The 72,089-nt window shown below is 42.3% G+C and overlaps 1 protein-coding gene across 4 annotated transcripts; it reads left to right on the top strand.

Moving 5' to 3' along the window:
* Nucleotides 1-686: 686 nt before the first annotated feature.
* Nucleotides 687-46,734, top strand: LOC125457872 (NLR family CARD domain-containing protein 3-like). Of its 4 annotated transcripts, none has more exons than XM_048542587.2 (14): nt 687-798; nt 8,682-8,746; nt 10,867-10,955; nt 14,085-14,222; nt 19,240-19,290; nt 21,916-23,692; nt 26,676-26,762; nt 27,295-27,465; nt 29,167-29,337; nt 30,897-31,013; nt 32,833-33,003; nt 35,840-36,010; nt 38,512-38,679; nt 46,296-46,734. In XM_048542587.2, the coding sequence occupies exons 3-14, from the start codon at nt 10,946-10,948 to the stop codon at nt 46,390-46,392; spliced, it is 3,129 nt and encodes a 1,042-aa protein (XP_048398544.2). In that variant the 5' UTR covers nt 687-798; nt 8,682-8,746; nt 10,867-10,945; the 3' UTR covers nt 46,393-46,734. The 4 variants fall into 4 exon arrangements, with proteins under 4 accessions (XP_048398544.2, XP_048398548.2, XP_048398545.2 ...); XM_048542591.2 differs by having other exon boundaries at nt 46,301-46,734; XM_048542588.2 differs by lacking the exon at nt 8,682-8,746.
* Nucleotides 46,735-72,089: the final 25,355 nt, after the last annotated feature.

Consider the following 72,089-nt stretch of genomic DNA (forward strand, 5'->3'; position numbering starts at 1 on the left):
CTATCTGACACATTTAATGTGCCACTCCTGCCTCAATCATGCCCATGGAATGTGTAAAATCCAACCTCATGTGTCTACCCATGCACCATAAAATGGAGAAGCAGCTGGCAGCGCAGACAAATCTTTGGCTTCCTTTGACTCTGTCCTCTCCTCCCTCAAAGCCAGTCACAATGTGTCTCCCAATGAAAGTCCAGCTCTGGTAACCTTTGATAGCCATCTTTTGTTCTCCAAATTGCTGGGAGTTTTTAATACAGCATTAAACATGGACAAATCATTTACTAATGCTTGCTGATGACATATGTCTCACACAACTTTCTCTTCAAATTACTAATTACAGATGTTAAGGACAATATTAAGCATAACATTGTGGATCAGTTCTTTCTGATAATTAATGCATTGCTGTTAAGAAAAATCTTGCTAACTTCCGAAATTGAGAATGTGTCCAAATGACATGATGGATTTTCATCAGGCAACCTTAATTTTCTAAACATGTTTAGTGATTGCCAACAGTCTATACTGACTTTATGAGCAAATATTTGATGAAACTTTATTGTTGAAAAGGGCATGTAATCTACTTATGACACAAATACACTGAACCCACGCTTATAAGTTTGCAGTTAATATGTAATCTTTATAGCATGAACAATTATAAAGAGTCAACACCACAGATCAAACCAAAGTCGAGCCTTGCATTTATCAAAAGTATCAAAAGCATAAGGAAATACTTCAGAATTTGCTGTGCCTTGCTTCTTTGAAGACATTTTACTTCAAGATATTTATCGAGCTACTTAGGATATGGTAATTTTCCTTTTGTTTTCTTATGACGTGTTCAAACTTGCTATAATTTAAAATAACAAATTCACAAATTAAGATAGGGCATGAGCCATGCTTCTTAGTGTACATACATATAATTAATAGAAATAGGTGAGTTAAAGATTATTGACTACGAACAGACATTTTTCTTCGCATGTGAGTAGCATAGCAAGGTCAGCACTTAATGCATATACCTAATTGACCTTGAGAAAGTGACCTTGGTTTGCTCCCTTGTTAGATATCAACAACAGCATTAAACCTGTGCAACCCACACCTCAACCAAGTTGAGAAGTGGTAGGCCTTAATGGTGACCTTTGCCAGAAATTGAGCTTTTTCTGTTTGGTGTCACTACATGTTGCAAACTAGCTGCCTAACCAGCTGAGCGAACTGACCTCTGGTGATCGTTCTGGTCTTTTGGAACAATGCAGTCCGTGAAGTGTGGGTTTGCCATGAGGGTGGGAGTTCCAGGATGTTGGACCCAGCAACAGTGAAGAAGCTGCAAAATAGTCAGGATGAAGTGCACCTTGCAAGGTGGTGTTCCAATGCATCTGCTGCCTTTGTTTTTCTAGGTGGTAGAGTTCACAGTTTTGGGAAATGCTTTGTAGGAGGTTTAGCAAGTTGCTGCAGATGGTACACACTTCTGTCTTTGTGCTTTGGTTTAGTGGAGGAATTGAAAGTGGTAATGGGTTGCTAATCAAGACTGTTGCTCTCTTTGGATTGTGTCAGGCCTCAAAAGCTTGTAGCAGCACTCACTGAACAAATAGAGAGTATTTCATCTTGTAGCTGATTCGCAGGCTTTAGAGAATTAGGAGACAAATTACTCATTGTGGAATTCCCAGCCTCTAACCTGCTCTTAAAGCTACAAGGCATAAGCATGGTTTGATATAAAATTGTATGAAGTTAAGTTGCTAAATAGTTCATGGATTAAATTTTGCATGTTTCTGCTGGGGTATTTTCAGTAATGGTACGGGTAAAATATGGTAGGTGACCAGATCAACATATTCACTTGCGTCCATGAATTCATCCTATTTACACCTGGGTGGGCTGGCACCAAAGTTGACAGCCCAATCATCATATGTAAATAAATAATTTAGTAATGATAAATAATTTTACTTTCATGCAGTTGGTGGAAATGGGTAATCCAATTTTAAAGAGACTTGAAGGATGGGAATTAGTTTTTGTTGGGGTGCACTTAATGCACTGGGCATCTTCCCAGAAGGTAGTATTTCACTTGTTTCTTCTCTACCTGTGCTTTGGAATCTATCAGATTTCACTTACTGTATCTTTAAGCTGCCCCTCCCTCTCTTCTACTTACTACCTCTGACTCACCTCACTCTAGGAATAGATTGGGACTTTCATCCCAGGCCTGCGTGCAATCCAAGCAGTGTCCAATGCTGATCTCCAGCAGCCCTGAAGGGTGGGACTGTCTCTCACTTGGCCCTTATTGACACTAGCTGCAGCATAATATCACTGCAGGCATCTTTGCTTTGGTTAGAAATTGACATTTTAGTGTTTAGCATGATTTGTCTGCTCCCCTACAAAATGCTGCCCAATAATCCTAAAATTGCACAGGTCTTCTACTGTTTTAAGGTCTAATTAGGATTTCTAGGGAAATGCCATAACAATATTATCTTAGTCTTCTGCTGCAGCTAGGCCAAGAGATCAGTGGAACTCCATTAAGAGTTTGGGATGAAAGTGTTCAAACAATCTCTAAAAACTTGGATAACTAGCAAAAACTTAGAAAGAATTTCACAAAAGCTCCTAAAAGCTGTCCCTTCAGTATAGTTCACACCCGCTTCTGAGATTGCCCATGTTTCCAGAAGGGCTGATGGTTTAAAATGTTTCATAATTTTTAAGAATAAACTACTGTGTTTCTATGGTGTAAATGCTTAGAGTTTTGACGTATTCAAAATGTGCCAAGGTATTATTGTGAATCATTGAGTTAGTTGGATTGAAGATCTTCTCTTTCTTAAAGTGAGATCTGTGAAATCCACCTGTGACAAATGGCTTTTGTAGTTTTCCAGTGTGTCAGATTGGAATAAGGACTGAGAGGCCTTGACTATGAGGAGGGAATGTTTGGAACCCTGTCTCCAATACTGTCAAATGTTGCTGAGTCTGTCAATTTTTATCTGGGGCATGTGAAGAATAGAGGCTGTTAATTTGGTGGATGCAATTTTTCTTCACAATCAGCCATGGATTATTGGAGATACTGTAGTACTGTTCAGACTGTTTGGACCTGACTGCCCATTAATAGCGCCTGAAATTGGTAAAAGTGTCGATGACTTTGGTTGGTGAACTGCAAATACTTCATTCTAATCTGCAGTACAGTGTCTGAAAACTGTTTTCAGTAGAAACTGTTGAAAGACATTTGATAAATAATTGAAGAAATAAAATTTATAAAGGCCTATTGGGAAGAGCAGAAAAATGTGGCCCTTTGGGATAATGAAACCAATGCAAACGCAATGCAGCATTGGTGGTCTTCTGAAAGTCATCTGTGATTTTATGTATTTATTATTTACGCACATTTTCAAGGTAATTTACAATGGCAGTTCCCATAAGTGTAGATAGTACAAACATTAGGATAACAGCACTGCTGACATTCCAATAAGGGGACAATGGTGGGTAAGTAATTTAAAACATTGTTGCAATTTGTATCCTATTGTGTTTATTTAGATTTAGTAGTGTTTTTCCATTCGTCACGATAGTTTTTTGCAAGCTGACGATTTGAACTAATCAGGCAAAGCAATTTTGCCATTGGATATACTTTAAAACCTTTTATAAGTGACTTGTGTCAAAGTTTTGAAGTAAGATGCCGATGCATCATGCCTGGACCCATTTAAATGCAGAATGGTTTGTATTTGCAGCTTTTTATAACTCTGAGCCAAACTAGATTCTGTTTTGAGTATTTGTCAAAGCTACAGCAGTTTTTTTTACATTTCTCCAAGGATCCATTTTGCCCAATACCGTCTGTTCTTCTCATTCAAAAACAAGTGCAGGAAATGGTCAAACATGGCAAGTGTTATGGACGAATCGTTCTTGAACATTTTTGGTTTAAGAATTTCTTTTCATGTTGTTCAGTCATCATGGATTCCATTCACTAAATTATATAATGCTCATAATATGAAATGCTGCATGTAAATTGCCTTTTAATACATTCTTAAAGATGATATTTACAGATGAGTGAGGTGAGTGTGTCTTCTTCTCATTGGGGAATCTAATGCAGTCCCTCCTAAATGAGGCAATGGATGTACTCCTTTTTCATCTGCCACCGAATACTTTTAAGTTATTTTGTGCACCTCCTGGAAAGTCTGACAACCCCAGTGTAAGAAGTAATATAGTAGTATGTAGTGTTCTGGAATTGTGGTGTACAATTGGGACAGAGTAAAGGAATCATTACTCAGCATGCAAGATGATGCACCTGATATGGAATTGCCTGATGCCAACATTTGCTAATCTTAGTGAGCACAAACCCGTCAGACCAAAACTCTTCCTGCATTCTTTGAATTGGATTTGAATGTGGGTGCTTTGTGAGTTGATACGTTCAACATCTGGACCAACATACTTGTAGGAGATAAAGTTAATTTGTTGGGATGAAAACCTGATGCTTCCCTCATGAATTATAATTTTCCAGGCACAGGTAATCTGATGTAAGAGGACTGAAGTTCTCAAGTGCTAGCAGAATCTTGCGTACTCAGTGGGGGTGGAACTAGAGGTGGGCAGGGCACTTAAATAGGCAGGGTAGCATTATATCTGAACCTACCTCCACCATAATTAATCTCTTAGCAGAAAGGTCTGTTGTTAGTCTTCCTGCCCTGCTACCAAATAAGGACTCTTTACGAGCCTCATTCTGCCCGCAGTGGGATAAACCCATCTGCAAGCAATCCTATCACTATGAGGCTTGCATAACAGGTCAAACAGGTCAGACTGTGCTAGTTGCTTGTCAAGTTGGGGTTGAAGTCCCCTTGATCAAAAGCAATCGGTACATGATCGAGGGGACTGGGCATTTCATGGAGGAATGATGAAGGTGGTGGCTTTCTAAACCCCACCCCCCCACCTACGCACATGTTTGCACGTGCATGTACACACACACACACACACACACACACACACACACACACACACGTGAGATCAAGATTCCAGGGATGGTATGTCCCATTAGGGTGAAGGATTAGGGATCACTGGCTGATGAGGGATAGCGAGGCTCTGGTCAGGAAAAAAAAAGGCATACATTGGGTTTGATCTATTGGGCTCAAGTGAAACCCAAGATGACTAGAAGAAGTGTAGGAGCATGCTTAAGAGGGAGATCAGAACAGCAAAAAGAGAATATGAGATGGATCTGGCAGATAAGGTTAACAATAATCCCAAGAGGTTTTATAGCCCTGTTAAGAGTAAAAAGGCTAGGGAGAGAATAGGTCCCCTCAAAGATCAGAATGGCCATCTATGTGTGGAACCACAGGAGATGGGGGAGACCTTTAATGAATATTCTCCTCAGTGTTTCCTGAGGAGAAAATTATGGATGCTAAGGAAATAAGGGAAACAAGTGGTGATGTTTTAGACTGCATACACATTACCAGGGATGAGGTGTTTTCAGCCTTAGATCACATCAGGCCTGATCAAGTCCATCCTTGGATGTTGTGGGTCTGGGAAGAAATTGCAGAGGCCCTTAACAGAGATTTTTGGTTCATCGTTAGCCACCGGTGAAGTTCCGGAAGACTGGAGGATAGCTAATGTTGTTCCATTGTTTAAGAGGGAGATCAGAACAGCAAAAAGCTCCTACACTTCTTCTAGTCATCTTGGGTTTCACTTAAGAAAGGTAGCAAAGACAAGCCAGGGAATTACAGGTCAGTGAGCCTGATATCAATGGTAGGCAAGTTATTGGAGAGGATACTGAGGGACAGGATCAACCAACATTTGGATAGTCAAGGTCTGGTTAGGAATAGTCTGATTAGGATTTGTGCACGGAAGACAAATATCTAACAAATCTTTTAGAGTATTTTGAAGAGGTAACCAAGAGGATAGATAAGGGTAGGGCAGTGGATGTTGTCTATATGGACTTTAGTAAGGCCTTTCTCAAGGTCTTGCATGGCAGGCTAGTCATGAAGGTTAAGTGACATGGGATCCAGGGGGAGCTAGTTAATTGGATTCAAAACTGGCTCAGTGGTAGGAAGCAGAGAGTGATGGTTGATGATTGTTTCTCACAGTGGAAACCTGTGACTAGTGGTGTGCCACAGGGGTAGTGGAAAGTGTGTAAAGATTTACGAGGAAGTTGCCAGGACAGGTAGGCCTGAATTATAGGGAGAGGATGACCAGGATAGGACTTCATTCCTTGGAACGTAGGAAAATGAGGGGCGACCTTATTGAGGTGTAGAAAATCATGAGAGGCATAGATAGGATGAATGCATATAGCGCTTTTCCCAGGGCTAGGATTTGAAAAACTAGGGGGCTTAGGTTTAAAATGAGAGGGGATAGGTTTAAGGAGGACCTGAGGTCCTCCTTAAACTTCTTCATGCAGAGACTGGTGCGTACATGGAATGGGCTGCTGGACAAAGTGGTTGAGGCAGGTACAATAGCAACATTTTAAAAAAACTTTTGGATAATATGTGGATGGGAAGGGTTTTGAGGGATATGGACCAAATGCGCAGCTAGCTGAGTGGGCACCATGGGCAGCATGGACCAGTTTGGGCCAAAGGGCTTGTTTCCATGCTGTGTCATTCTATGAGTCTATGATTTCTCCTGGATCTTTGCCTGCTCAAAATGATTGTCTACTTTTTTGTAGAAAATGCAATTGCCTCTTCTTGAATGTTGTGCATAGCTCTTGCTTGTTGTAACAACTTCACAAAAAAAATTCTTCCTGATCACTCTCCTCACATTATGTGACAACTTTCAATTGATGAGTATTTATTACTGACTCTAACTACTGAAAATAATCTTTCCTTTTATTGAATATATGAATAGACGAGTAAGGAACAGAATAGGTCATTCAACCCATAAGCCTATTTACTGTCTGATTGGATAATGGTGTGATGAAGCCTCATAGTATATTAAAACTTAGTTCTAAGATGCGGGAAAAATAGGTTGTGTTTTTAAGTATTGGTAAAAGGCAACTAGGAATTCAGACTTCTATCTTGCAGCCTATGATGGGCAGCACGGTGGCTCAGTGGTTAGCACTGCAGCCTCACAGCGCCAGGGACCCAGGTTCGATTCCAGCCTCGGGCGACTGTCTGTGTGGAGTTTGCACGTTCTCCCCATGTCTGCGTGGGTTTCCTTCGGGTGCTCCGGTTTCCTCCCATAGTCCAAAGATGTGCAGGCTAGGTGGATCGACCATGTTAAATTGCCCAGGGTGTGTGTGGGTTATAGGGGAATGGGTCTCGTTGGAATGCTTCAAAGGGCAGTGTGGATTTGTTGGGCCGAAGGGCCTGTTTCCACACTCTAGGGAATCTAATCTAATCTAATCTTATGATGCAGGAATAGTTGAGAAAAGGGATAGCATTTTACACAGAATAAGAAGAGGATGCTGAGTAGTTGGGCATTTATTGGTTTGGAGATGCAGCAATTTAAACTCTCTGACCAGACTGGTAGATTCTGATTAGTCAAGGCATTGCCATAGGGACGCAGCTGTGTTTGGCTGCCTCCATGATCCTTTTATTTGATACGGATGCAAGGTGCAAATTCCTTTCAATTACACAGCATCCTGATTTGGAATATTGCCGTTCCTTCAGAGTTGCTGGGCCAAGAGCCTAAAAGTTCCTTCTAGCAGTATGGTAGATATTTTATCATCCCAAGGATGCAGCTGTTTAGGAAGACTCCTTTTACAGCCTTCTTGAGTGGATTTAGGGATAGGCAATAAATGCTGGCATAGCCACCACACCCTCATCCCTGTGAGTGAAAAGAAAACAAGATAGTTTCTCTTTGGGATCTGCCAGTATCATAACAAAAGCTAATTTGATTGTGGCTTCAGTTCCCTGCCTACACCTAAACCTGTTAACTCCCTTGTTCGTAAATAACCTATGTAACTCAGTTTTAAAAAAGGGTCGGTGACCCTGCAATTCTCCTTTCAAAGGAAGAGGATTTTACAGACTCTCAACTTTCTGAGTGAACAATCCCCCCCCATTTCTTTCTTAAATGGAAAACCCTTATTTTTAAATAGTGCCACCAGTGGTCTTTCCCACAAGATTAGACAAGCTTCTCACAGTCACCCTACCGAGTCCCTCAGTCATTTGTACGTTTCAATGAGATTAACCTCATTACTTGAAACTTCAATTGAGTTCAGGCACCTTATCCAAATACACTGCTCATCCATGGAATTAGTTGTAGGAAAATATCCCTACTTTTACATTCCATTCTATTTGTAATAAATCTCAGCTGTTGTTACTGTATACAAATCTTTTGTGATTGATATACTAAAACACTGAGCTCCCTTTGTCCCTATCTATTCTGTAATCTCTCTCCATTTAAATAATTTCCTAGTTATGAAGACAAGTTACCTAAAATATTACTTATAATATCAATGTATGGACCAGTACATATACATTTATCTTGAATTTTTTGAGAGGTGGTGGGATTGTCGTTGAACTAGAGCTAGCAATTGATCTTGGGGCAAGGTTTGAATTTCACTGTGACAGGTAGTGAAAACTGAACTCAATTAATAAATATGGAATGTTTAATAACGGGTTGTGTTCGTAACTTTAGCTCTTCTGGTTTTGATGAATGAAGGAAAAGCCTTTCCAGTGTGTAAGAATAATCCTGGTTGAATTTGATGGGAAGTAAAATTAGGCAAGGTATAGATTGGTCAATCAGTTCAATTCTTCTGCTTTTATGCAGTTGAAAACCATTTCCAATATCTTAATTTGTTTTTTATTCACTTGCAGGACGGGACTGTCACCGGTTGGCAGGCATTTACAGCCCATCCCTAGTTGCCCTTGAGAAGGTGTTGGTGAGTTGCCTTCTTGAATTGCTGCAGCCCTTGTGCTCCAGATTGAACAACAAATCTGAGAGTTCCAGAATTTGACCCAGCAATTCTGAAACAATGATGATATAAGTCTAAGTCAGGATGGAGAGTGGCTTGGAGAGGAACTTGCAGGTATTAGTTGCCCTTGTCCTTTTAAAAAGTGTGGTGGGGCAGCATGGTAGCTCAGTGGTTAATACTGCTGCTTCACAGGACCATGGACCTGGGTTCAATTCCAGCCTTGGGTAACTGTGTGAAGTTTGCATGTTCTCCTTGTGTCTGCATGGGTTTTTGCTGGGTGATCTAGCTTCCTCTCACAGTCCAAAGATGTGCAGATTGGGGGATTGGCCATGCTAAATTGCTCCATGGTGTCCAGGGATTGTAGACAAGTTGGGTTAGCCATGGTAAAATGCAGAGTTACAGGGATAGGGTGAGATATTCTTTGAAAGGTCAATGCAGATGTGACGGGCTGAATGGCCTCTTTCCACAATGTAGGGATTAATTTCTATGGAAGTTCGAGATGGAAGTGGCTGTGAGTTTGGAAGATGTTGTCTCAGGACCTTCGGTGAATTTCTGCCATGCATCTTGTAGATAGTATTCACCACTGCTACTGAGCATCAGTGGTGGAGTGAGTGGATGCTCGTGGATGTATTGCTAATCAAGTGAGCTACTTCGTTCAGATGGAGTCAAACTTCTTGAATGTTGATGAAGTTGTACCCATCTAGGCAAGTGGGGAGCATTCTATCACACTCCTGACTTGTGCCTTGTAAATGGTAGACAGGCTCTGGGACTTAGGAGATGAGTTACTCACCAGAGTAATCCTAACCTCTGACCTATGTTTGTAACCTCTGAATTTATATCAACTGAGTTTCTAGTTAATAGTAACCCTGGATGTGTGATAATGGGGGATTTGGTCATAGTAATAGTCTTGAATATCAAGGGGCAGTGGTTAGATTGCCTCTTATTGGTGATGGTCATTGCCTTGCACATGTGTAGCATGAACATTATGTGAATATTTAGTATGATCGGTGAAGATAATCCTGCTGTAGGTGCTTTGGGTGTGGACTTCAATAGTGGACATTGCATATTTGAATATAACTTCTCTTGTAAAATGCTGGCAGTGGTCCAGCAACTCTACAAATATTTGGAAAAATATCCATGTATCGTAAAGATCATAACTTTTTTGTTGTATTTTTGACTGTGAACTGAAATGAGAAAAAGGCTGTTTTAAAACAAAGATCATACAAAGAGTTGCTGTACTTTTTGAAAGCAGGCTACATGACACTCAATACAAGTGCTGTTTATGCTGTTTGTTGAAGTAGTGGGGAAAGACTAATTGCAGACAGACTGGAACTGTGTATAAATGGAGATTCAGCTGGTAATATGTAGCTGATTGGTCTGGGGAATGGTGAACAATTGTCAACAAATTTGTGATTGGTCAGAGGTAGTGGAATAGCTTATGGGTATGTGTTTGGGCATGAGTCATCGATCTTCTGAAAAGAAAGCAATTGACTTTCTTTCTGCAGCAATAAAAAGGTTTCAGGCTTGAAGACAGCCAGTTTATTTCCCCTCATCAGTTGCTGTAAGCTGTGTCTGTTCACAAATAAGTCAGAGAATTTTTAAGCCTGAACTAATCACCCTGTTTCTTCTGTAAGCAAGTGAAAGTACCTGGAAAAGGAGGTGTAAGAACAGGTCCTGACAAGCCAAAGGGATCATCTAAGTGAACATTGTGGGCAAGGACCATTGATATGCCTTCCCAGTCTTTTCCTCTGCCTATGATGCCCATGCTGTTTTGTGCCAGTTGATCTGTAATTGTGCGTAGGATTATTTTATAAAGGGATTAGACCTTTAACTAGCGAAGTTATAGGCGGACATTTCATAATTGTTTACCTGTAGCTAGAATCTACTTATCTGAAATAAATAACATTGTTAAGTACAGAAACATGGTCTGTGCTTTCTATCAACCTGGGTCTCAAAGGTAGGTAAAAGATAGGGGCATTTTGCTTACTTTTATAAAATCTTTAATTTCCATTTTGACTATTGGAACATCAGGGCTTGATTTCCACACACTACCCCAATGAGATTTAACAGTATTTCTACTGTTCCAGACAATAAGGACCGACCTACTGAAAAAGACTTTTGCAGAAAATTGCTGTCCCTGGCCTGTAGATCTAGTTTTACAACATCATGGAAAAAGGTAAGCTTAAAATCTTCATCATGGTAAGGGCAACTGAACAGTAAATAGAACTGTGAAGCTATGCAGTGAATTGGTTTTTACAATCACTTCTGTATTTAGTATCTGCAAATGTTTCTGATGAAGTTTCAAGAAGACTGGTTCAAATCTCCTTCTGAAGGTATTGCATAGGAATTTCAAAGGATAAATCTGTGCAGCTCTGGAAACCAACATAATATCAATGTCACGCCCAAATTACCTCCCAAACGCAGCAGGCTAAGGCTCACTGGAAGTTGGGCTTTGGAATTCATTTCCATAAAATTAATGAGCTGTGGATCTTAATCTGTCATTTTACTGCAAGCTGCTGTTTGTGACCTTTAGAAACTGTTAATTCCAGCACTGAGCTGAAATCTGTGCAAGTTGTGGGAGGGCAGACATTGTGTGGTGAATGATTGATTGGCATGGGGATAACATCATGATCAGGCAGAGAGAGAGGACAAGACCATGAACACAGAGTGGGGATGAGCAGTGGCTGACAACATCTTTTGGTTCTGATGTGAAGTTTCTGTCTTCAGATAATTATTTGGCTCACTACATATAAATTGCTCAATGCAGACACATTTGTTCATAGTAGAGCATGATTCATGATAAGGCGAATTTGAAATTGCTCTTTCACCATCATGGAGGTGTTCGAGGAAGTGGGAAGAAGGTGACTCTTACTCATCGTACAGAATTTGGAGTTTGGAATATATCACCTGCAAAGTCAATGTTGAATGAATTGCCTATTATATGTAATAGAGAAGGGCACAGGAAACAAAGGAATACATCAGAAAATATGCAACATCTTTTCTTAAAACTTTAGGAACTCAAATCAGGCCCATAGATTTTCATAAAAATATCATGCAAATGAATTTGTTAAGAGAGTGCAGAGAAAATTGACAGGTTCATAATGTTTTTTTTAAATGAGATCTCCTTTGTCAATGGCTCAGTGTTTATTTGTACAAGATAAAGAAGTGTCAAATGTTTATATTAGCTACTGTTGATATCTTAAATGTCTCACTAATCAAATTTTTATTTGGTTATACCAACGGTAACACATTTTAAAGGAATATTATGATTGAATACTTTTTATAAGCAATCCCACAAAAGCTATTATTACAATAGGATTCATTGGTTCTGTAAAAATTGCACACTAGTGAAATGGCATAATGAATATGCATACTTGGCATGGAGGTGGATAGCAACATGTGTCAAAGTGGAAGATATGAGAGGTCATTGCAGGTGAGTGAAGGTAGAGTGGACATGGAGTGGCATGGGGTGTGGTTAAGGTGAGATGTAATATTCACACAACACAAATGCCAGACTATGACCACCCCAATAAGAGACAATCTAATCACCGCCCCTTGACCATCACTGAATCCTTCAGTATCAACATCTGAGGTGGGGAAGGGGGTGGGTTAACCATTGACCAGAAACTCAACCGGACGCACTGGCTACAAGAGCAGGTTAGAAGCTAGGAATTTTCTGGTGAGTAACTTATGTCCTGCCCTCCCCCCACTAAAAGCCTGACCACCATCTAAAAGGCATGAGTCAGGAGAGTGATGAAATCCCCAACTTGCCCGGATGTGTGCAGCTTCAACACTCAAAAGCTTGACACCATCCAGGACAAAGCATTTGGCACGACACCCACAGGCATCCACTGCCTCCACCACTAACGCTCAGTAGCAGCAGTGTGTACTGTCTGCAAGATGCACTGCAGAAATTTACTAAAGCTACTTCCGTCTAGTAGGACAAGGACAGCAGGTACATGGGAATACCACCACCTTCCAGTTCTCCTCAAAGCCACTCACCATCTTAGCTTGGAAATATATCGGTGTTCCTTCACTGTTGCTGGATCAAAATCCTGGAATTCCCTCCCTAACAGTTTGTGGGTCAACCCACAGCAGGGGGACTGTAATGGTTCAAGAAGGGCAGTTCACCACCACCACCTCAAGGGCAACTAGGGATGGGCAAGAAATGCTGGTCAGCCAGCAACACCTACAACCCTCAAACAAAAACACTTTCAATGTCCTAAATGTTTTCTAATTACTGCTCTGTGATCAGGCAGTTTCTGTTTCACAGGCAGCCAGGCTGGATCGACATGCTGGGACACTTTACTGGCAGAGGGACCAGATGCAGAGAGGATTGGAGGCATATGTTATTAAAACCACAAATAGGGCCTTCTTATAATGCTGATGGAAGTTTGCTGATGGTGGGGCAAGCCCTCCCTGTGTTTGTGTGGAGCATGTAATGCCCCTCCTGCCACAGTTGTGGGTGAGGCCACAAAAGCCAAAATGTAGGCAACTGGTAGTGGTCCCAATACCACAATGAGAGGAGTTTTCACTCCACCCTTGATTTGGCCAAGATTTGGGGTTTTTTTTCTCACTAACCTGCTTGAGGTACATGTTGTCATATAGACCTCAACAGTGACCACTCTTCTCGTAGCGCTGTTGAAGCGTTGGAGTTGCTAGTTCTATAATTGATCTGGCACCGTCAGGAACCATGCTGCCATCCTTCCTTGTGATCTGTAGCATGCAATAAACCCCCATGAGAAGTAGGTCCACTATTTAAATATTCACACTGAAAAGAGAAAAAGATGATGACTCATTGTGTATCCTCAGAAGAGATGACTGACAGTAACTCAAACCCCAATGTCCAGGAAAGGCACAAGCAGAGCCATTTAAGCACCAGAGTTGAATTTTGGTTGCAAAAGAAATGATCCCAGTGTCTAGAGAGACTGGGCTCACACTTCCTTATCTACCAGCCGGGATGTCCAGAAGGGTGCTCGCTGCTGTACTTTGCAATTGGCCAGTAGGCAGTCTTTGATAAAGTTGTTGAGCAGGTTTCGCTGCTGGCAATTGTGGTCTCAGGACCTGCTTTTTAACCCAATGTCACCGTCCTGCATTTCTCGTAAAATTCAGCCTGTTAACTGTCTCTTGCTTCATAGATACTGTTCGACCTGCTGACAACTCTCCAACATTTTCTGTTTTTACTTCAAATTTGCAGCATCCTGGGTACTCCTTCTTTTGTATTAGTCTGTGGAAATGTTTTAGTTTTGTCTTCATCGATAAATTAATTGTTTTAAATCTTGCACCTTTTTTTCTTATTATTAAGGAGATGAAGTTCAGCAGTATTTGGCATCTTTTGAAGAGGATGAAAGTGATTTAGTAACTTCAGCTAAGGGGCTTAAAAACAGTCTTCTACATGATACACAGGATTTGAACATTATTGTAACCAATGTAATAAATGGAGGTAAGAATGTTATACTGTAACAGTATGTTAGGCTGTAACTATGTCTCAAAAATACTTACAATAATGAGAGATCAGAAGGTATTTGGAAATATGTGAGCTCTTTATAATATAGTACATATTAATAGTTATGTTGCAGCTGTTTAGAACATTAGTTCTGCCACATTTGCAATATTGCATATAGTTCTGATTGCCAGACTACCAAAAGGATGTGGAGACTTTGGAGAAGGTACAGAGAAGGATATTACCTAGTCTGGAAGGTGATAGCTGTGAGGAGAGAGTGGACAAACTTAGTTTGTTTTTCACTTGAATGTTGATGAAGAATGATGGGCGATCTGATGGAAGTTTACAAAATTGAGAGGCATGGGTAGTTGGTGTCTTTTTCCCAGACTACAAATGTCAATTACAAGGGAACATAAATTTAATGTAAAAGGGAGAAGTTTGAAGGAGATATTAAGGCAAGCCTTTTACATAGAGGATGGTAGGTGCCTGGAATATGTTGCCAGTGGAGGTGATAGAAGCAGACACAATAGCAGTGTTTAAGAGGCATCTTGACAAATGCCTGATAGGCAGGGAATAGAGTGATATGGACCGCATAGCGGAGAAAGATTTTTAGTTCAGGAGGGTGTCATGTGTCAGTGCTGGCTTGGTGGATCAAGGGATCTCTTTGTGTGCTGTACTGTTCTTTGTTCTTTAACTGTTAATCAGCATTAATGGGGACACCATCCACAGCAATGCCTCCACCAGTCAGAGTCTGCTTGCTAACCAATCAACATGCTGCTCTCATGCAGTAGAAATATTGGTTTTCTCCTTGAATTGGTATTTGTATAAATTGTCCTGATGAACGAAAGATAAAAAACTCAACAAGGTGTGTCTTTTTCTGTCTCTGGGTGGTCCCCTATGGTGGGAGTTGAGAAGTTGCAGAAGGCAGTGACCTGGTGTCAACTTTAATGTTCCCACCAATGTTCAATGCCACAGGTTGGCCTGGAGAACCACTTTAATGTCCAGGCCACAGGAGATGCAGTGATTTGTGCCCACCTTTGATTTTTTTTCTGCTTCTTCTATTTTGTGCCACCTTGGTCCGCAAGAGAGCAGGGAGAATGTCAGAGATTGTGTAGCACTGTTATGTAGCTACAGCTTTATAATGGGGGTTTGTGGAGGCAATATGGAATGTGTGAGTCTGGAAGATGTGTAAGAGTGAAGTAAAGTATCTGGATGTTAGTTGTACATCCTTTGTTCCAGGGACTGGTACTTGCTATTCAGTTGTGGTGTGGACTATTAAGCAGAGTGAGAGGTTGGTGTGGGAGCAGATATCATAATATCACAGATATCACATGCGTTGAACTTGAGTAGCTGAATGAAGTCATTCAATTTCTTATGGTGTGGCTGTCTGAGATTGAGAGATTTGCATTACCAAAAGCTATTGAGGATTATGTGCCAAAAGTGGGTAATTGGAGTGAGTTTCAGCTGTGATCATCTCCTAAATCTGAGAATTAAGCTCAACAGTCTAAAGGGCTGAACACCTTTTGTACATTCCTATATTCTTCCTGTCATGAAACCTCCAGCAGCAGCTGGTGACAATGATAGAGGGAAGGCATTTAGCAAGGGAAGTGAGAGTACTGGTGTGGTGCAGTAGTAGTGCCGCTGCTTCTGGACCAGGAGTCCTGGGTTCAACTCCTTTCTGCTCCAGAGGTGTACAATAACACCTCTGAACAGGTTGGTTAGGAAAATGTAGGACAAGGGAGCTAAGCAAGGACCTCCACAAATAGGAGGCAACAGTAAAGGAGGGCAGCTGGATTAGTGAAATGGTCTCTCATTGGCAAAAAAAGGCATCTCTAGTGGGCAGAGGGTTGATGGAAAGAGGAAGCAGGCAGTCAAAGGAATTCCTCAGTCAAATGTTACCCAAATGATCATTCCATGTAGATATTGTACATAGTTCTTTGTCTAGCCATAATCTTCCTGCCTGTCGTAATGACCAGAGATAACAAGGTGAAGAGCTGGATGAGCACAGCAGGGCAAGCAGCATCAGAGAAGCAGGAAAGCTGACGTTTCGGGCCTTTACCCTTCTTCAGAAATGGGGGAGGGTATGGAGGTTTTGAAATAAATAGGGAGAGAGGGGGTGGCGGATAGAAGATGGATAGAGGAGAAGATAGGTGGAGAGGAGACAGACAAGTCAAAAAGGCGGGGATGGAGCCAGTAGAGGTGAGTATAGGTGGGGAGGTAGGGAGGGGATAGGTCAGTCCAGGGAGGACGGACAGGTCAAGGGGGTGGGATGAGGTTAGTAGGTAGGAGATGGGGTTGGGGCTTGAGGTGGGAGGAGGGGATAGGTTGGAAGAAGGACAGGTTAGGGAGGTGGGGACATACTGGGCTGGTTTTGGGATGCTGTTGGGGGAAGGGGAGATTTTGAAGCTTGTGAAGTCCACATTGATACCATTGGGTTGCAGGGTTCCCAAGCAGAATATGAGGCACTGTTCCTGCAACCTTCGGGTGGCATCGTTGTGGCACTGCAGGAGGCCCAGGATAGACTTGTCGTCTGAGGAATGGGAGGGGGGAGTTGAAATGGTTCGTGACTGGGAGGTGCAGTTGTTTAGTGCAACCGAGCATAGGTGTTCTGCAGAGTGGTCCCCAAGCCTCAGTTTGGTTTCCCCAATGTAGAGGAGGCCACAACGGGTACAGTGGGTACAATATACCACATTAGCAGATGTGCAGGTGAACATTTGCTTGATGTGGAAAATCTTCTTGGAGCCTGGGATGGGGTGAGGGGGGAGGTGTAGGGGTAGGTGTAGCACATCCTGCTGTTGCAGGAAAAAGTGCCAGGTGTGGTGGGGCTCCAACCTTATCGTTCCCCAACCCCGCACCGCCCGCTTCTATCTCCTTCGCAAAATCCACAAAGCGGACAGCCCTGGTCAACCCATTATCTCCGCCTGCTCCTGCCCCACTGAACGTATCTCCACCTGTCTTAACTCCATTTTCTCCCCCTTGGTCCAGGAACTCCCTATCTATGTCTGTGACATCACCCACGCCCTCCACCTCCTCCAAAATTTCCAATTCCCCAGTTCCCAACACATCATCTTTACCATGGACGTCCAGTCCCTATACACCTACATTCCCCATGCAGATGGCCTAAAGGCCCTCTGCTTCTTCCTGTCCCGCAGACCCGACCAGTCCCCCTCCACTGACACCCTCATCCGCCTAGCCGGACTCGTCCTCACCCTCAACAAGTTCTCTTCCAATTCCTCCCACTTCCTACAGACAAAGGGGGTGGCCATGGGCACCCACATGGGCCCCAGCTATGCCTGCCTCTTGGTAGGTTACGTGGAACAGTCCCTCTTCCGCATCTACACAGGCCCCAAACCCCACCTCTTCCTCCGTTACATTGATGACTGTATCGGCGCCACCTCGTGTTCCCACAAGGAGCTTGAACGGTTCATCCACTTCACTAACACCTTCCACCCCAACCTCAAGTTCACCTTCTCTGATACCTCTCTCACCTTCCTGGACCTCTCTGTTTTCATCTCTGGCAACCATCTGGAAAACGATATCCATTTCAAACCCACAGCTACCTAAAATATTCCTCCTCTCACCCATCTTCCTGCAAAAATGCCATCCCCTGTTCCCAATTCCTTCGCCTCTGCCGCATCTGCTCCCAGGATGAGGCATTCCACCCTCATATATCTCAAATGTCCTCGTTATTCAAGGACCGCAACATCCCCCCCCGCAATGGTCGAGAACGCCCTCGACCGTGTCTCCCGCATTTCCCGCAACTCATCCCTCACACCCCTCCCCGCAATAACAACCAAAACAGAATACCCCTTGTCCTCACGTACCACCCCACCAACCTCCAAATCCAACGCATCATCCTCCAACACTTCCGCCATCTGCAATCCGACCCCACCTCCAAAGACAATTTTCCATCCCCACCCTTGTCTCTGCCTTCCGGAGAGACCACTCTCTCCAGGACTCACTTGTCCACTTCACAGTCCCCTCCAGCCCCACCACGCTGGCACTTTCCCCGGCAACCACAGGAAGTGCTACACTTGCCCCTACTCCTCCCCCCTCACTCCCATCCCGGGCCTCAAGACTTTCCATAACAAGTGAATGTTCACTGATACATCTGCCAATGTGGTATACTGCATCTGCTGTTCCCTTTGTGGCCTCCTCTACATTGGGGAAACTAAGCTGAGGCTTAGGGACCGCTTTGCAGAACACCCATGCTCGGTTTGCACTAAACAACTGCACCTCCCAGTCGCGAACCATTCCAACTCCCCCTCCCATTCCTCAGTCGACATGTTCATCCTGGGCCTCCTGCAGTGCCACAACGATGCCACCTGAAGGTTGCAGGAACAGTTACTCATATTCCGCTTGGGAACATCGTAGCCCAATGGTATCAATGTGGACTTCACAAGCTTCAAAATTTCCCCTCCTCCAACAGCATCCCAAAACCAGCCCAGTTTGTCCCTGCCTCCCTAACCTGTCTTCCTCCCACCTATCCCCTCCTCCCACCTATCCCCTCCTCCCACTTCAAGCCCCACCCATATCTCCTACCTACTAACCTCATTCTGCCCCCTTGACCTGTCTGTCCTCCCTGGACTGACCTATCCCCTCCATAATTCCACACCTATACTCACCTTTACAGGCTCCATCCCACCTCTTTGACCTGTCTGTCTTGTCTCCACCTATCTTCTCCTCTATCCATCTTCTATCCACCTCCCCTGCTCTCGCTATTTATTTCAGAACACCTTCCCCACCCCCATTTCTAAAGAAGGGTCTCGGCCCGAAACATCAGCCTTCCTGCTCCTCTGATGCAGCTTGGCCTGCTGTGTTCATCCAGCTCTACACCTTGTTATCTCAGATTCTCCAGTTTCTACTATCTCTGTCATAATGACCAGATGCCAGTGGATTAAAGAATCCCTGTCTCACCATCTTTGGGCTGTCAGTGTGTTCACATTCTTTTTTGCGCTACTTCTATTTGTGCTTGCTTCCTGACACTAACTTTCTCTTTCTATTTTTATACTTTCAGATTCCCGAGAACTACAACCTGAGCAGGTAGACCATTTCCAAGAGGAAGAAGGTGAGCAACTCCATGTCACTGTTGAGGAAACGCTATCACCTAATTTGACACTCTCAGCCTCCAGCTCAGATATTGCCATTGTGCATCTCTTAGACACTCCTGAACAGTTAGTCATTGGGCATGAGCAGGCTACAGCCAGGCTTGGGGCAAACAATAATCTGTGCACCTGTTCACCAGAGAGTGACGTTGCGGCTGGGTTCTGGGTATAGATGACTCAGGTAAGATCTGTGATACATCACTCAGGAGAATGTTGATGAGCTGCCCACCAAGATGCATTAGTATGCCTGCCTTTTGTTGTTGTCAAGCTGCAGTGTGGCCCAGGGCATCACATAGAGTTTAGAGTTAGGATTGCAAAGCTACAGCCGTGTGGAGCAGCCCCATAGGGCAAAATCTTGCTACCCCGCTTCAAAATGACAGTATGTTTGTTCTTACCAACACCACTTTGTCAGTGCCCTTGCTGATGTCTGCCGGGCAGTCAGTCCAGACAAAGGAGAATTATGCCGAGGTGATACAGTCCAAACTGAGGCCTTGAGACATAATCTGGCTCAAGTGTGTCAATTGGAGCCAGCCTCCCTCCAGCCATCTTTCAGTCTGAGGCAGTAAAGGAACACTTGCACAGGCAAAGGCAGGCACTAAGGGGTTACTCAAGATGTACAGCTCACTTCTACTTCTATAATTGGATGTGATTTTTCTCAGCTTAAAATGTTAGTGAGAATATTTGTGTGGGAGGCCCTTATTGTTGGATACTGGTCAAGGGGACTGATGAGGCATTTGGGATAGATGCACTGAGGGAGTTGTGAGGCCACAGTGGTCAGTGAGACAGGTTTGTTAGAAATGGAGTCTGAGAATGCGTTCCTTGACAGTACATCAGCATATCAGAGACGAAGGATTCCTGTCTCTTCCTCATCCTGAGACAGACTCCATATTCCTATAGCTATGTTTTCATGCTTACTGTGTTTTGGAGGACACAGCAGACCAGCACGCATATCAGAGCCTGGGTTGTGTACTGTAGAGTCTCCCATGAAATATCAACGCAGAAGAACTATTTCTTGAGCAGGTCAATTGTCTGCTCTGCTAGAATTGTTGGTATTCCACAGCTTATATCGCCACTTTATTTGTGTGGTTAGCTGGTGGTTGGACTCATCAGCCACATGCTCTCCCATGGATCGCTCTCCCTGAGCAGCAAAACTAATTTTAATGCTGCCAAGCACCTATAGAAGTCCAAAGTCAGTGGGTACAGTTGACCAATGCAAAATGAATGTCTTCTAGTTGTTGCTGGATAACAAACATTCATTTATGTGATGCTGTTTTCATGGTCGAACAGCAAGTGGCTATATATATATATAATGGCAGCTTTTGTGGTTCCTGTATCTCCTGTGTTAGCTGTAACAGAATAGAGACCAATTTTGTGCCCATATGCCAACTCAAATGATAGATTACAGTTTTTGTCAGACTTTTGATGCACAAGAAGCATAGTCAAAGTAGATGAAAATCTAGAGGCTCCTGTTTGATGTTTCAAAAAAATCACTTTGTGGCACATAATTTATATTGATTGATTTATTTATTGTCACATGTACCAAAATACACAATAACACACAATACTGGAGCCCCGAAAGGATGAGTCCTCACCCCCCTGCTGTACTCTCATTATACCAACGACTGTGTTGCCAAATTCCAAATGAACACCATCTACTAGTTCACTGATGACAGCACTATAGTGGGATGAATATCTCGCATCGATGAGTCAAACTACAGAAGGGAAATAGAGGGCTTGGGGACATGGTGCAATGAAAACAACCTCTCTCTCAACATTGACAAAAACTAAAGAACTGACCATTGACTTCAGAAAGAAAGGAGGAGAACATGTCCCCACCTCCACCAACAGAACTGAGGTTGAGAGGGTGGAGCATCAAGTTCCTTGGATTGACGAAAACTGACAAGCTGCCTTGGACATGCCATGTAGATGTGATGGTCAAGAAGATACAACAACACCTCTTCATCAGCAAGTTCAGGAAATTTGTCCATAAGGTCCCTCACCAACATCTACAAATGCACCATTGAAAACATATTGTCTGAGTACATAATGGCCTGGTACGGCAACTGCTCTGCCCAAGACTGTAAGAAACTATAGAAGGCAGTGTATATAGCGCAGACCATCACAGAAGCCAACCTTTTGTCCATGGGCTAATACAAGGTTCGCTGCCACAGAAGGGCTTCCCACATCAAACACCCAACGCACCCTGGTAATGATCTCCTAAAACGTCTGTCAGGCAGAAGATACAGAAGCCTGAACACACCCACCGGCAGGTTCAAGTACAACTTCTCCCTGCTATCATTAGACTGATGAATGGACTCTGTAACTTCAAATAAGACTGATCTTACTTACATTGATCTTGTCAAGCGCACACCCTGTGCAATGTAACCTGTTTGCCTATGACTAAGTCTTTTTTGAACTGTATATCCTTTGCTTACTATGGTCTGCCTGTACAGCTTGTAAACAAAGCTTTTCCCTGTATTTCGGTACATATGACAGTAAATAAATCAGGCAATCAAATTAATCAATCAATCGAGTTGTAATGATTACATACCTGAGATTACATATTTTGATTCCTATTTGTATTACAGATGATGCTTTTTATGATCTGCAAAAGACCCACATCAAGGTTTTGAAAGAAAATTGTGTATACATAACAGACCCCACAGCTAAAAAATTTGCAAATCTATGGATTGTCAATAGCAATGTATACCCTCTGAATCATAAAGCCTCACCACAGGTGGGGATGGATCAGAATGTGATGTCAATCCATCCCCTCAGCTATACAGAGATTTTAACACCTACGCATGGAGATGGAAAACCTCACAGAATCATTGTAACAAAGGGAATGGCTGGCATTGGAAAAACAGTTTGTGTAGAGAAGTTAATTCACGACTGGGCTGCTGGTTCTACATTGTCAGAATTTGACTTCATGTTTTTGTTTTCCTTCTGTAAGCTGAATATGCTGTCAGAAAGGTCTTTGAGCCTGGTCCAACTTCTCCAACATTACTACCCACACATGAAAAATTGTGAAAAGATTCTAATCAGCAAGTCAGTCAAATCCTTGTACATATTTGATGGATTAGATGAAAGCATTCAAGGGCTGGATTTTGAAAACCAACTAGCCTGCTATGATGAGAATGCATTAATATCACTTGGATCATTGCTCACAAATCTCATCAGAGGCAATCTTCATTCGTCAGCTTCAGTTTGGATAACAACCCGACCAGCAGCCATAGAGCAAATTCCTCTCTGCTACATTGACAGACTGACCGAAATAAAAGGATTTTGTGAGCAGCAAAAGAAGGAATTTTTTCACAAGAAATATGAAAATAGGCACCTGGCAGAGAAAATGATTGCAATTGTGAACAAAGAGCAGCGTCTATCCCCTCTATGCGACATGCCAATTTTCTGCAGTGTTTTATCAGTAATTTTGGAGGATGCACTTGAATCATTTCAGAATTGTGGACTTGGTGATTACGCGCCAGTAGCAATTACATCTGTCTTCACCAAGTTCTTAGTGTATGCTTTCTCCCACCAACAGCAAAAATGTGAGTATTTAACTCCAAAGAAGCAGACCATTGATGCGTTGTTGGAGTCAAAGCAAAAAGCTATCTTCAATTTGGGGAAATTGGCTTTCGATCTACTGAGAGGCCAGACACAGACATTTTATGAGAAAGATTTAAAACTTTACAATGTTGACACTTCCCTGGCAGAAAGTGGATTTTGCAAAGAGATCGTTGTGGGAAATGCAAGTCCTTCAAACAAGGCCTTCTGTTTTGTGGATAGGTCATTGCAGGAATACTTTGCTGCGTTGTATGTTTTCCTGTCATTAAACAACAACAAGGATAATGCTTTAAACACTGTGGCGAATCCAAAAACATTACGGAAACGTGAAAAGTCCACTTATTCCCAAGTCTGTAAACAGGCCTATAAGGAAGCGATCAAAAGTTCCTGTGGTCACTTTGACCTATTTCTCAGATTCCTTTGTGGATTAGGGACAAAACAAAATCAGCAAATGTTGAAAGGGCTGATGACAAGTTGTGAAATGAATCATGATGATATAACAAAGATCGTTCAAATTTTCAAAAAGAAATTGCAGGAAGATATTCCTCCAGAAAAATGCATTACTATTCTACAATGTTTGAGTGAATTAGAGGATTATTCACTGGTGAAAGAGACCAGAAAGTTTGTTGCCGCTGGTGCTGTTACTTCTCGGACACTTATGCCAGCAGAATATTCAGCACTGGCGTTTGTTCTGCAAATGTCATATGGAGATGTGGAGACATTAGATTTATCACAACACAAGATATCTTCAGTTGGACTCCAGAGACTGGTGCCAGTTCTGCATCTCTTTACCAGTTTAAAGTAAGGATTTCTACTTCTCTTTGATCAATAATTCATTTACAAAGCAGTAATTTTGAACTCATGTATAAACTGGTTTGGTTATTTGTAGAGGGCACAATGAACAGTTGTCAAAATCAGGTGCAGGTTTGGAGATACAAAATGAATCTGTGTTCATTCAAAGTGATGCAGGCCGCATACTTGCTTTATAAATTCTCTTCATTATCATGAGTGTAATTAGTCCTACCTTCATTGCTGAGCAACTGTGTGCCTCAGCAAGGGGCCCAAAACTGTGAAAGTGGCCGACACGGTGGCTCAGTGGTTAGCACTGCTGCCTCACAGTGCCAGGGACCCAGGTTTGATTCCACCCTTGGGTGACTGTCTGTGTGGAGTTTGCACATTCTCCCCGTGTCTGCGTGGGTTTCCTCTGGGTGCTCCGGTTTTCTCCGACAGCCCAAAGATGTGCAGGCTAGGTGGATTGGCCATGCCAAATTGCCTGTAGTGTTCATGGATGTGTAGATTAGGTGGGTTATAAGGTGATGGATCTGGGTGGGATGCTCTGAGAATTGGTGTGGACTTGTTGGGCCAAAGGGCCTATTTCCACATTGTAGTTATTCTGCACTAAAGAAGGGATGCACTGCAACTGGAGGAAGTAACAAAGCTTCTTCACCAGCCTCTCTGACGTAGAGAAAAATCTGAACAATGGTAGAACAAGGGAAAGAGTGGGCTGTGTTCTCAGGCCTTGCTGGAGGAGATAAAAATGTGGAGAGAAGTGCTGTTTATGAAGGGACTCATGAGGCACTCCAAGTATTTCAGACAAAAACGTTGAGGCTGTGTAACTTTGAGTCTGCACTCCTGGCTTTGATAGCCAAAGTCTTTAATGCAGGGCTTCAAAAATTTGAATGAATTCACGTAAGTGGTGTAGATCTGGAAATTCATCTTCAAATGCCACTGGTCTTCGTCACCGTTCATTGCATTACACTACCCCGTCCGTAACACATCAACTGACAGACTCTTTCAATGAAGACTCATGTCTAACATTCAACCTACAGCATATCCTCACAAACTTACTCATAATGCCAGCTCACAACACATCTCATAGTTTTCACCCATTGCCAGCTATTTAAATATGACAATACATGACCCAAATATATTGTCCCATACTGACTTAACTACTTCTGACTCTACATATAGACAAAGAGACCTACAACCAGAGACAGCGAGAGCTAATAGTTGATGGACAGACCTGTGACTCTTAGTACTCATCGAGAAGATGGTTCTTGCTAGTATTAGAGAAGTCATTGTTGACTTCATGCGAAAAGTGGGGCAGAAGCCGTAGAAGATAATGGCATCTTCACACTTAACCCAAGAAAACAAAACTGGACATTCTCTTTCAAAGCAGATAGGTGTGGTAGGGGTTGCTGGGTCAGGTAGGCCCATTGAATGGACATAGTGTGATTGGTGAAGATGGAGGCGTGGGGTCCTCGCTGCCACAGGCTTCCTGTGTGGCCCACAGAGTGGCTTATCAGCAAGGCTTGCCAAAGTGGGGAGGTCAGCAGATTTTATCTACTTAGGTGAGCTCCCTCCAACTTCCAACAAAGGGCAAACTGTCTTCCGCATTCCCACTGCTAATAAAACTCCATGATATAAGGAAAATGATGGACACTCCACCTCGCAATTACTCTCGCCATTTTATGCCTTGATGTCTTCCAACCCATTCCCAAGGGCTGTGTTACTTTCTGTCAGAACTGTTCCTTTCAAAATGTTTACATATATGACACTGAGAAAGAAAATTATGTCAAGGTTTTTTGCATTGCACTTATCAATAGCCCTTTATGTTGATATTGTTGTGACAGTCTTGATAAATACCAGACAATAAACTTGTATAAAATATGAAAAATGTTTTTGGAAGTAAGTTTAATGTTTTCAATCACAAGTATTAAACGGTGAAGCACTCGCTGCCTGAACAAAAAGTACAACTTCAAATAGATTTTACAATCCACTGTTCCTTAAAGCAACTCAGTTGTGCATATTTTCAAAGGATGCTGGTAATTTTATTTAAGTGCTGTGTTTCTGTCAGTATACTCCAGTTTATTTCCAAGAAAAAAAATCTTCAAGAGTAAACTGTCTCTATTTTCTGAGAATCAATATATTTGTCCCTCAGGTATGGAAAAGAATCAACAAATCTCGCCATATTGGCTTCTGCAGTCTGATTCCTACCTTTCTTATCCTTGTCATCTAACATTTTGTAATTAAGCATCCCAAAGTTTAATACATTGACTTTCCTTTTATATAAGTACTCACCAATTCCTTTCAATAGCTCATTTCAACATGTCTGTAAAGGTTAATGTCTAACAAATTTGGATCTTGTTCCACCATGCCATCTTGTTCAAAATTGCACATTTCCACGTCCATTGAAAACCATGCATTGTTACTGCTGACTTACGCACTTCAACTGTTCACAAAAACTATCAGTTAAATAAAAACAAGTTTTTCTTTTAGTATCCTCTCTGTTAGTAGATTTTCCAAGAACATTTGAGATCAATCTGACCACTGACTTTCTGAAGGAAATCCCTAGTTTCACAAAGCAGTCCTGCAACTTTAAACATATCATCAATTACTGGCTGCCAGAGAGAACAGGGACAGAGGAGGGAATAAATGGTGGGCTAGTTTTCTTGTATTGAGCAAGTGGCTCTCTTGCTTTCATTAAAAATCCAAAAACTGAACTATATTCTGGTAAACACAGTCATAGTTTGTCTGACCAATATGGGGCTCTGTTTAACAGTCATATGCTGAATCTTTCTTGCTCAATTAGGAATGAACAACAATATTAGTCTAGTGAGTGACATTTATATTCATATTCACCATTGCAACTTTAACATAATACAGTATTGTGAAAGTGACAAAGATATTGGAAAACATTGTGCTTGTGACATGTATGTCTTTCATGGCATCAAAATATATGGTATTTTGGTTCCAATTTTATTTGTGATCTATTTCCATTTAGAATGATTGGATCGAATTTGGGAGATTCTGGAGTCAAGATATTGTCACAAATGATGGCAAGTCCAGACTGTAAATTGCAAAATCTGGAGTAAGTCGTAAAATCCTTGTGCTTAATGCCTAAGGCAACTTGTCCATTATCCTTCTTCCCGTGGTGTATTACATAAGTCATCTACTGGTTGCCGGTTGCATTTCCCTGGCAATGAGTTTAGAAAATGGAAATCGAGTTGTGAAAGAGAAAATAAATTTGTTTGGAAATGCTTGCTTATCACTTAAGTAGCCTAACATTAAGTGGTGAGATTTGTTTCGTTGGAATCATTATTATGCCCAAATTGTTTCTAAGCTACTCAGGGCAAAATTGATTTGTTATATTTTTGTGTGTTAAGTAACCATGTAAATGGATATCTCATAATGTGAACTACAGTACACTTACAAAACATAGTGTTTTCTGGATCAATTGACTTGCAACAAAAGGCAAACATTTTGAGGCTTAATAAACGGTGAATGATTGTCGTAAAACTTTCAAGAGTCAGTAAACTCTAAAATGGCATGATAAAAAATAATTTCTAGACAATATTTAGATTTGTAATTTTAATGACATTCGTTCTTTCTGAAATGTATAGGTTGGAAAAAAATGATCTGACACATAAATGCTGTGAGACACTCGCTTTCATTCTGAGCAGCAGTAGAATGCTGTCAAATCTAAACCTGAGTAATAACAGTCTTGGCGATAGAGGCATACGTATATTGTCTAATGCTCTGAAGGCTGCTCAGTGCAGGGTACAGAAACTGAAGTAAGTGAAATAGTTGTACATCAATGACTTCAAATGTTTTATGTCCAGATATGAGAACATTCATGGTACCTACAGAACTTTGCCATTAAGACCTTCTGTCTGGTTCTTTTGTTTGACATCTGACAGCACAAGTTCCACTTTTCTGTCTCACCAATGTTGGCTAAAATCTAATTGTCCTGACTCTATTCATACGACTTTCTAAACCATTATTATTGCTCCTTTCCTTAAAGAATTTGGTCTAAACCCACTTGGCAATTCCAAGAAGCCCCCTATTCCTAACCTCATCTTTCCTCCTAAAGCTTTGTTCTTTGCAACCATTATTCCATGCTCTTACCATGCTTTGTCTAACATTAGACATCTTGATGCCCACAAGCTAAGATATATGAAACATGGATTCCTGAAAGTTGCAGAAAATACAGGTCACGTACAAACCATTACCTCTTGACCTGTCATAGCATAGGACTGCCACAAGTAACACTTGATTCTGTTTAAAAAAAACTGAAAGAACTGCACAAGCTGTAAATTAGGAACAACAACAAAGTTGCTGGAAAAGCTCAGCAGGTCGGCAGCATTTGTGAAGGAAAGAAACAGAGTTAACATTTCGGGTCCGGCGACCCTTCCTCATTCTCTTTATCTGTTTGCTCTTTATCAGATTCTCTTTATGAGATTCTCTCTATCTGTGTTTTCAGTCCTTAAATAACACCCATCACTTGTGTGCTTTCATCAACATGATCATCCAACCATGAACGCTGGCAACAGGTGAAATTAAGCCAGTTTATTTGTAACATTGGCGTGAGATTTGGCTTGAGTCGAGCTTTCGAAAACTGAAACCATGAAATGTTTCCATTTTGGTGACTTGACTCTTGGTTTCTTGACTTTGCTGCAGTCACCTGTAACAAGATACCTAATCATGCCTTTGTTACTTCTTATTCCAATGCATTCCTAGCTATTCTGCCACATTTTACCCTCTGGAAAATTGAGGCCATCAATACTCCATTGCCCATATCTTAGCACACAAGTCTCATTCACCCACTGCCTATATGCTCACCAATTTACTTTAATGTTTAGTAAAGGAATGTATTGCTTTCAAAATTCTCAACTTTATTTTCAAATCTCTCCATGGCCTTGACCCTTCTTAACTCTGTAAACTCCCCAGGTACTCCAATCATCTTTGTTATTTCCTCATCAAAACATAAAATAATTTTTGAATCTTTTTTTTAATTTGTTTTATTTTTAACCCCACCCTTAACTTTTCTTCACATTCTTTCAATCACTATATGAGATATTTCATTGATTTGACTATTCTATTTTCACCTCCTTGGTAAGGACTCTATGTATCTTAATAAAGATTATATAAACTGATTGATTAAGGAGCTGTTGCCTGCCCTGTTCACATAACTTCTAGATCCACTGTAGAGAGTGACATGCTGTTTTTGATTTCTAACAATCCCAATTTCCAATGAAATTGTCTGTTGAAGGTTTATGGACAATTGTAAATAAATGTTAAAGTTGTGTGTCATTGAATGTAAAATCTGGCTCATGGAATTTTAAACCAGAGTAAACCATCTGTCAATGGAACTGAGGCTGTCTGAGTATCTCATTGTTATTCAATTTGGGAGTCAAATGATTATTAATAACTGTAAATGAGAATATTTGCATAATTCCATGTTCAAACATATTGACTTTTTTTGATCTCTTTAGCTTGAGCAACAATAATCTCTCAACTGGAAGTTGGGAGGAAATTGTCTCTGTGCTCATCACAAATCAAACATTGAGAGAGTTGAATGTGAGCAATAATAGAATGGGTGAAACAGGCCTGAGAACACTCTCTACTGCTCTGAAAGATCCACGCTGCAAATTAGAAAAGCTAGGGTATGTCAAAGTTGTGAATGAACATTTACTTTTAATTAGTAGTCTGTAATATTGCTTGTTATGAAATCAAATGTACATAGAATTACATATATAAAGTAAGTCACATCATGACACAGGAGCCTGGTCTGTAACAGCTAGCCCCTTCTCCTCACAGTTGGACTGACAGCTTCAAGGCCATGCAGTTGACTATCCTTTGGGAATATTGTATATTGAGACTTGCATGAGAAAACAAATTTATGGGCTAAAGACTGTATATTTTCACATTCTAATCAATAATAATGTGGATCCTGTATTCAGAGATGGGCCCAATGAGCTTCTGTACCTCGTGCAATACCTAAATGCATCTTTGTGTTCTTGTACAAATGCATTTACTCTCCTATGCTGATGTTACCATGGTCAGCCAGCTCTAGAGCCTCATTATCCTGTGTTGGAGTCAGAGCTGAATGTATGGGGCATCTTGACCAATCCTGGTCTGCTCCTTGCTTTTTTGGAGTTATTTTTCCTGCAAATTGAAGGAGAGGAACTATTGGTTTTCTTAAAACATAACATTTATGTAGGTGTCAAACCTGGTATGGGCTCCCAAGTGCCTGCCCCTTTACCTCTATTCTCAATAGATATGGTGAGGGTTAGTAAAAACAGCTGAAAAAAGATGGCATAATCACTAGCTCAGAGATTAGAATAATACATTATACGCAGGATAAGTTAGATGGGCTTGCATTGGGAGATTCACTGAATATAACTTGGAAGCATATCGGTGGTGGCTGGAACACTATGGAAAAAACAACGTGCCAGAGTAAAACTTCTATCTGAAGTCGAACCCAACTGAAAGTACAGTCATCAACGGTGGAACAGTTACAATTGGATGTGCACAAGAGACCTGAATTAGACATTTGGAAAGTTGTGAGGCCAGTTGAGATTTCTCAGATAGAGAAGGATAAGGGGATGGTAGGATTTGAAAATAAGGATGAACATTTTAAAGTCAAAACCTTGCTTAAGGAAGTGAATGTAAGTGAGCCCTTAGGTAATTGAGGAACAAGACCAGTTGCAAGTCAAGACACAGAGATCAAAGTTTTGAATAGCCTCAGATTTATAAAGGTTAGAATGTAGGAGACTAGCTGGACATGTCTTTGAATGCTTCCTTTTAGCGGATACAATTATGTGAATGAGGTGAGTAGTCAAGTCAGAGCCACAGGCAATATCTGCCCTCGTTGCCCTCACTTAATTGAGACATCACAGCTGCTTGGTCTCCGGCCTAGCTTTGCCTATTGTTGTTCACAGCTTGCTGACTTGTTGGAAATGAGGCCTGAGCCTACCGCCAGGTGAGGCCTATTTTGAAATCTCTCAAATCTCACCCATCATTTACAGGGACTATTTCCTGTAATTCCCCATGTTCCCAAAATGTACACAGCTGAATTTCTAGTGGTATTGTTTGCTCAAAATAGTAATATTTCTACTTTGGTACAATGGAATATGATAACTATATCATAAGTACAAAGAAAAATAACTGTTAGTCATTAATATTTCATTTAAAATTAATATTCATTTCCTCTTGTGTTTAGGCTTAATAATACTTGTACACTTGATTTTGGAATGATGGGCTCTTATCAGGAGGAAGCTGGAATGGAAATACTTAGTGATGTACTAAAAGATCCAAGATGCAAATTGAAAAGTTTAGAGTAAGTTGGAAATATATCTGGTCTATTCCCACTACATAATCCTGCCAATTTCCACAAAGATACTCAAAAAGTGGGTTTGTGGCTTAGACAGTGCTAAAACTCATTAAATTAATGCCAACAATCTCATACTTTAGATGAGCAAGAATGCCTAGGTGGAGCATTGTTGTTTAGCATGTCACACTGAAGAATTCTTATAAACCCCACTAATTTCTAGACATGACAGAATTTAGAGTCATAGAGTTATACAGCATGGAATAACTCATCCATGCTGACTGGATATCCTAAACTGATCAAGTCTACATCTGCCAGCATTTGGTCCATATCCCTGTAAGCCCCTCCTATTTACACATCCGTCCAGATGCCTTTAAACTGTTCTAATTGTACCAGCCTCTACCACTTCCTCTGGCAGCTCGTTCCACACATGCACCACCCTTTGTGTGAAAAAGTTTCCCCTCAGATCCCTATTAAATTTTCCCCCTCTCACTGTAAACCCAACTTGATTGTAAATATCCATCTGTGGAAGATGCATTTTGCTGTTTTTTTTTCCTTTCAAGGAAACAAAAACAATAAACATTTGTGCAGAACAATCTGTTGGAGTGGAAATGGATTTTGATTTGTATACTGCCCATATTCTAAATGAGTAACAAAGAATAATTTGTTCTGTAACATCATAAAATGGAAGAACTGGGAAGTGTACCCAATACCACCTGAGCTGGGGTTCTTTACTGTTCATCCCGATGACTGCTTGGAATATATGCAGGCACTGTATAATTATGTTATTGACAATCCCGAGCCTGCATAAGAACTCCTTTGCAAAATTGATGCCAATGTGCACTTGTGATGTCATTGGCCAGTAAACCATGGTGAAAAGAATCGTCAATGAGCTTTGATAAATCACAGTTAAAGGATCTTCTTTGACTTCAAGGATGAGCTTAGGCCATGATTTTGAAATTTTGGCAAATATACTTTACAGATGAGGACGTAGAAATAAAAGGTATTCCATTAGATTTACTTGAATTAATTGCTGAGCGTAAGAAGAACATTGCTTATTGGGTTGGGGCTCCCTAATCAGGTTCAAGAAAGATGGTAATGTAGATGACAATGTAGATACAATTCAATAGGAAGTCTTCATGCCCGGAAATTTGGAAAATGAAAGGTTTCATAGCAATGACCTCATTTTTATGCTGAGGTAATGAAACTCACACACTTTCTGTAATTTTGAATATTGTAAACTGGGCAGTGGTGTGGTGCACGATCAGAGTGGAGAACTTACAAACCTTCTCAAGGAAACCTTTGTTTTGTTCTTTCTTTGATGATTAATGCCGGTGCAATGTTCTCCACCTGGTGGAATCTTCAGCTGCGACCCATTTCACTCCCCTACCCTACTCACACAGTGAAAGTGATTGGGCATAATAAAGCAAAGTGAGGGATAACAAACTGACAGTCAAATCCATCCTGTTTGGTGTTCTAATTCATGTAATCTGTAATGTTTTTGAATCCCAGTGATAATTGATCAACATTCTTCAATAACTTGTTTATGGTTCAGTATACAAAATATTTACTCAATGTTCTGTAATTTCAGCTCTCTCCTTCCAAAGCTATGGTTGTAGATCCTCGTGTGGATGGCAATAACAAAATACTGTTACATAATGATGTTACAAAATTGTCAGATCAATGTGAGCAAATATTATAGATTAAACTGTTTCCAACATTTCTATCACCATCAAAATCATGAAGCCTTCCATCCTAGTATGGAGAACTGTCTTTTTTATAACTTTGAAAATACATTTATAAAATGTTATTGTTTTCTGCTCAATAGGTTGGCCAAGAATTGTTTAACACAGAGAAACTATGAAGAAATTGCTTCTGCCATGAGAGTCAATTGCAGTCTAACTCGTCTGGATCTAAGTTCCAATGTCATTCAAGACTCTGGAATAAATGTAATTTCTATGGCGCTGATGGACACAAGTTGCTCAATACAATCATTAGTGTAAGTAAAAACTTGTAAAGTGTAGTCTTATGTACTAGTGTGGTTTTACATTTTGTTTCATAGCACTTGAAAGGACATTGATGCAATAAGTATGATAATATAGTCGTGCATTATGTTTATGTTCTGTACTGCAGAATTTTTGTTGGTGGATGACCATGGTGGATGGCCACCTGGTCAAGGCACACAAGTAGGATAGGTATAATGACATTGACATGCGTTTAGGCAACATCTTTAATGTCCTAACATTGCCGATAAGAAAGAAAAATTGCGAAAAGTTTGAATTGCAGCAGAAAAGATCGAGATGATCAGTTTGAAAGATCAGTTCTGAGCTGTTGTTTTTTGAAGATTGCCAGGAACAGCAGAGGCAAAGGGACTGGAAAAAAGAACTTCCCTTGGTTTAGGTGACTGACAAATGTTGACTGATCCTGTGGCATATGGAGGGAAACACATGCAAGAGGTAAAAGACAAGTGTTGAGGTGCAAAAGGATGTATAAGGCTTGAGAAAAATTTCAAACATAACTTGGGATGAGGCAATGGGAATTTAAGATTGCACATTTAAAGTTAGTAAATTAGAGAAAAGTTTAATGAGGATATGAGTGATGAGTAACCCCTTCTCACTCTGAAAAGGATATTGGTTGACGGTATGAGGATAGGACGATGAAAAGCCAGCAAAGAAAGGCTTGAGGGATCAATTGTAGAGGAGACAAAATCTGAGTCTGGTTTCAGCAACAAGATAGCTCTGGTTGTATCATAGGTTAGCAATATTGCACTAGTGTAAATAAATGGTCGTGGTATCAGATAAAATATTCAATTAACGGCATAAGCGATATCAATATCAAGGTGTTACATAAAATAAAATATTAGCAAATTATCAAACAGAGCAATAGTGTATTAGATCCTCCAACTTGGTACATTCAGTTTTGATTAGGATTCACTGCATTTGAAATGTTAACTCAGTTTTATCGCCACAGATGCCACCAGTTTCAACATCTCCCCTTCCCCCACCGCATCCCTAAACCAGCCCAGTTCGTGCCCTCCCCCCACCGCACCACACAACCAGCCCAGCTCTTCCACTCCACCCACTGCATCCCAAAACCAGTCCAACCTGTCTCTGCCTCCCTAACCTGTTCTTCCTCTCACCCATCCCTTCCTCCCACCCCAAGCCACACCCCCATCTATCTACTAACCTCATCCCACCTCCTTGACCTGTCTGTCTTCCCTGGACTGACCTATCCCCTCCCTACCTCCCCAACTATACTCTCTCCACCTATCTTTTTTTCTCTCCATCTTCGGTCCGCCTCCTCCTCTCTCCCTATTTATTCCAGAACCCTCACCCCATCCCCCTCTCTGATGAAGGGTCTAGGCCCGAAACGTCAGCTTTTGTGCTCCTGAGATGCTGCTTGGCCTGCTGTGTTCATCCAGCCTCACATTTTATTATCTTGGATTCTCCAGCATCTGCAGTTCCCATTATCTCTGCCACCAAACCTGCTGAGTTTCTCCAGCAATTTCTGATTTTGCTCCAACTTGATATGTTGGATGGAGCAGGGCAGGTAAAACAGATCAGACATTCAGCCCCCTACTTTCCCAGTCACCTTGAGCTCACTTTCAAAGTGCAGGAGGTGGTCAGGTGCTGAAACCAGCAGCCTGCTCACCATGGTAATTAAATAATTAAATGATGATGAGCTTCTAAAAAGTGAAGTGGAATCTTATTGTTTTGGATGGAAGGAGAGGGGTGATGATATGAATTATCTTTGGAGGTTTCCTGTGTAGATTGGGGTGGGGTTTGGGGCGTGGTATCTCTCCCCTCCAAAAAACACCTTTCCTTCCTCATCATCTGGGCTTTAAAACCCATTACTCCAGCCCCCTTGACCTTCGCCCTAATTGCCATCTTTTCTTGCCCAATGCCCTTACTTACCTGGCCGTGGGATCCACTGGGTCCTTCCCCCGGGACTGGAGCTTCCAGGACTGCTGGAGCTGCTGGCCACTCAAGTCTGGCCACAGCATGTTATGGTAATGGGAGAGGCCGGTTTTAAGACTGTCCAGTTGTCAAAGCCAAACTGTCTGTCCCTCCAGAAAAGTTTTGCCTGTGGTTACACAATTAGGCCATTTGGCCCATTGCATTAGAATCAGTTAAGCTAGTCACATCCCACATACCTGCACTTCTTCACCCTTAATTACTTAAAGTTTTCTTTTCTCGTTGGGTGCTTATTGAACCCAGTTTTGAAGGCCCCAATTGATCCGGCCTGCACCAACACTCTTAGGCAAAGTATTCCAGGTCCTAACCACTGGCTACATGAAAATATTTCTGCTTGTTGCAGTTGCCCTTTTTGCTGATCACTGTGAATGGGGCATTTTACTGTTCTCAATCCTTCTGCCAATCTGGTCAGCGCCCCATGATTTTGACCACCTCTGGCAATTTTCCTCTTTATTCTCTTTTCTCTAAGTTGAACACCTTCAGACTATCCAACTAATTCACATAACTGAGCTCCATCATCTCTGTGGCTATTCTTATTAATCTTTTCTCCATTCATCCTAAAATCTTCACATCTTCGCTCCAGTTTCTCCAGTTGAGGCTGAACTAGGGTTTTATAATGGTTCCTTGTTCTTGCATTTTCATCCTCAATTTATAAAGACATAATTCTACATGTCCTATGATAATTGCATAACTAAGTTGTCCCTAAATGATTACTTGAGAAGGATTGAAATTAATGGATGAGTGGTACAGTTGTTGAAAATGCCCAAAAATAATGGGTTGTCTGAAGAATTAATCGACTGTTTATATTAAAAAAGTGAATATTTCCCGTGTTTGCAACTGCACTAATATGTATTTTTGAAGGCTGACTGAAACAAAACTAACACCTACCTGTTGTGAGAAACTTGCCTCTGTGCTAGTCACAAACCAAACACTGAGAGAATTGGATCTGAGCATGAATAAACTGGGTGATTCTGGAATATGTGTATTGTCTACTGCACTGAAGGAACCAAGCTGCAAACTGGAAACTCTAGGGTAAGTGCACATCTCAAACATCCAGTGTTCAAACATCATTTATACAATATTTTATTCTTATTATGACAATTAGTTTATATTTGTACTCTGTTGAACGGCCCATGTTGTTTAATTTGCTTTGTTATACAAAATAAAAATACTTTTTATGGATTTAGGGAGTTTGTTGTTCCTAAAGGGAAAATATTTTCCTGGAATATGTAGAAATGACTTTGTAAACGTTTATAGTTCTTTGTCAGAATGATTCTGAATGGTATTTCTTGAGTTTGTTTCTTCAGTGGCTAGGAGTAAATCATAGAATCCCTACAGTGTGGAAACAGGCCCTTGGACCCTACAAGTCCACAAAAAACCTTAAGAGCATCCCACCCAGATCCATCCCCCTATAACCTACAGACCCCTGAACACTGTGGGCAATTTAGCTTAGCCAATCCCCCTAGACTGCACATCTTTGGACTGTGGGAGGAAACTGGAGCACACGGAGGAAACCCAAACAGACACAGGGAGAATATGCAAAAGCCAGGCGGATAGTCGCCTGAGGCTGGAGTCGAATCCGGGTCCCTGGCACTGTGAGGCAGCGGTGCTAACCACTGTGCCACCGTGCCACCCCGAAATCAGTTATTCACTTTTGGCAGGACTGTTGTCAGGTAAGTAACAATGTGAGTTGTTACTCATCTACTGCTCCAGAAAGGACAGTAACTGACCTAATGTCTATGGAGAGTTGTGTGTGGGAGGACATTCAGGATTGCATTAGTGGAGTTTAATATACAAGTAAAAAAGATAATGGATGAGGCCATCAGCCACAGGATAGGTGAAACAGGGATCAATATCAGCAATGTTGCAGAAGTAAAGATGTTTGACAATAGAGGTGGTGCAGACAGAATGTTTATCTTGACGTCAAATATGACATCCAGGTTGTGAACAGTCTGGTTTAGTCACAGTCAGCTGCCAGGGTGAGGAATGGAACCAACGGGGAGGGAGCAGCATTTTTGATAGGAACTGAAAGCAATGATTTCATTCTTCCTCCTATTTAGAGCTTGGAGCTCAGTGAAAAAGAATGTTGCTGTTTTGGGAAAGATCTGGAAATATTTTTCTGAATTGATTGACAGCCTAGACATGTTATTAATTCAGCTCCACAGCAGTTTATACCCTCATTTAACTGTATTTTGAAACATATAAAGAAAAATAAACAGCAAATTAATCCCAGCAATGCAATGCATTTGGTTATCAGTTTTAAGTGATGTTACAGACATTATTTCATCCATGCTCTTTTCAGAAGAGCAGTCAGTAATGCTGGGGGTAAAGCTTATAAATTGGATGATATACAACCTGCCCTCACCCTGTGTAATGAAGTCAGCCAGGCGGACCTCATAGAAGATGCATTTCCTGATTGAAACTATTAACCTGATCCAATCAGGGAGCCCTGGCTGAAAGATATAAACAGGAGTGTCAGAGATTATGCTCAGAATGAGAGCTGGCTCTGTCAAGAACTATGCATGTGTAATTAAAGGGTGACTTGGTGGCAGGAGACTGGCCTCTGTGGAGTTATTTCACCACTATTTTTAAAAAGACCATATGATCATAAAATGTGGTTGCCAAAGAATGCCATTCAGCCCATCGAGTCTATTGTGCCATTCAAGACCATGATTGATCTCGCAATTCGCAAGGGCACTTTACTACCTTTCCCCATTACCCTTGATTCCCTTGCTAAATAAAAATATGTCCATCTGAGCCTTGTTCATACTTAATGACAACCTCTATAGCTCTTGTGGTAAAGAGTTTCACAAATTCACTACCCTCTCAGAGAAGAAAATCAATGTCATTTCTGTTTTAAATGGGCAAACCCCCTTACTCTGAAATTATTTCCTCTGGCCCTAGACGCTCCAACAAAAGAAAACAACCTTTCCACCTCTACATTGCCAAATCCCTAAGGACCTTACACATACCAACAATGTACCCTCTCTTTCTTTAAAACTCCAGAAATTAATTAATGGGAAATTAATCAATGGGAAATTTCCACACTGTAGGGAATCTAATCTAATCTAATCTAAAGTTGTTAACAAGTCCATTGCAAATATTACATTCCTAATGCCACAATGCAAATGGCACGGGTAGGCAGGCAGGATTTGAAGGACCATTTCTAAACCCCTAACTAAAAGCTGGGAAAGAAGGGTAAGATTGTCTTTTATAGGGGTATTTTGTGTATTGTGAGAGCAACCACCCAATCGAGATGTTATCTCAACTTCCCATTGTCACACCCTGCCTGGCCCTGTACATCCTAGTCACTAACAGATGGAATTATCAGATCTGAGCCCAAATTGTGCATGTGATGCATTCTCAAAGATTCTGTTAAGTGACATGAAGTGAAGATGCTTAGAGATTAAGCAAAAATGGGAGAATGAAATTCTTGAAGTCCATTATAGTCATTAAAAAACAAATCAATGCAATGTTTTTTTTCACAATAATGCTAATACTAGCAATGTTTTTTCTTTATCTGATCTCTGAAGATTAAAACAAACATGTCTCACTGACGCATGTTGTGAAAAGCTTATAACTGCACTCAGCACATCACAGACAATGGCACGTCTCGACTTAAGTGAGAACTTATTTACAGACAGTTCCATAAAGAACTTCTGCAGTCTCATTTTGACCTGTACCAACCTGGAATGTTTAATGTGAGTTTATGAACTATTTATTATTATTTATCCAGTTGTATGAGTACTATGCTGGTATCAATTCTGTCATGTGTTACAAATACTATGGAAGAAAAGAATAAAAAATGTGAAATTCTGCAGTTTCCTGTTTTGGTGCAAACAAAATGCATTATCTGCAACTTGTTAGCATCTCTTTAAACATGGTGAATGAATTTATTATGTATTCAGCCTGTGTTTTTTTTTGCAGAATAGAAATTGCCCATAAAGAATTGAAATAAAATTCAATGTTATTTGATGAATTTCAATGATATATAAAAAGACTTTAGACCATGTAGGACTAGATTTCACTGTCCTTTACCTTACCTCCAACATTCCACATCTACACGTGGGTTAAGGCTATGTGGGTTCATTAAATCCAGAAGGTATCTTGTCTGTTGCTTACCACTGTGAGAGTTGGGGTTGCACTAAATGGAATGTGTTGTGGAGAGAAGGTGGTATCTCTGGCAGGTTTGCACCCAGCCAGTAATAGGCAGGGCCTGCAGGCACGTCTAGAATGTGGTCTCTGGCCTGCTTCCAGATAACTAAACTGTCTTTACCACACTTGGGAACCTGGAGTCTGACAGGAATTTAAATTGCTTTCTGTTAGGCTCTTAATAAGCTTGATCTGCTACCCACTACTTGCCTCCTCAAAAATGACCTGGAGCAGGGATGAAGCTAGAAACTGTGCATAGGCTGGAAGGGCTAATTTTATTTTCAATTTACCTCTGGATGTTTGGCCCTGATCTTGTGGAAGGACAATGAGCTAAGAGCAGTTAATGGCAGTGTTCCATGGCATTCATAGAATTGAGAGAGTGTAGAGGCAGGCCATTCAGCCCATCACATCCACACTGATCCTCTGGAGAGCAGCCCATCCAAATTCATCCCCCCCACCCTATCCCTGTATCACTGCATTTTCCATGTCCAATCCACCTAACCTGCACATCTTTGGACTGTGGAAGGAAACTGGAGCACCTGGAAGAAAGCCACAAAGACACAAGGAGAATGTGCAAACTCCACACAGACTGTCGCCTGAGGGTGGTATTGAACCCGGGTCCTTGGTGCTGTGAGGCCGCAGTGCTAACCACTGAGCCACTGTGCTGGCCCAATTGTTTTTTCAGATGTTCACTTCCATGCAAGCAACAGGAATTTTCTCGTACCCTCTTGCATTCTGAAATGGTGGGCTGAATTTTATGAATATTTGTCTAAGTCTCAAATTCAAGGAGTATCTCCTTGTGAGCTCTAGAGAGTTGTCCCATAATGTTTGTCCACTGCATGTGCACCACACCTCTGTAGCGCTGCTCGCATGCTATTGCAAGCAGTGGAAATATTTACCCTTCTGCGGCATATGGGATTTTTGCCACCCACATGTATTTGAAGCATGACATTGATTCTGTGAGCATGCAGTTAGGCTCGAAGAAAACACTTAATGAGAGTGCAAGTGATTATCTCTGAAATGCAGCCTAGTCCTATCTGTGAGCTGGATTAATGCCCCTGCTGCTAGTTCAATGCTAGTTGCCCATGACCCCTGCAGTGTGAGTCTGTGCTTCCTAAGCAACATGTCAGTGTATCACAGAGGTGCCATGCTGCGTCAACAATTGCTGGTTACCAATCTCCAAGGAGGTGGGGTGCATGTGGTGCCTGTAGATCATGTTTCTGGCTGCAGTCCAATTGTATGTGACATGGAGGTCATTCAGAGCAAATGGTGAGATGAACTTGTCAAGACACACTTTGATTTCCAGGTCAAGGCTTCTCAACTTCTTCTCGCAGGTTTGCAAAATAGAATAATAATGAGGCAATTTGGTACATCAGCAAGGCTTTTGGCTAACAATGACTCCCCCTTATTTGGCAACTAGCTACTGCATGGTGAGAAACTCTCCACACTGCTTTTCAAAAGCATAAAAGATGCACAAGCTGCTCTCTATGTCAAGATGGCCTGCCATAGTCCACATCACTCAAACCCCTATGAGTCCACCCTCTCTCTGAAGAATTGGCAGAGCCACTCTAGACTGATTCAAGTATTGGAAATTCATCATTGGGAGGCCTACTGTGGTGGCTGCATTGTATCTACACTTGGCCTAGTCAGGGGTTTGTGAAACAGAGGCATTAACCATGGTTATGAAGGCAGTCCTTGTCTCTGCACAGCCATCCTCATCAGGCATTAGAAATGAAGTAGAAATATGAGTTATCAAGGAAAGTAGGCAGGGTTTAGTACCAAACTTCCGGAGGACTTGATGCAGATCCCTAAGAAGTGGTACTGATGGTCATGGATGATGTAAATTTACCAAAAGGAAAACATTTCTGTTGATAAAGTGTTATGCTATTGTGCTCTCAATGCAACAGGAGTGGCATTGTCTGATTACTGTAACTTCCCTTTCAAGGGCCTCATGTCACTCACAAGCCTGCTTCCTCAGACAGAAAAACAATACTTACTCAACCACTCTGGGTGTGGTGGCCTTTCTCATTTCAATTTCACAGAGTTACAGATGAGGAAGGAGCAGGTTGTATTTCACAGACTAAGGTGCAAAGTTGGCCTGGTAATCTAGTAGTTACCCCCAAATCATTTTGCTCCTTTTCACCTTGGTCTCTCTGCAACTCCGTCAATTCTGATCTTCCTCACATTTTTACCTCACTCTTTTATTCAAGTCTTCATCTCCCTAGGCATCAACAATTCCCTTGGTGGAGAATTCGACAGGCTTACCACTCTTTGGGTAAAGAAATGCCTTTCTCACCTTTGTCCTAAATAGCCTACACCTTATCCTTAGATTGTGGCCCCTGGTTCTGGACTTGCTTGAACTTTTATCACCTAAGAAGCTATGAACTGTCTAAAATTCACACAAGATCATTTGTCACAAGGAAAAGAATGACAAACAGCAAATCAATAATGTTTAAATTACTGGTAGATTCCTCTAAGGTTTTGGAGTAGATTTGTAGCTCGGGTTGAGGGTGTTGAGGTTGTTCGGCTCTCCGAGCTGGTTTGTTCTTTCGCAGGCATTTCATTACCCTGCTGAGTAATATCCTCAGTGCAGTCTGCGGTGAAGCGTCGGTGTGTTTTCCTGCCTGGTTTTTAAACTCTGGAGTCTGTTGAACTGGATTGCCTCACTTCCATTTTCCCTTTGTAGTGGAGTGTATATGGGGTCGAGTTCTTTGTGTTTATTAGTAGCATGGAGTGAACAAACAGCTCCCATTCCTAGATGTCACGATAGAACACAAACTTAAAATAACACCTCACCAGAATAAAATTTACCAGAGGGGAGGAGAATAATGAATAGCTCCCATTCCTGGACATCATGGTCGAGTGCAAGACAAATGGGGAACTCCAAATGAAAGTTCACAGAAAAGCTACACACACGGACCAGGTATTGAACTTCAACAGTAACCATATGAACACACACAAGTAAAGCTGCATGTGAACACTAATTAAAAGGGCAACAACACATTGCAGCAAAATAGAACTATGCCAAGAGGAAGAAGAATATCTGTTCCAGGTTTTCAAGGATAATGGATATGCAAAAAACTGGGTCAGAAGATGCCTACACGAACAACATCATGAAAATACTACATGCCCCGACATACTCATCACACTACCCTACATCAGGTACGTCCAAACTCATCACAAGACTCCTACGACCATTGGGCATCAGAGTGGCACACAAGCCCACATCATCCCTGTGACAACTGCTCAACCGAACTAAAGACCCACTCCCCGCCATGGACAGGACCAATGTCATCTCGAAGATCCCCTGCAGAGACTGTGAGAAACACCACATCGGACAAACAGGAAGGAAACTAACGAGTACGTGAACATCAACTGGCTACAAAAAGACACGACCAATAGTCACTCATCTCAATCCACATGGACAAGGAGAACCACCAATTCGACTGGGATGGGACAATACCAAAATCCTGTGGCAAACTAGGTAGAGACAGGCACGAGAATTCCTAGAAGTCTGGCACTCCATGAAGCATGCTATTAATAAACACATAGAACTCAACCCCATCTACACTCCACTACGAAGGAAAACCAGAAGTGAGGTAATCTTGCTCAATGTATTCCAGAGTTTAAAATCAGGTGGGAAAACACACCGACGCTTCATCGGAGGCTGCACTGAGGATGTTACCCAGCAGGGTAATGAAACGTCTGTGAAACAACAAACCAGCTCAGAGAACCAACCAACCTCAATACTGGTAGATTTTCGGAAGTTTTGGCTTCCATTTACATTTTAGCTCAAACAATTGCTGACTTTGTTAAAAGAACCAATACCCATCAACACCCCTCCCAATATTTCCCAGTTGCAGAAAGAGAGAATTTAAAAGATATGATGAAATTTTTGGCCACACCGTGGGCGGCACGGTGGCTCAATGGTTAGCACTGCAGCCTCACAGCACCAGGGACCCGGGTTCAATTCCAGCCTCGGGTTACTGTCTGTGTGGAGTTTGCACATTCTCCCTGTGTCTGCGTGGGTTTCCTTCGGGTGCTCTAGTTTCCTCCCACAGTCCAAAGATGTGCTGACTAGGTGAATTGGCCATGCTAAATTGCCCATAGTGTTCAGGGGTATGTGTGGGTTATAGGGGGATGGGTCTGGGTGGGATGCTCCAAGGGGTGGTGTGGACTTGTTGGGCCGAAGGGCCTGTTTCCACACTGTAGGGAATCTAATCTAAAGAAATTCCTCCTGAATTCCCAATTTCATATTTCTATGTCCCCTAGATTGTCAATCTTTGCCCTATCAACACCATTGAACTCTTGCATTGTATCAGATATCACTACCATCAAGTCACATCTTAAAAGAGCTTTGATGGAGGAAAATGCCCAACTTGTTCAGTTTATCCTGATAATTATAATCTTTAGGCTGTGGCATCAAATTTATAAAAGAAGTTGCATTTCATCAATATCTCTATATCCTTTTAATAACATGGCACCCAGAACTGTTCACAACCCTCCAAGTGCAGTCTAATGAAGTTAATTAAGTTTAATACAAATAACCCCTTTTCAATTACACCCGTTAAAAAATAAACCCTAGTGCATGATTTGAATTTTTACGACCTTAGTAACCCATGTTGCCATTTTTTGGGAGTTGTGTGCCTATACACTTAGATTTCTTTGCAGCTGTTTTCCTTTTAGATTCTTAATATCTGTTTGTGACCTCCTTATTGTCCTTCCAAAATTCAACACCTCATGTTTGATAAAGCTGAGGTCAATTCATCATTTAAACATCCATTTTGTAATGTCATTCATACTTTTTGGTATTTATCATTATCTTCTTAGTATTACCAATATTTCAAATTTGGTATTGCCAGTATAATTAGAAATGTTCTTCCATTCATGAATTCAAGTTGTTAATTTAAATTGTAAACAGTGGACCTAAAGAAATGAGCCACTTCATACCTTTTGCCAACTATCCTGCCAACCTTAACCTCTACTGTCTGTTTTCTCATTTGTAGCCAGCTTGTTATCCAATTCTAATCTCCACATTCTCTGCCATTGGTCATGATTCCAGTACGTAGCTCTTATCGAAGATCTTTCAAAAATGCAAATAGTTTACAGTACATTCAGCTTGTCTTTTTTAAAAAATATTTCTTCTCCCAGTTCAACAAGGCCTGTCAAGCATGACTTTTTGTTTTGAAATCTACACTGATAAACAATACTTTCTCAAAAACATCCGAAAATTTAGGTAATTTACATTTACCACATCGACCTTGTATATTCCCCCTGATATTTCATCGCAAAATTCTATAAGGTCCATCAAGCATTGCTTTTATTTGGAAACCCATGCTGATTCCAGTTTCTATTTTTTGGTATCTATACATTTTTCTATTCCATCCTTGAGTAAATGATCCATTAGCTTCCTTACCAGTGATGTTGTGCTAACTGTCCTAGATTTGTTGTGACCTGCTTTTTAAATATATAAATAATATTGGCTGTCCTCTAGTTTTCTCGCATTATTCCATTTTTTTAATCATTTGTTTGGTAGAGGTATTCCCAGCTGAGGAAACACTAATGGTGAATGGAGATAAGATATTGACCTACCTGTGATAGAACAGGTTTGACGAATTGAATGGCCTTTAATATGAACAGAAAGTACTGTAGGAACTCTGCAGTCTGCCATCAACTGTGGAGAGAGAATCAGAGTTTACATGTTGAATCCAGTGACTTTTCTCAGGAACATATTAGCCTATTCCTGTTCCTATATGCCTAGAAAACAGACAATTCACATTATGCAGTTGTGGAGTTTTAGACAGGAAGCTAGCGGTTTGTGTGTCTCCAAAATCTGGGCATACGTATTATCATTCACAGGGCGCGATCTGAAAGTCTGACTGTTGATGGGCTTAGTTCCTAGTGGGATGGGGTGGGATGTATAGCTGTCTGCTGGTAGACATAGACATGGGCAGCACAGTGGCTAGCACTGTCGCCTTACATTACCAGGGACCTGCATTCAATTCCAGCCTTAGGTGACTGTCTGTGTGGAGATTGCACATTCTCCCTGTGTCTGTGTGGGTTTCTACTGGGTGCTCTGATATCCTCACAAGTCCAAAGATGTGCAGGTTTAGTGAATTGGCTGTGCTTAAATTATTCATAGTGTCAGGTGATGTGCAGGCCAGGTGGATTAGCAATGGGAAATGTAGGGTTACAGTAATAACATAGGGAACTAGGTATGGGTAGGAGACTCTTCGGAGGATCAGTTGGACTTGATGAGTCCAATGGCTTCTTTCTGCATTGCAAGGATTTAGGGAGCAGGCTGCAAGAGTCAGTAGGGCTCAGCCCAGCTCTTTAAGTGAAGTTCAATCTTGAGATGGGAAGAGAGGGTCTGACTCATGCTTTGGAGTGGGGAAACTTGCAGTGTAGCTGTCTGGCTTCAGATGTGTTTGATCTTTGGCTTTGAAAGGTGGGTATGAGTCTGGGGTGATCTGATTCCCAACCACAGGACCCAGCTGGGAGACTGGTCAGATGAAGGCAGAAGTGCTTTTGCTCCTTCTGGCTCACCAGCAAAGCTGTACAGACATTTACTTTTTACCTGAAGCACCCTTCACTACCCTTCAGCTCATAGGTTACCCAAGGCTGCCCACCACGAAAACTGAAAAGAGGATTAAATCTTGGGCTATCAACTTCATAGTTTAGACAAGTTGGCAACCTGTTTGGCCCTTGTTTCTTAGATAATGGGAACTGCAGATGCTGGAGATTCCAAGATAATAAAATGTGAGGCTGGATGAACACAGCAGGCCAAGCAGCATCTCAGGAGCACAAAAGCTGACGTTTCGGGCCTAGACCCTTCATCTGATGAAGGGTCTAGGCCCGAAACGTCAGCTTTTGTGCTCCTGAGATGCTGCTTGGCCTGCTGTGTTCATCCAGCCTCACATTTTATTATCTTGGCCCTTGTTTCTTTCCTTGTTTATTTCCTTCACAGTTGCTACCAGACCTGCTGAGCTTTTCCAGCAACTTTGTTTTAATATCGTGCTTCTGTTGTAATTTGACGTGTGTTGATTAAAGGTGTCAAATAAAAAGGTAGGCGAATATAGGATGGGGCTGTAAAGAATAGATACAGAAGTTATCTTATATCCAATATATAAAGCTCTGTATCTCATAATACTTCTCTCTGCTCTAGGTTAGAGCAGAACCAGTTCACCACAAATGGACAGATGGCGATAAAGAAACTGAGCATGAAGAAACCAGGAGTTCGTATTGTTATTGAAAGAGGCTAAAATATTGTTAACATTTAAATTTTAATCTCTGAGTGTCTTTTGTAATTAATTGCATAATTCTTGTGATAACCATATTTTAAATCTACATTCCAATGTATTCCAGTAAATAGATTTAATGACGAAATTGACATCCAATTCTTTCCTGTAATGTGCCATGATGTGGAGGTGCCGGTGTTTGACTGGAGTGGACGAGGTCAGAAGTCAACTGATAAAGAGGCTACACTCCTGAAAGCTTGGGATTTCAAGTAAACCTGTTGGACTATAACCTGGTGTTGTTTGACCTCTGACTTTGTTGTCTGTCAGCATCAGTTTGTTTATGATTAAAGATGCTGTTGTTCGTAAGACTTTCTACGTGTAATTTTTCAATATAAAGTGCATTCTTATACCTGGCATATAAATGCATCTAGATTTAAGTGCTATAAAACAGGTCCTGAAATGCAACTTTATATCAGGAAACAGGCACATTGGTGGGAATGGGAGATAAGCTGCATTCACTAATTCAACTGGTACAGGGAACTATGGAAATTTCATTCTTGAGAAGTTATTGTGAAACAGACTTGCAGCCAGCATTACCTTTCATCAGTGGTATGCCTGTTTAGGAGATAGATGTGAAATTCAGCAACATTTAGCAGAAGGTGCACTGTTCCTGGAGGCAACAGTAAAAAACAAGAAGTGGAAGAACAGTAGGTAGGTTTCCTAGAATTAAAGATACAGTTTGGAAGTCTTTGTCACGGTTAGGAGGGAGGAAGGAGAACCTGACCCTGAGGAATAGCAAGCCATCCACTCCACTAGTGCCCTCATTATGTCTAACCATACCAGACTGCATTTGGCACTTGCCAAGATGCTGCTGCCTGAAGTTGGGACATCAGGTCAACCCAACTGCAAAGTGACAACTGCATTGGCAAGAGTGGTTCATGCAAATAATTAGCTTTGGGTAGTTGGAAGGCACAATCAATTAGTCTCTTGCTGGAACCTTTAATTACCTTCTGTACTGGTCAATAAACCCCCTGCCTGAAAGAGAATTATGATTAGTTCAGTTTATTGCATATTTGAATGCTTATACATGCAGGGAGAAGGGCTTCCATCAATGCTGAGAACTTAGAATGTTTGGAGAGCTATAAGACAGTCTGAAATAGACTTTAATTCGGGGCATATGGTGTATTACAAAGGAGAGGACAGGGCCATAGGGAATACAAAAATCCTGGTTAGGAAGGGGTGAGAGGGACTCACTTCAGTGTGTATCTGATGCAGTGGAAAGGGGATGATTACAGGCTGTTTAGATAGGGCCATGGAAAGAAATAATGGACTCTGGTGCTTCTCCTGTTTCTTGGCCCCTGTTCAGTTCTACTTGGCACCTTTGAAGCATCAACACCTTATGTTTTGTGATTTGCTTTGAGTCCTATAGAATAGTGCAGACCATTGAGTTTGCATCAGTACTTTTCAAGAGAAATCCAGTCAACCCTATCATCTCCCCTTCAACCTGTTTGTTTCTTTTGTTTTGTTCAAGCTTTTATCCAATTTCCTTTTGAATCACTAATTTGAATCTGTATCCACAACAATATCAGGGAGGGTGTGCATTCCAAATCCTAATCATCCTATATCAGTAACTCTCCTACTGTTGTCTCTGATTCTTTTACATACAACTTAAGTGAAGTTAAATCTGAATGATTGGATCAGATCTTGCAAGTAATTTCTCTTGATTTTATCTAGCACTTCATAATTATATACACCTTAAGTGAAGTTAAATCTGAATGATTGGATCAGATCTTGCAAGTAATTTCTCTTGATTTTATCTAGCACTTCATAATTATATACACCTTTATCAAAACCCTTTAAGTTTCTTGGTTCTAAGGAGAGCAAACCCAGCTTCTCAGTAATCCCATATCCCTGAAACATTTCTGAACCCTGAACAAGCACGGTTATTCAAATTTTAGAACTAGAAATCATAGTAACCGTGAGGTTGAACAGTTTTGTATAGATTCAGTAGAACATTTTCACTTTTGTACTCTATTTATGAAGACCACTGAAAACCAGAATTGAGTATGAAACAGGTTACACCCTTAGCTTTGTCAAGTACCTACACACAACTTGTTTGTTCCTATGATACAGTCAGCTATGTCCTGGTCCTATGCCGAACGAATTTTGCTTGAAGTGTCTTAAGATTAAGGCTCTAGAGGGCTATGCTTCGACTTTTAGCCACCAACGTTCGCTTTTCTAAAGCTGTTTCTTCAATCTCCTTTGTCAGCTGATGAAGCCACTTTCCATATTTTATTTCCTTTGAGGTCAGAGTTAATGTATTTCCATTGCATATATACAATACTAGAACATTATAAGCAGGTAGCTACCACTCTATTTATTACATCTCAGATTGCGACCCCAGATTTAAATTTATCAATTTAATACAGTAGTATCGACTATATTTCCCCCCTATAGTAGTTCCTGAAATTATGCAGCCTCAAACTAGAGATTCCATATTAGTTTTCAAAGAATTACCACATCAGTGATTTTAATATTTCATTCTCCCCATTTAGCTGAGTTTTGATTTGGAGGCAATTGCACAGTGGAATTATTGCTAGACTAATAAGCCAGAGGCCCAGGTAATGTTGTGGGGACCTGGGTTTGAATCCTGCTATGGCACATGGTGGAATTTGAATTCAATAATAATTAATTAAAGGAATTAATTGATGATTGTTGGAAAAACGCAATTGGTTCACCAGTATCATTTAGAGAAGGCAAACCTGCCTTCCATGTAACTCCAGACCCACAGCAACATAGTTGTCTTTTAGCTGCCCACTGAGCCATTAGGGCAATAAATGCAGGTTACGTGACACCCACATCCCATTAACGAATAAAAAATAATCCTTATGGAGACAGCTTTAAAAATTCCTCTTCTCCATCTTGCAGCCTGAGCCTCCCACATAGCTATTTCTGGTTGCAGCAGCAGCGCGAGCAGGGGCCTGTCGGGAAGCCGGTGAGTCACTGTTTTTAAATCTATAAAGACGTGGCTTCAAGTGCCGGTGCCTTCCGTTTCTGGTTGCAGCAGCAGCGCGAGTGGGAGCTTGGAGCAGGAGCCTGTCGGGAAGCCGGTGAGTCACGGTTTTTGAATCTACAAAGAGCTTACCTTGTGAATAGGCGGAGGTGCGCTGAGCAGGAGCGGACACGGGACTGGTTAGTGAGGTAATATATTTGTGTGGAACTGGAGCTGGATAAACTTCGGATCATTCGGGAGGCAGAGGGGGTTATTGAGAGGAGTTATAGGGAGGTAGTCACTCCTCAAGTACAAGAAAAAGGCACCACCTACGTCCGTGACACCACCCATGCCCTCCACCTCCTCCAGGACTTCCAATTCCCTGGCCCCCAACACCTCATATTCACCATGGACGTCCAGTCCCTGTACACCTGCATTCCGCATGGAGATGGCCTCAAGGCCCTCCGCTTCTTCCTGTCCCGCAGGCCCGACCAGTCCCCCTCCACCGACACTCTCATCCGCCTAGCTGAACTCGTCCTCACACTCAACAACTTCTCTTTTGACTCCTCCCACTTCCTACAGACTAAGGGGGTGGCCATGGGCACCCGCATGGGCCCCAGCTATGCCTGCCTCTTTGTAGGTTACGTGGAACAGTCCCTCTTCCGCAACTACACAGGCCCCAAACCCCACCTCTTCCTCTGGTACATTGATGACTGTATCGGCGCCGCCTCTTGCTCCCCAGAGGAGCTCGAACAGTTCATCCACTTCACCAACACCTTCCACCCCAACCTTCAGTTCACCTGGGCCATCTCCAGCACATCCCTCACCTTCCTGGACCTCTCAGTCTCCATCTCAGGCAACCAGCTTGTAACTGATGTCCATTTCAAGCCCACCGACTCCCACAGCTACCTAGAATACACCTCCTCCCACCCACCCTCCTGCAAAAATTCCATCCCCTATTCCCAATTCCTCCGCCTCCGCCGCATCTGCTCCCACGACAAGACATTCCACTCCCGCACATCCCAGATGTCCAAGTTCTTTAAGGACCGCAACTTTCCCCCCACGGTGATCGAGAACGCCCTTGACCGCGTCTCCCGCATTTCCCGCGACACATCCCTCACACCCCGCCCCCGCCACAACCGCCCCAAGAGGATCCCCCTCGTTCTCACACACCACCCTACCAACCTCTGGATACAACGCATTATCCTCCGACACTTCTGCCATTTACAATCCGACCCCACCACCCAAGACATTTTTCCATCCCCTCCCCTGTCTGCTTTCCAGAGAGACCACTCTCTCCGTGACTCCCTTGTTCGCTCCACACTGCCCTCCAACCCCACCACACCCGGCACCTTCCCCTGCAACCGCAGGAAATGCTACACTTGTCCCCACACCTCCTCCCTCACCCCCATCCCAGGCCCCAAGATGACATTCCACATCAAGCAGAGGTTCACCTGCACATCTGCCAATGTGGTATACTGCATCCACTGTACCCGGTGCGGCTTCCTCTACATTGGGGAAACCAAGCGGAGGCTTGGGGACCGCTTTGCAGAACACCTCCGCTCAGTTCGCAAAAAACAACTGCACCTCCCAGTCGCAAACCATTTCCACTCCCCCTCCCATTCTCTTGATGACATGTCCATCATGGGCCTCCTGCACTGCCACAATGATGCCACCCGAAGGTTGCAGGAACAGCAACTCATATTCCGCCTGGGAACCCTGCAGCCATATGGTATCAATGTGGACTTCACCAGTTTCAAAATCTCCCCTTCCCCTACTGCATCCCTCAACCAGCCCAGTTCGTCCCCTCCCCCCACTGCACCACACAACCAGCCCAGCTCTTCCCCTCCACCCACTGCATCCCAAAACCAGTCCAACCTGTCTCTGCCTCCCTAACCGGTTCTTCCTCTCACCCATCCCTTCCTCCCACCCCAAGCCGCACCCCCAGCTACCTACTAACCTCATCCCACTTCCTTGACCTGTCCGTCTTCCCTGGACTGACCTATCCCCTCCCTACCTCCCCACCTACACTCTCTCCACCTATCTTCTTTACTCTCCATCTTCGGTCCGCCTCCCCCTCTCTCCCTATTTATTCCAGTTCCCTCCCCCCATCCCCCTCTCTGATGAAGGGTCTAGGCCCGAAACGTCAGCTTTTGTGCTCCTGAGATGCTGCTTGGCCTGCTGTGTTCATCCAGCCTCACATTTTATTATCTTGGAATCTCCAGCATCTGCAGTTCCCATTATCTCCAAGAAAAAGGCAGATGGGTTATGGTCAGGGGACGGAAAGGGAACCGGCACGCAGTACAGGGATCCCCTGTGACCATTCCCCTCAACAATAAGTATACCGTTTTGGATACTGTTGGAGGGACGATTTACCAGGGGAAAGCAGTGGGGCACAGGTCTCTGGCACAGAGTCTGTCCCTGCTGCTCAGAAGGGAAGCAGGAAGAGGAGCAGATCATTAGTCATTGGGGACTCCATAGTTAAGGGGACAGATAGGAGGTTCTGTGGGGAAGAGAGAGACTCATGGTTGGTGTGTTGCCTCCCAGGTGCCAGGGTGCGTGATGTCTCTGATGGTGCTTTTGGGATCCTTAAGGGGGAGGGGGAGCAGCCCCAAGTCATGGTCCACATTGGCACCAACGACATAGGTAGGAAGAGAGATGGGGATTTAAGGCAGAAATTCAGGGAATTAGGATGGAAGCTGAGAGCTAGGATGAACAGAGTTGTTGTCTCTGGTTTGTTGCCCGTGCCACGTGCTAGTGAGGTGAGGGATAGGGAGAGAGAGAGGAGTTGAACACATGGCTATAGGGATGGTGCAGGAGGGAGGTTTTGGATTCTTGGATAATTGGGGCTCTTTCTGGGGTAGGTGGGACCTCTACAAGCAAGATGGTCTTCACCTGAACCAGAGGGGTACCAATATCCTGGGGGGGGAAATTTGCTCAGGCTATTCGGGTGGGTTTAAACTAATTCAGCAGGGGGATGGGCACCAAAATTGTAGTTCGACAATACAAAAGGTTAAGAGTAGGGTGGTCCGAAATAAAGTTTCAGGGAAGCAAGATGGCACCGGCAAGCAAGAAGTTGATTTGAAGTGTGTCTACTTCAATGCCAGGAGCATCCGGAATAAGGTGGGTGAACTTGCAGCATGGGTTAGTACCTGGGACTTCAATGTTGTGGCCATTTCGGAGACATGGATAGAGCAGGGACAGGAATGGTTGTTGCAGGTTCCAGGAGTTAGATGTTTCAGTAAGAACAGAGAAGATGGTAAAAGGGGCGGAGGTGTGGCATTGTTGGTCAAGGACAGTATTACAGTTGCAGAAAGGATGTTTGGGGACTCGTCAACTGAGGTAGTATGAGCTGAGGTTAGAAACAGGAAAGGAGAGGTCGCCCTGTTGGGAGTTTTCTATAGGCCTCCGAATAGTTCCAGATATGTAGAGGAAAGGATAGCAAAGATGATTCTTGATAGGAGTGAGAGAGACAGGGTAGTTGTCATGGGGGACTTCAACTTTCCAAATATTGACTGGGAACACTATAGTTCGAGTACTATACATGGGTCAGTTTTTGTCCAGTGTGTGCAGGAGGGCTTCCTGACACAGTATGTAGATAGGCCAACAAGGGGCGAAGCCACATTAGATTTGGTACTGGGTAATGAGCCTGACCAGGTGTTAGATTTGGAAGTAGGTGAGCACTTTGGTGATAGCGATCACAATTCTGTTATGTTTACTTTAGTGATGGAAAGGGATAGGTGTATACCACTGGGCAAGAGTTATAGCTGGGGGAAAGGCAATTATGATGAGATTAGGCAAGATTTAGGGAGCATAGGATGGGGAAGGAAACTGCAGGGGATGGGCACAGTAGAAATGTAGAACTTATTCAAGGAAAAGCTCCTGTGTGTCCTAGATAAGTATGTACCTGTCAGGCAGGGAGGAAGCTGTAGAGTGCGGGAGCCGTGGTTTACGAAGGAGGTGGAATCTCTGGTCAAGTGGAAGAAGAAGGCTTATGTTAGGATGTGAAGGCTCAGTTAGGGCACTTGAGGGCTATGAGGTAGCCAGGAAAGACCTAAAGAGAGAGCTCAGAAGAGCCAGGAGGAGACATGAGAAGTTGTTGGCGGATAGGATCAGGGTAAACCCTAAGGCTTTCTATAGGTAGTTAAGGAATAAAAGAATGATGAAAGTAAGATTAGGCCCAATCAAGGATAGTAGTGGTAAGTTGTGTGTGGAGTCAGATGAGATAGGGGAAGCGCTAAATGAATATTTTTCGACAGTATTCCCTCTAGAAAACGACAATGTTGTCGAGGAGAATACTGAGATACAGGCTACTAGACTAGGTGGGATTGAGGTTCACAAGGAAGAGGTATTAGAAATCCTACAGAGGGTGAAGATAGATAAGTCCCCTGGGCCGGATGGGATTTATCCTCGGATCCTCTGTGAAGCCAGGGAGGAGATTGCTGAGCCTTTGGCATTGATCTTTAACTCGTCATTGTCTACAGGAATAGTGCCAGATGACTGGAGGATGGCAAATATGGTTCCCCTGTTCAAGAAGGGGAGTAGAGACAACCCTGGTAATTATAGACCAGTGAGCCTTACCTCAGTTGTTGGTAAAGTGTTGGAAAAGGTTATAAGGGATAGGATTTATAATCATCTCGAAAAGAATAAATTGATTAGGGATAGTCAGCACGGTTTTGTGAAGGGAAGGTCGTGCCTCACAAACCTTATTGAGTTCTTTGAGAAGGTGACCAAAAAGGTAGATGAGAGTAAATCGGTTGATGTGGTGTATATGGATTTCAGCAAGGCGTTCGATAAGTTTCCCCACAATAGGCTATTGTACAAAATGCGGAGGAATGGAATTGTGGGAGATATAGCAGTTTGGATCGGAAATTGGCTTGCTGAAAGAAGACAGAGGGTGGTAGTTGATGGGAAATGTTCATCCTGGAGATCAGTTACTAGTGGTGTACCGCAAGGGTCGGTGTTGGGTCCACTGCTGTTTGTCATTTTTATAAATGACCTGGATGAGGGTGTAGAAGGATGGGTTAGTAAATTTGTAGACGTCACTAAGATCGGTGGAGTTGTGGATAGTGATGAAGGATGTTGTAGGTTGCAGAGAGACATAGATAAGCCGCAGAGCTGGGCTGAGAGGTGGCAAATGGAGTTTAATGCAGACAAGTGTGAGGTGATGCACTCCGGAGTAACCGGAAGGCAAAGTACAGGGCTAATGGTAAGATTCTTGGTAGCGTAGATGAGCAGAGAGATCTCGGTGTCCATGTACACAGATCCTTGAAAGTTGCCACCCAGGTTGACAGGGCTGTTAAGAAGGCATACAGTGTTTTAGCTTTTATTAATAGAGGGATCGAGTTCCGGAACCAAGAGGTTATGGTGAAGCTGTACAAAACTTTGGTGCGGCTGCACTTGGAGTATTGTGTACAGTTCTAGTCACCGCATTATAAGAAGGATATGGAAGCTTTGGAAAGGGTGCAGAGGAGATTTACTTGGATGTTGCCTGGTATGGAGGGAAGATCTTACGAGGAAAGGCTGAGGGACTTGAGGCTGTTTTCATTAGAGAGAAGAAGGTTGAGAGGTGACTTAATAGAAACATAAAATAATCAGAGGGTTAGATATGGTGGATAGGGAGAGCCTTTTTCCTAGGATGGTGACGGCGAGCACGAGGGGGCATAGCTTTAAATTGAGGGGTGAAAGATATAGGACAGATGTCAGAGGTAGTTTCTTTACTCAGAGAGTAGTAAGGGAATGGAATGCTTTGCCTGCAACGGTTGTAGATTCGCCAACTTTAGGTACATTTAAGTCGTCATTGGACAAGCATATGGACGTACATGGAATAGTGTAGGTTACATGGGCTTGAGATCGGTTTGACGGGTCGGCACAACATCGAGGGCCGAAGGGCCTGTACTGTGCTGTAATGTTCTATGTTCTATACCACATGCAATATTGCTCCTTGCTCACCATCTTGAAACCTCCGTCATTCCCCAATTTGCATCCTTGACTTTCTCCCCTTCAAGTCTCTGTCTTGTAGTCTACTGGTTCCTTTTCGTTGCAGCCTTTTACTTCATCCCCATTTCAGTCTCCTTCATCTCTCACTCTCTGCAGCGTCTTCAGTTTCCCTAACCCCTGGATAGCTTCCAACTTTCCACATTACGTCGTATTCCTTTCCCCTTGACAACCTCTTCCGTCAATGCCTTGCAGTTTTCTCCTACATCCCATTCTCTGTAGCTAGTTTCTTACCACCTGAAGATTCCTCCTTTCCACCTTCTCCCAGAATCTTAGTCCCTCCCATTGAAGTTTTCTCCTTTCTTTCCATTTCTTGCAGTCTGTTCCTGCTCTGCCTTCTAATGCAGCCGGCTTCTTCTTACTTCATTGCAGCCTCGTTTCCACCTTCTGTTGCTATTCATGGGATATGGTTTCATATTTTAACCCACAGAATAGAAAGCACAGAGTATTGGGTTTTGTTTTATTGAGACAAACATCTTGATGTTCATTAACATTTAACTTCATCGACTAATATGACAGTGTACACTTATAAATGCAGTTTTACTACTTTGCTTGTTTAGTTTTCTATTATATTACAGACATAGTTGACTGACTGACTGACTAACTAGTTTGTCTAAAGACTGATATCTGACTGAATATGCAGGAACTAAAATAACCTTTTACATCAAAGCACTACATGTGTGATGAAATGATACCGTTGAATGCTAGCAGTAGGAGTGAACGCTGGTGGATACTATACAAATCTAATTTTGTTTATAGTTAGCTTTTACTGAAATCATGGTTTAAATCCTAAATTTTCCAGCCTTATGCAAAGGTTTAAACATTGTCATTTAATCAAAGAAGAAGTTGAAACTGGTTCCGCTGTCATTGCACCAGCTAGGTATTTGCATTAAGAACATACAAATCTAGCCAACTTACTGTGACTTAGCGGTTCAAGGTGACTTATGGTAGAGTGCCAGAAGTTGAATAATTAAAGGAATTACTCCTTTATTTTTGTTTTTGCTTTTTTTTAACATTTTCAGCCTCCAAGAATTGATACTTTGCAAAAGGGGAAGAAACGACTCACAGATGCTGTCAGACATGCTGAGCTTTTCGAAGAACTTTGTTTTTGCCCCTAATCATCTATTGTCTTTGTTACAAGCTCCAATAATTTCTTGTTAATTCTCTGTCCAATGGTTTGGTCATCATTAAGGAACCTATAAATTACTATATTCACCAATGTTTTGTGACTCTTACTGCTTCTAACTTCCACCAATACTGATCTTCTGTAGCAACAGTTTTTCTCAATAATGTCCTTATATCATCTTTTGTCATTAGGGATACTAGGCTATCTGTCCTCAATAATATTAGTCCATGCTTACACAATCTATACCTTGCACTTCCTGCCATTTGAAGGTGAGGTGGAATTAGAGACGTGTGATGAAAGGTGAATGATTGATATATACATATCCTTTCTGGAATTTGGATTTGAAACAGAGGCAGAAGGGATTGGTTACTTCTATGAAGGGTTTTCTTTTAAACACAGCAAGTAAGAGAGTTCTTCTGGAATGGTAATCTAATTCAGCATTTTGTCAGAAAACAAGTAGCTGCAGACCCCTTCCCATGTGTGTTAGTTGAAAGATTTTTGACTTCCACAAAAGGCAGCTGATGCTCGATTAGTTGTTAACCTGAGATAGGCAAAATTTTGTTTAACAAATATGTAAAGGGATGAGCCAAAGTCAAGTATATGGAGTTGGATCGACAATCTGCCATGATCTCATTGAGTGGGGAACAGGTTCAAGGAGCTGAATGGCCTCTCCTATGCCTAGGTTCCTAAGATGGTGATACTGTTGAGGTTATGACAGGTATATTAAATATTTCGCGCCATTCACTTTGCGTAAAATTCGGAAGAATCCAGGATTGAGTAATTCTTTAACATTCATTTGATAAAAGTACAGGTTGAGCTCAGGTACAAATTTAGTTTCTTACCTAGGAATTTAGAGACGATCAGGGAACTAATCAACTAAGCAGAAGGACTTGGTTTGGGAAACTTCTGTACCAGGAAAATTTTATTAAAAATGTGCAAGCTCTTAGAATTATTTATAATGAAATTTATAATTGAAATATATAATGTTCATTGTGGCAGACTTGGAAAAATCTCACCAAATTGTCTCTACACTCCACAGCAAACAAATAGTAAGAAGTAAATTAAGTGGAAACTTAAGCAGTTGAGATAAGGGTGCAACTTGGCTGAATTTGTGTCTCTGTAATGGATAGTGTTGAGAAGCTGTTGAAACTTTGTTTTTCAGTGTGTTTTAAACTTATTCTATTTGTCCTGCTCTGCTAGGGTTCAAATTGGCCTATATTTATTATAATAAATGCAATGCTATCGCTTATATTACTTCCATCTTGTTGATTTACCTCAAGAGCCATGGTGAATACATTGTGGACCATAGAAACAAAGGATCAGAAGTAGGCCATTCAGCCCCTTAAGCCTGTTTCACTATTCTGTGGTGAAAAGGATATCAAAAAGAATCAGTACTGAGCCTAGTTTTGTCACTTATATAAACAATTTGAATGAGAATCTAGGAGGCATGGTTAATAAGTTTGTGGATGACATCAGAATTGGTCATATAGTGAACAATGAAAAAGGTTACTAAGAATACAAAGAGATCTTGATCAATTGGGTCAATGGGCTGAGGAGTGGTAGATGAAGATTAATTGGGATAAATGCGAGCTATGGCATTTCGAACAATAAACGGGGTAAGACTTACACAATTAATGGTAGCGCCCTGGGTAGTGTTGTAAAACAGAGAGACTTAGAGGTTCTGGTGCAGAATTCTTTAGAATTTGGATCACAGGCAGACAGGGTGGTTAAGAAGCCACTTTGCACACTTGCCTTCATTGCTCAGGCCTTTGAGTATAGGAGTTAGACCTCTTACAAATTACTGTGTGCAGTTCTGGTCACCCTGCTATAGGAAGGGTATTATTAAATTGGAGAGATTTCAGAAAATGTTTATAGGGTTGTTGCCAGGAATGGAGGTTTTGAGTTATAAAAATAGACTGGATAGGCTGGGTTGGGATTATTTTAACTGGAGCATAGGAGGTTGGGGGATGACCTTATAGAAGTTTACAAAATCATGGGAGGGGCATAATATGATGAATAACAAAGGTCCTTTCCCTCCAGTGGGTGAGCTCAAAACTAGGGTCTATATTTTAAAGATGAGAGGAGAAAGTTATAAAAAAAGGACATGAGGGCAACTTTTTTTACTTAGAGAGCAGTTCATGTGTGGAATGTGCAAGAGGATTTTTTTGATTTGATTTATCATTGTCACATGTACCTAGATACAGTAAAATTTTTTTTTGCATGCAGCGCAGGCATAAAGTTAATAGAACTTCTTGGAACTGGTGGATGCAAGTACAGTTACAACATTTAAAAAACATTTGGGTAAGCACATTAATAAGAAACCTTTGGAGGGATATAGACTTAAATACAGGTAAGTGGGACTAGTTTACTTTGGAACATGGTGGGCATGGACTAGTTGGACTGAAGGGTTTGTTTCAGTGCTCTATGACTGTATGGCTCTACGATGTACGTAAAAATGTAACAGAAAGTCATACTCTTTAAATTGGTTATTCCTAAATCTTAAAATTTCAAGTTATGAATTTTAAGCAAGATTGACAATATCTTGTCACAGTGGTGGCTATCCTTGCTTTGAGAATTTTAATCAATGTTCCCCTAACCAAATGTATTTAGGATTGAATTATGCTTTTGGATTGTGTTTTAAAACAAAGAGAATGTAAGTTTCAAATTTTTGTAGACAAGATCAAGATTAATACAGTATGAAAATAATTTTGGGGCGTACAACTCAATGGAACAATCACCCTGCGGATCTTTCATTTATTAAAGTAAGTAAGCACAAAAGTTAAAACTTCAGACTATATCTGTGGTCTTGAACTGAAGGTAGATCTGAACATTAAAGAACTTAAGAGTTTGAATTGTTACCGTAAGCCTCAATCCCATTGGTTAATTGATAAATATCAGTTTCAATTCAAAGGTACCACTTGATTTCATTTCAAGATATTCTTTGGAAGCCTGCTAGACTTATTGAAATAACTATTATTTTCTGATTAAGTTTATGAATTCAAAGCCTATGTCTTCTCACCTCGAGCTCATTTTCAAAAATGACTAACTATTTAACTTCCACCCTATCTATACTTTCCATCATTCTGAAGATCATCATTGTCTCTCCCTTTCTTCTAACCAACCAAGCCTTTCTCCATGATTGAGGCATTGAAGGCCTAAAATCCTAATAGAAATGTGGAAAATAGGAGCAAGAGTAGGCCATTTAGCCCTTTGAGCCTGTACAAGATTATGATGCATGTTCTACCCCAGAGCCATTTTCCCACTTAGTCCTCATATCCATTGATATCTCTAATCTATCGAAAACCATCACTTTTCCCCAAAGTCTTTCTAATCGAACTTTAATTTTACAGTGGTGTGATCAAAATTGCTCACTGTGTACCAGAATTAGCCTCATTTGTGGATGTATACAGTTTCAGAATAACAGACACTAGCAGTGGTTGAGCACAATTTCCTTGTATTACGATATTTCTTCTGTAAGATTTTTATGCCAATCAGGCCATTGAGGAAATTAAACCTGGGCCTTCCAGATCTAAGCATCTCTTGGATGGGCACATGGATGGTGGTAGGGTGTAGGGTGTGCAGGTTGGTTTGATCTTGGCAGAGGATGGTGTGTCGGCACAACATCATGGGCTGAAGGGCCTGAATGGTGCAGTACAGCTCTATGTCCTAATGTACTCGCTGCCACTGCCTCCAATTGCTAGGAGAATGTCCTCACTGCCACTGACTCCAATTGCCAGGAAAAGCATGCCCACCACTCCAGATGCAACTGGTTCGCAGCCGCTAACTGCCTTCTCTTTACCGTGGAAGTACCCTCCACATGTGCGTTTGCCATTAGGATGGCTTTCTGCTTCTTCCCGGAAAAATGGCCTGAACTGACCCAATCCACCACCACCCTTCGGCCCACGATGTTGTGCCGACGTGTTGTCCTCTGCTGGGATCGGGCTGGCCTCCACGCCCTGCATTTTGCTTTCATCCATGTGCCTATCCAAGAGTAGCTTAAACGTTCCTAATGTATCTCTGTTTACTGCATTCCACGCACACACTGCTCTCTGTGTAGGGAATCTGCCTGTGACATCTCCTCTATACCTTCCTCCAATCACCTTAAAATTATGTCCCCTCATAATAAGTGTAGAGGGGATGTCAGAGGCGGGTTCTTTGCGCAGAGAGTTGTGAGAGCATGGAATGCGTTGCCAGCAGCAGTTGTGGAAGCAAGGTCATTGGGGTCATTTAAGAGACTGCTGGACATGTATATGGTCACAGAAATTTGAGGGTGCATACATGAGGATCAATGGTCGGCACAACATTGTGGGCTGAAGGGCCTGTTCTGTGCTGTACTGTTCTATGTTCTATGTTCTAAACGAGTTATATGGGCAATATTTTGTATTCTATTCCAAGGTTCAGAATAGCCTAGCAATTGGGGCTAAGGTTAATAAAATATGTAACATGATAAGTATAAAATTGAATAAAATAAGAAAGCAGTTACACAGCACATATTAAAGATAGAAGGACAGATATTGGTGTTGCAGGTGAAGCATGTGGAAGGTCCTGACCCTGGTTAAACATTTCTATTGTAAGTATTTGTAGTCCAAACAATTTTGCTTAGAGGTTTTAACCCAGAGACTGAACTTCAGACACTGCACCGCATCAGAGAGGAGTAAGTTTCCAGGACAGTTTATACCCAGACGCAGTCACACCTGTTAGGATAGTACTTACAGATTTGGTCAGTGTTGTGGGACATGAGAGTGACAGCAAGTAAAACTGGCAAAGGGACCCAGAGTGCAGGAGCACAGGAGCATCAGCCTTTACTGAATCTCAATAGATTTGAGATTCTTTCAGCTTGTTTGGATGAGAATGGGGTCTGCAGTGTGCTGACTGATGATGGCGCCGTGGTACAGGAAGGTGTTCAAATAAGAAGAACAAACATCATTGCAGTGGTACTAATGAACACAATAGTCAGATGGATCAGCATTGTTCTCCGCCACAAATAGACTGTTGTCTGCCTGTTGCCAGGGTTCAAAACATGTGCTCAGGGCTGTAAAGCATTTTTCAGTGCGAGGTCCAGTCTCCAATCATCATTGTCCATGAAAGTAACAACATAAGCAGAACAAAGAAAGAGTTTCCAAAAAGTCAGTTGACTGCATGTACAGAGAGAAAGGTGGAGAACTTTTATGAAAAAGCATCATGTCCTGATACCATCTAGCTGTCTTAAAGGTATAGTGCCGTTCTGAGATCTGTGCAACATTACAACAGTAGTATCCTTCATTCACTCACCTTTCAATACCCTTCCTGTCCTGGCAGCACATAGCACTTCCCTGACCCAGCCAACAGCACACATCCAGGGCTTATGCCACCATTGGAGCTTTTCCCCCAGCTCATGGCAGCACTCCCTGCCACCTGAAGCCCATTTCCAGATCACAGCACCCTCCACTGAGCCCAGGACCAGCTAACACTCAGCACCTTTCCCTACTCCTCAGACACTGAAGCAATCCATGTTTAAATCCAACAAGATTGGGATGATTTCCAGGTTTGGGCTGACAAGTAGCAAATGATGTTCACACCACACAAATGTCAGGTAATGACCATCTCAGTTAAGAGACAATCTGACCACTGCCCCCTCCTTGGCATTCAATGATGTAACCACCACTAAACCCCCATTTTCAACATCTTGATGGTTATCATTGACCGGAAGCTCAACTGGACTCAATTCATAATTACAGTGGCTGCAAAAGCAGGTCAGAGGCTAGGAATACTGTGGTGAGTAACTCACTTCTGCTCCCCTGTTCATCATCTGCAAGGCACCAGTCAGGAATGTGATGGAATATTCCCCACTTGCTTGAAGGGGGGCAGCTCCAACAACACTCAAGAAGCTTGGCACCGTCCAGGACAAAGCAGTTTGGTTAACTGGTACCACATCACAAGCATAGTAGTCGCAATTACTAGGGGTCACAATTTCAGGGTGAGAGGGGAAAAGTTTAAGGGAGATATGCGTGGAAAGTTCTTTACACAGAGGGTGGTGGATGCCTTGAACATGTTGCCATGTATCTAGACAGATACATGAATGGGCAGGGAGCAGATCCTTGGAAAATAGTTGACAGGTTTAGATAGAGGATCTGGATTGGAGCAGGATTGGAGGGCCGAAGAGCCTGTTCCTGTGCTGTAATTTTCTTTGTTCTTTGTTCTTGCTCTTTGTTCTTCATAACCAGATCTCACTTGGGATTATAGTGTGACAATACCTTAGAGGATGATGCCTGTTTCTTCATTTCCCGGAAAGTTATGGCCTTGGTTACATGACCATTGCCAAGGCTGACACTTTTCAAAGAGTTGATACAAACGGCCAGGATGGAGGCCAGATTATGAATGAACTTTCAGTAATAACTCACCAGCCCAAAGAAAGACTTAAGCTCCGCTACAAACATGGGAGTCAGGGCAATTTTGATTACCCTCACTTTATGTCCAATGTGTGTAACCTGGTCTTGTTGACTCTCCAGTCCAAGTAGTTTACGTGGGGTGCCTGGGATACACAATTTTCCCTTCTAAGGCATACACTTGCCTGGGAGAAATTTCTAAGGACTAAGTGCTCCTTCTTGGTGTTCCCTGCTGTTAGCACAACACCAGATAAGTGACAACTGAGATAGACCTTATAAAATGTTCTCCGTCTTCCGCTGAAAAATTGCCCAGAGTGATGATACCCCAGATAGCATTCTCACATATTGGTACAAATCCTTACAGGGTGAGAATTGTATTATACTTCTGGAAATCCTTATCTAACTGCAATTGCAGGTACACATGGCTCATGCCCAGCTTTGTGAAGGACAGTGCTGCCCCCCGCCCCCTCCACTGCCAGCTTTGCTTATAAATCCTCCATGCAAGGGATTTAGTATTTATTCAGCTGCAAAATGCAGGCTACCATTTACTTAAAAACCCCACAAAGGTGAACTGACCCATTGGGTTTCAAAATGGGTACTGCCCATTCCAAAAACCGGAGTGGCTTGTTAATTCCTTCACTTTCCAGCCTTCTGATTTGTGCCTCGACTTTTGCACATAAAGCAAATGGCACTGGGTGGGACTTGCAGAATCACGGGATTGCTTCCTGGTCAACAAGCAAGGTGGTCTTGGCCCCTTTGATAGCCCCTACACCTTTCTAAAAAAACTTCCCGGTATTTCATTAGGACTTCACTTCGACAGTCGTTTTCTAATTGATAAATGTTGAGCCAATTTAGGTAAATCGCTAACCAATTTTGTCCCATCAAGGTTGGGCCCAAGTCTTTGACTACTGTCCATGGTAACTGAATTAGATGCTTCTCATATGAATTGTACATTTATTCTATAAAAGCTCCCTTGTATAGGTTCTCAGTTTAGCTGAGGTCTTGCATAAACCAAATGGTTCGAATTCAGAGAGAATTTTGTTAAAAACTAGTTCTGTGATCACTGAAATGGCCATACTGATAATGACGTCAATTACATCTGGGTGACCATGTAACCAGATGTTTATTTTGATGAGTTCTGATTTTGATGTTGCTAAGCAATTTAACTGTTCTGAACCAAATGTAGGTGAACTTTTCAGGGTGTGCCCTCTCCTGAATACTGGCCTAGAACATTGCACATAGATCAGTACAGCACAATATAGGCCCTTCAGCCCACAGTGTTATGCAGACCTATTATCTTACTAAGATCAATTTACCCTTCAAACCCTATATTTTACTATCCTCCACGTTCTGGATGTGAGTTTGCTCGCTGAGCTGGAAGGTTAGTTTTCAGACGTTTCATCACCTTTCTAGGTAACATGATCAGTGATCTGATGAAGCCATCGGAGGCTCACTGATGATGTTACCTAGAATGGTGACGAAATGTCTGAAAACTAACCTTCCAGCTCAGTGAGCAAACTCACATCCAGAACCTTAACCTGAGCTATAAATCTTCTCAAATCCTCCATGTGCCTATCCAAGAGTTGGTTAAAAGTCTCTAAAATATCTGACACCACTAATACGGCTGGCAGCACATTCCACACACCCACCACTCTCTGTGTGAAGAACCTACCTCTGACATCTCCCCTATATCTTCCTCCAATCACCTTAAAATTTTCTGCCCTGGGAAAAAAGTCTCTGGCTATCCACTCTATCTATGCCTCTCATCATCTTGTAAACCTCTATCAAGTCATCTCTCATCCTTCTTCGCTCCAATGAAAAAAGCCCTAGATCCCTCAAACTTTCCTCATAAGACCTGCCCTCCAGTGGTTCAGCTCCCTCAGAGCCAACTTTCGGAGTGCCAGAATGTTTGACACTCTTCTTTTTTTATCTGTCAGCCAGAGCTGCCTGATTGGAGCAGATTAACAGCCCCAGTCAGGGAGCTCATATTCTGTAAAATCCACCTGGCTGACCTTGTTACAATCACTGATGCTGCTGGAGCTGGAGTAAGCAAGTGCAGTGGGAAATCTCCCTCAGGGTGACTATGTTGACAAGGACATTGAGAGTGAAAATACTGAAAGGAAAATATACAAACATGTTCTCTCAAAGTTAGCACACAGTTAATTTGCATGTTATACTTATAAACAGCCATTTGTGTATTATATTAACCATTGGTGTGGATTATGTGAACACAGAGCTATTTCCTTGGTCTCCAGTGATAATGACGTATATTAAATACAGCTTTTATAACAAATGACATTGAAAGTGATGCCTGTCATTTATCTTACACTGTTTGGTGATCTAATGAGTCAGGTATGAGTTAATTCTACAAAACCTAGATCTGTAGTATCCAACTTCTTGAAGCATAAGATCACTTTTGAATTTAAGTGCAAGCTGGGATCTGTGCCAAGAAAATATAGAAAATGTAACAAAAGTAGACATTGTTGGCAAAACTCAATCGGCCTGGCAGTAGCTGTAGTAAGAAATCAAAATTGACATTTGAGTCTGATTTATGCTTCAGAACCTGGTAGACAGTCACCGGACTCAAAATGTTGACTTTGCTTTCTTGCCACAGAATCTACCAGACCTGCTAGAGTTTTATCAGCAATTTTTGCTATTTTTTAAACCTCCATCATCCACACTTCTATGTTTTATCTCATGTAGTATAAAAGTTTTTCTTAGCACTAAGTATATATAATTATTTATTTTGTCCTCTGTTCACCAAGTCTCAGTGTGACATCTGTGACTGCACATTATCTGCCAGTGCCTTGAAGTCTGGGTTGCAGTTTAAGACAGCTAGATAGACCACCAAGTGGGTATTGTAGAGGTGGCTGAGATACGTGAATTTGATTATCTTCATTTGAAGAACACCGTCTCACAGAGCTATGTGGAGTCAAAGTGAGGGTTCACATTAATTACACAGGATGATAGGATAGGGTATTTGTATATTTACAAGGCCCTAGAAATCATTTTCCCTGATCTGACTTACAGCTGAGTCTAATTTTATACAGTAATTATCTCCATATCAACTCTTTGTAAATCAAACACCTGTGGGATTAAGTCACTAACCTACCAATGTCTGCTTGAAGGAATGGATTTGTTCTATCATATCTAATTCCTGAAACTTCTTGGTGAATTCCTCCACTAACTTCCTCAGGTGTGCAGTATGTTTTCTGGGTAGAAACACTTTTTTCTTTGATTTTCTCTAATATCATCCCCAGAGTCAGGATATATTTACAGTATTTCATGTTTTAATTGGGAGGACCGCATAATGGTTAAACATTTCTCCCAGGTGGAGGAATGCCTTTAGAAGGGAAAGATGCGTGTTCCAGGCGCTCCAAGTGACCTACTTGGGTTATGGAGTTGGCAAAACTGGGTTATCCCCATTGGAAGATAAAGTGAGGACAATCAAAAATGCTCCAGCTCCCACATCTCTACTGGAACTTTGGTCTTTCCTTGGGTTAGTGAGTTATTCCAGAAAATTCATACATAACCTGGCCTCCATGTTGGTACCTTTTACACCTGCTACTGAAAAAAGGGTCAGCTTTAGAAATGGTTGCATAACCAAGAAGCAGCCTTTAGGGAAGTGAAAAAGCAACTATCAATCCAAAGTGAGAGGTGATACTGACATGCAATGTCTCCCCATATGGTATCGGAGTAGTGTTGGCTCATAGGAGGCCCAATGGAGAGGAACACCCAATAGCGTATGCTTCCTGAACTTTGGTTGATGCTGAATGCAAACACACCCAGATAAATAAGGGAGGTTTAGTGATCACCTTTGATGTGAAGAAGATCCACTTGTACCTTTATGATTGGAATTTGTCATAGTAACAGGTCACAGACCCTTTTTAGAGCTTTTGAAGGAAGACAAAATGGTGCCGACCATAACATCTGGTTGAATTCAATGTTGAGCCCTTATTCTCAGTGTGCACAAGTACAAGCTAGAGCTCTGCCCAGGAAGCCATGTGGATGCCCTGAGTCACCTCCCATTGGCAGATACTCAACTGGTGGTGCCTCCCCTGAAAGAATCCATTCTGATTTTAAACTTCTCGGACATCCTTCTGGTCATCGCTGACAATATCTGACTGGACACAAAAGGATCTAGTCCTGGCCAAACTAAAGCCAGCTGTCGGTAATGGGAGAGACAGAAGGGCCATCACAACCAGGGCTGAAACCTTTCTGGATCTGGCAAGACCAGATCACTGTAGTGGACGGTATATCAGCCTGGTGCCTTGGCAGCTCCTGGCATGTTCTGGCCTTGTTTCTTGGCGGCTTTTGGCAGCTCTCAGCCTGGTTTCTCAGTGGCTCGGTGCGGCTCCTGGTCTGGTCTCTTGGGGTTCTCAGCCTGGTCTCTCAGTGTCTCTGTACGGGTCCTGGTCTGGTCTCTCAGGACTCTCAGCCTGGTCTCTCAGTGTCCCTTTACGGGTCCTGGTCTGGTCTCTCGGGGCTCTCAGCCTGGTCCCTCAGTGTCTCGGTGTGGGTCCTGGTCTGGCGTCTTGGGATTCTCAGCCTAGTCTCTAAGTGGCTCATGATGGTATCCCAACTGAGTATGTGAGTGGATCCTGCCCGGCCTTGATCCCGAGGCACCGGGGAGATCGGAGAGTTGGCAGTAGCGGCAGTATCTGCGGCAGCCGCTTTGAGAACAGATAGCAGAGCCTGATAAGCGCAGGACGCATCAAAGGCTGTTGAACTTTTAACTTATTCCTTTATTTTGCTGGTATAAACTAAGAAAAACTATACTATAAACTATAACCTATTTCTTTATTTTCCTACTACTCTATGAAGTAATGCTTAACATTTAAAGCCTCATTTCTCTTACTACTTAGTACCCAAGCTTGTTTTGTGCCTAGGTCCCTTGGTACCTAAGATAATGCCATGCGTGGTGACATGATCAACTTTTCACTGTACCCCTGTACATATGACAATCATATCTAAAATCATTACTTTGGGTATTAAGGTCACCAACAAATAGTGGCCCAACTCCACCAGGGTCACCCAGGCTTTTCCAAGATGAAGATGCTGGCAAGCAGCGATGTCTGGTTGCCAGGGTTGAATGCCAATATAACTGCATTAACTGGGCAGTGCCCAGAGTGCCAATGAGGGCAAAATGCTACCAGCGGCAGCTCCATGTTTATGGGATTGGCCAGGTAAACCCTGGACCTGGTTAATGTCTACTATGCTGGCCCTTTCAAGGGCTTAATGCTCCTGGTCATTGTGAACGGTTGGACGTGCATAAAGTCTGTTCAGCAATTTCAGGGATACCAGTTGAGAAGCTGTGAGCATCAGAAATATTGGTCATGGACAATGGAATGTCCTTTAGCAGCAAGGAATTTGAGCAGTTCCTGAAGTTGGATGGCATTGGCACGTGATGGCAGTTCCATACCATCCATCATTCAATGTCCTGGTGGAGAAAGCGGTCCGAATATTGAAGGTAGACTTGAAGAAGTAGCCTAACGTGTCATTTGAAACCAAACTGTCCTGGTTCCTGTTCAATTATAGGACAATCCCACCGCGCAACAACAAGGATAGCTCCAGCATAGTTGCTGATGGGGTAAGGCTGTTCACCAGGGGGCGGGTTTTGTGTAGGGGGGGATCGATGATGTAGTGATTGGAATCAGGAGGACCTCAGTGACTACAATGTTCTTAATTACAGTAGCTAGTCTGGGCTAATCAGGAAGCCCTGGCTGACCAATATAAATGGGATTCTGCATGCACCCCTTCACATTGACCTCAGGATCCCGTACCTTCCCCAGGAGCCTGTGCCCCACGACTTGAACCACCTCCGGAACTTCTCTTTCGTATCTTTTAAAGATGTAAAACAGCAAGACCTGCACAGACTGCTGCTGGACACCATCCACCTCTTCTCCATTATCCACTGCCTGGATATGCCTTGGGGTGCCCATTTATTGGCGGGAATCCCGAGTGGAGGGCACTCTACGCAGGAGTCTTCCCATGTTTCCTCAGGGGTCTGGGGTGGAGGGTGTTGCATGCAGCAGTCCCATGTGGCCATAGATTGTAGTGCTTCTCAGACTCCCAGCCCAACTGTGTGTTTTGTGATGCTCTGGAGTCTATGTACCATGTATATGCTGGGTGTGGGTGCTTGCACTCCCTTTTTAGTTACCTCAAAGACTTCCTTTAGTGTTTTTGGCTGCACTTCGGCCCTGCTCTCCTGATCTTTGGGCACTGATTACGGAGGGGGGCGGGCAGGTGAGAGGATCTCCTTGGTGGATCTGCTCCTGGGTCTGGCCAAGCTGGTCATTATTAGGTCCAGGGCCATGGAGGGGGTCATTATGGCTGACTGCCTGCCTCTCTTCCATGGCTATGTCTGAGCCCAGGTGTACCTGGAGAAGGAGCACACGGTGTTCCCTGGCGCTCTCAATGCCTTTTGGGAGAGGTGGGTATCATGGGTTGTGGAGTGCCATGTTTCCCCCACAGACTATTTTGATTTGATCCCTATCCTCCACCTCAATTTTTCTTTCACAAAGGCTAGGGGCTCTGCTTGATATTGATGCTTTTGTCGCATGGGTGATTTTCCTGATGGTAGTATGTAAATAAAGTTATTTGCACACTTGGTTTTTTTTACTGTGTCTCACACCTGCACACACACAACAAAGGTGCTGGGGAAGATAAACGCAACTTCGAGCTGGCTGGTCACAGGCCAGTGCACTGTGCTCAAGTATTTAAAGGATGACTCAGTGATGGGATATCGGCCTCTGTGGAGTTATTTCAGTCTGATACCGTGTCATGAAGAAAATTGGCTTGTATTTTGTTCACTTGGCAAACAGCATCCACAATTATGTGCTTTTGTAGTTGACAATTCTTGTCAGGCAGGTAGAACAAGAAGTGTTTCTGTTCTTGTCAATGGGTGTGTACTGCAGAAACAGGGTTAAGAGAACAAAGAAAGTGAAATGATGCATTCAAATATTGCATGCATACTACATGATGAATTGGACCCACTCTCAGTGAGCATGAGGCTTCTGTATAGAAGCATAGAAAATAGAGCAGGACTAGGCCACTCAACCCTTTGAGCGCATTATGACATTCATTATGATAATGGCTGATCATCCAAGTCTGTGCCCTGTTCACGCCTCCTCCTTAGCCTTTGATCCCTTTTGTCCCAAAACTATATCTAACTCCTTCTTACTCTCAGGCAAAACACTGAATGTTTTCAAGAGGACCCATAGGAGTAGTGATGGCCTAATGGTATCATCACCAAGCTATTAATGCAAAAACCCAGCTCATGTTTTCGGGGCATGAGTTTGAATTTAATAAAAAAATCTCAGGAATTAAGAATCTACTGATGACTGTGAAGTTAGTGAGAGTGACAGAACTTAACACAAAGACTATATTTGACCAAGTGTGGCATTAAGGAGACCTAACAAAACTGAAATCAATTGGTATCAGGGGACAAACTCTTCACCTGTTGGAGTCATACCTAGAACATAGGAAGATTGTTGTGGCTGTTGGAGGTCAGTCATCTGAGCTCTGGGACATCTCCGCAGGGTCTCACCAAGGTAGTGTCCTCGGCCCAACCATTTATTAATGACGTTCCTCTGTCATAAGGTTAGAAGTGAGGATATTGGATCAATGACTGTGCAATGTTCAGCACCATTTGTGACATCTCAGATCCTGAAGCAGTCTGCGTACATTTCAGTAAAGTCTGGTCAATATCCAGGCTTGGCCTGAGAAGTGGCAAGTAAGGTTTGTGCCACACAAATGCCAGGCAATGACCATTGCTAATCTCACACCCGCTGTGTGACATTCAGTGGTGTTACCATCAGGGAATCCCCCACTATTAACACTCTTAGGATTACCATGGATCAGAAACCCAACTGGACTTTTCACATAGATTGTGGCTACAAGAGCAGGTCAGGGGCTGGGAACACTGCAGCGAGTAACTCACCTCCTGAATCCCCAAAACCTGTCCATCATCTACAAGGCAAAGTTCAGGAGTGTGTGGAATATTCCTGACTTGCCTGGATGAGTGCAGCTGCAACTGCACTGAAGAAGGGTTACGCCATCTAGGCCAAGACATCCTACTAGATTAGCAACACATCAACAAGCATTCACTTCCTCCACCATTGTGCTCAGTGGCAGAAAAGTGTACTATCTACAAGATGCATTGCAGAAATTCACCAAAAATTCTTAGACAGCATTTTACAAACTTATGATTATCTAGAAGGACAAAGGCAGCAGATACATGGGAACACCACCACATGCAAGTTCCCCTCCAAGCCACTCACCATCCTAACTTGGAAGAAAAATCGCCATTCATTCACTGTCACTAGGGAAAAATCCCTAAATTCCCTCTGCAAGGGCATTGTGGGTTAATCTACAATATAGACTGCATTGCTTTGAGGAGGCAGCTCTCAATCACATTCTCAAGGGTAACTCGGGATGGGTGACAAATGCTGGCCAACCAGTGATATCCATGTCCCACGAGCGAACTAAAATATGAATTTTGACTCTGGGACTGAAAAGATCAACGTCTGTGGGAAGAATGTGTGTACAGGCAGAGAATTGAATGATCAGGCGTGATCATAGTGAATGTCAGAATAGGTTTGAAGGGCCAAATGGTCTATTCCCTCTCCAATTTTCTATGTTTCTATACATGTCCTGTCCTCACTGAAAAAAGCCTCAACTAATTATATACTGCGTGTGCAATAATTTGAATGCATCATTTCAGTTGCTGTCATGTCATGAGTCAGTTTCGGCAATTCACACCCATCAATGGGAACAGAAATACTTCGTGTAAAACCTGCCCAGCAAGAACTATCAACTACAAAAGCACAAATCTGTAGATAGTGAAAACCAGAAATCAAACTGAAAAAGAAATAGTGATTTATGAATTACTTACTTTCTGTCACTTTATTTATATTTTTATAGGATGGTCACACAATCTTGAAAATATTTTAAAACTGGTGCACTTTGATGTGTTGCATTTAAATTCTATGGCAATTAGCAACACAACAAATGGGCCTGAACTAGCGACAGTATACAGTGTCAGATCGCATTCTGGACAATGAAAGACTTACATCTCAATAGATACCACTCCCTGTCTCAGACTTCAAACTCAGGGTGTCACATATCACCGACAAAAAAGCATTTCTCAACATTAGGTCACCAAATAGTGATCAGATTAGAAGCTACAGTTGATTTCTACCTACTATAGCTCACTACAAGCTGAGACCAATGCAATTGT

This window comes from Stegostoma tigrinum, chromosome 14, assembly GCF_030684315.1.
Source record: "Stegostoma tigrinum isolate sSteTig4 chromosome 14, sSteTig4.hap1, whole genome shotgun sequence".
Taxonomy (NCBI): domain Eukaryota; kingdom Metazoa; phylum Chordata; class Chondrichthyes; order Orectolobiformes; family Stegostomatidae; genus Stegostoma; species Stegostoma tigrinum.

Bases quoted from the DNA above. Each gene is read 5' to 3' on its own strand.
- LOC125457872 (XM_048542587.2), top strand. The intron at 31,014-32,832 runs GTAAGTTGGAAA...TCTGCTCAATAG, and splicing joins TGCAAATTGAAAAGTTTAGA to GTTGGCCAAGAATTGTTTAA. The intron at 36,011-38,511 runs GTAAGTGCACAT...TGATCTCTGAAG, and splicing joins TGCAAACTGGAAACTCTAGG to ATTAAAACAAACATGTCTCA.